Source organism: Eschscholzia californica, unplaced genomic scaffold (assembly GCF_041429995.1).
Source record: "Eschscholzia californica isolate CP2 unplaced genomic scaffold, dmEscCali1.0.p SCAF_1, whole genome shotgun sequence".
Lineage (NCBI taxonomy): Eukaryota > Viridiplantae > Streptophyta > Magnoliopsida > Ranunculales > Papaveraceae > Eschscholzia > Eschscholzia californica.
Window position 1 is genome coordinate 20,663,516 of NW_028238198.1, and position 72,089 is coordinate 20,735,604.

General features: G+C 35.7%; 6 protein-coding genes and 1 pseudogene across 7 annotated transcripts in view; 2 read left to right on the top strand and 5 right to left on the bottom strand.

Moving 5' to 3' along the window:
* Nucleotides 1-1,079: 1,079 nt before the first annotated feature.
* On the bottom strand, nt 1,080-1,806 carry LOC147565032 (dirigent protein 22 pseudogene; annotated as a pseudogene). The gene has a single exon (XR_015229812.1). The product of XR_015229812.1 is annotated as a dirigent protein 22 pseudogene (transcript).
* Nucleotides 1,807-2,205: 399 nt separating this feature from the next.
* On the bottom strand, nt 2,206-6,356 carry LOC147565033 (BTB/POZ and MATH domain-containing protein 3-like). The gene is made up of 4 exons (XM_086651432.1): nt 5,882-6,356; nt 5,123-5,465; nt 2,583-2,829; nt 2,206-2,457 (listed from the first exon to the last, which is right to left on the bottom strand). The coding sequence occupies exons 1-4, from the start codon at nt 6,235-6,237 to the stop codon at nt 2,342-2,344; spliced, it is 1,062 nt and encodes a 353-aa protein (XP_086507558.1). The 5' UTR covers nt 6,238-6,356; the 3' UTR covers nt 2,206-2,341.
* A 7,539-nt stretch (nt 6,357-13,895) lies between these two features.
* On the bottom strand, nt 13,896-17,785 carry LOC147565034 (very-long-chain aldehyde decarbonylase GL1-9-like). The gene is made up of 2 exons (XM_086651433.1): nt 16,938-17,785; nt 13,896-14,821 (listed from the first exon to the last, which is right to left on the bottom strand). The coding sequence occupies exons 1-2, from the start codon at nt 17,166-17,168 to the stop codon at nt 14,279-14,281; spliced, it is 774 nt and encodes a 257-aa protein (XP_086507559.1). The 5' UTR covers nt 17,169-17,785; the 3' UTR covers nt 13,896-14,278.
* Nucleotides 17,786-25,318: 7,533 nt separating this feature from the next.
* On the bottom strand, nt 25,319-29,254 carry LOC147565035 (uncharacterized). Its single transcript, XM_086651434.1, has 2 exons — nt 28,943-29,254; nt 25,319-27,782 (listed from the first exon to the last, which is right to left on the bottom strand). Exon 2 carries the CDS (start codon nt 27,402-27,404, stop codon nt 25,572-25,574), a length of 1,833 nt encoding a protein of 610 aa, XP_086507560.1. The 5' UTR covers nt 27,405-27,782; nt 28,943-29,254; the 3' UTR covers nt 25,319-25,571.
* A 30,667-nt stretch (nt 29,255-59,921) lies between these two features.
* On the top strand, nt 59,922-61,840 carry LOC147565036 (sorbin/SH3 domain protein). Its single transcript, XM_086651435.1, has 3 exons — nt 59,922-60,075; nt 60,213-60,446; nt 61,614-61,840. Exons 1-3 carry the CDS (start codon nt 60,064-60,066, stop codon nt 61,659-61,661), a joined length of 294 nt encoding a protein of 97 aa, XP_086507561.1. The 5' UTR covers nt 59,922-60,063; the 3' UTR covers nt 61,662-61,840.
* A 7,868-nt stretch (nt 61,841-69,708) lies between these two features.
* Nucleotides 69,709-71,212, top strand: LOC147565037 (TPD1 protein homolog 1-like). The gene is made up of 2 exons (XM_086666364.1): nt 69,709-69,821; nt 70,766-71,212. Exons 1-2 carry the CDS (start codon nt 69,761-69,763, stop codon nt 71,077-71,079), a joined length of 375 nt encoding a protein of 124 aa, XP_086522490.1. The 5' UTR covers nt 69,709-69,760; the 3' UTR covers nt 71,080-71,212.
* Nucleotides 71,213-71,717: 505 nt separating this feature from the next.
* The window catches only part of LOC147565038 (purine permease 3-like), a 2,370-nt gene continuing 1,998 nt past the window's right edge, over nt 71,718-72,089 (bottom strand). Inside the window, exon 2 of the mRNA XM_086666376.1 lies at nt 71,718-72,089. This exon is cut by the window's right edge and continues 87 nt beyond it. Within this exon, the coding sequence (XP_086522502.1) occupies nt 71,835-72,089 (255 nt within the window). The 3' untranslated portion in view covers nt 71,718-71,834.

Genomic DNA, 72,089 nt, shown 5'->3' on the forward strand with positions numbered 1-72,089 from the left:
CTTCGCCGGAATAACCAGACCTTGAAGGTCTGGTTAATACCAGACTCGGTCTGGTTTGAAACCAGATCCCGGTCTGGTTTCAAACCAGACCGAGATTTGGTTGAAGCCAGATCTCGGCCTGGTTTCAAACCAGACCGAGTCTGGTATTAACCAGACCTTGAAGGTCTGGTTTACCTTTAAAACCAGACCTTCGAGGTCTGGTTATTCCGGCGAAGGGGCTCCTCCCCTTCGCCGGAATATAGAGAGATGAGAGAGAGAGTTTTTTTTTTTTGTTTTTTTTTAGAATGAGAGAGAAATGTGATAAAGAGAGAGAGAGAAATGAGAGAGATTAGAGAGAGAGAGAGAGATAAGAGAAAGAATAGAGAGAGAAGATAAAAAAAAAAAAAATGGAAGGTCGCCGGAAAATTTAGCCGGCTGGCGACCTTCATTCGGAGAAGATGATGAGATGGCGAAATACATGATGTGGAGGTGAGATGGAGGAGAGAGAGAGAGGGTGGGATGAGGTGTTTTGTTTTTTTTATATGTATTCTATTTTAGCCCCCTTGTTTCTTCTAAAGTTGTTATAATTTTTTTGAAATTGACCCACATTCAAAAGGGGGTCAATTTTGAATTTATTAATCATTCTAATAAGAAGGGTAAACATGAAAAAAAAAGTATTGACCATAAAAGTTGACTGACGGTGTTAAGAAAAGGGGGTCATATTTGAATTTACGGAAAAAAGGGGGCCATAAAGGAAGCTGGTCACAAAGTAGGGGGCCAAATAGGAATTAACTCTTCTTTTTTTGTTGTTAAAGTATTAGGATAAGAAGTTAGGAGTTAGGACCGTTTCTTAGTGTTAAACTTGAAAGACCCGAAGTGCCAAAGGCGAAAAGTTGGAAGAGTGGTCTGCCCTATTCTTTTAGTGGAGGTCCATGGAACATGGAAGTTGATAATAGCCAAGAAAACTGAGTTCTTTTTGTCAAAATCTCTCAATACATTTTTTCTAGAGCAATGTTTGGATACTTGGATCATCTTCTGTTAGACTTATTATGTGTAAAAATAAGCTAAAAGTTTAAAAGGAATGAAAAGTTTGAATAAAATTTTAAACCGAAGGAGACAATATTTATATAAGCAAATTCAAATTTCACTTTCATCACTCTACAAATTAGTAGTGAATTACGGTACACGTGTACTCAACAATAGCATCACCCAATGTAAAGTTCACCCAATAGGTCTTGGCATCTATAAACCCGCGGGCCGACCGAAAAAATCCAGTTCCGCCAACGATTGAAAATTCACGGACCCTTTGGGTAGCCGGGTTGTGACTCAAAACACTAATGCTACTCCCATTTAACTTGCGATCACTTGTAAATACCAGACTCATTCCCATTATAAACGCTAATTCTTTATTTCCGGTATGACCATATAGACCTTGAGCTCGACCCACAATTTTAGAATTCGGGTCGGGTCCTTCTGTCAATGGATCATCTATTATGTAAACCGCACCAAATTGAGTTGAAGAATTTTTTGTACTAGGTGCTTCTGCCACCTTAATAGCCGTTGGATTCTTGCCACTAATTGTGTCATGAAAGTAAAAGTGTAGTTTGGTTACCTTCTCTTGAACTTCATTCACATATGGTACTGTTTTACTAGCCCAATTTGGATGGCCTTGTGTTTGTGCCAATAAAAGAACCAAGAATTGTAGTAGCAAGAATTTGGTACCCATTTCTTTATCTCTCTAGGGTGTTCTTCAACTCTAGAAATATAGCTTTGAACTTAAGATAGAGAGAGAGAAGAAAGTACTTAGAGAGAGAGAGAGAGAGAGAGAGAGAGAGAGAGAGAGAGAGTATCAATTATGAAGGAGGATATCAATTATGAAAGAAGAAACATCATGATCTTTTTACATCATTTAGGGACAATTTGACCTTGAAGGATGTTGACATTTTCCAACTACTATACCAACTATTTATTTTATTAAATTATAAATAATAAACTAGATAAAATATAAAAAATTGTAAATGTTGTTATCGTAGTTAAATTGCACTCAATTGAACATTTCGATACCAATCTATAATATACTGAATTTTATAGAATTAGTCGCAAACTTCAACAAAATATAAAGAATGATAACATAAAGAAACTATCATCCCTAAGAGAAGAATGAGATGTTTATCATTTTTATATTATATTCAGATATTTAAATTTTGGATATGTTAACGCTTGTCCTAATCCAATACTACTTATTTATATATTTCGAACTTTATTTAGTGTCACATTCCTGTTTAACTCAAAAGATCTTCAATTTTGATTTTACAGTAAAATCCACACTTAATTCAATACTATTGTTTCAGTTATGCTTTTCTCATGGACTGTCATTGTGAGAACCAACACTTAGGTCTACAACTTGTTGCAAAAGCTCCAACATCAATGAAGGGCAATTCGCTTTCAAATATTCAAATTCTTCAGATTTCATCACCTCTGCACATAAAACATTCGACAATTAATAAAAAAGAACGTAAATACTCAATCTGACCGAAACTTGATATGCTAAGGCTAATTTTAGCGTTTACCAATGTTACTTGGATTTTACCAACGAAACTCACCTCTCATATTTCCTGGTTCAGCTACAAATTTTAGACAGAAAGTTTTAAGATGGGAACAATGATATTTTCCTGCCAATACTAGTGTTGTTGCCACTGTGCTTGTGGTAACATCTTCACATAATCTCAACTCACATAAGAGTTTCAATCTATCCAACCCAAATCGATCTGCAGCAGCTAAAAGATTTTGCGCCAATGTTGTCGAAGTGGAAAGCGGAAGCTTGCCGGAGTACATAAATAGGAGCATGCCCTGCAATACAACATGTAAATCTTGTCGCTGTAATGTTGTATCCTACATTTAATGGGAATGTAGAGCTTCATATGTAAGTGAGTCTATTCTATACCAGATAGTCGAAAACTAACTACAACCATAAATAGCTTGCCTAGGAGGTATGTCTCAACCTATCACATGTTGACAATGCAATGATGAAGAGATGACATCTTATTGTCCATTCGCTATGTGGGACAATCTAATCCGTTTAACGTTATCTGGTAAGCGGATTGTTTATTCCTCTTTCATACATTATTTTGTGTTGCAATACGTAAAATACCCTCTCTCTTTGATATATATAATAGATGCAATGCCAACTTCCAAATATTATAGATTTTTAGAAAGTAGTTGGGTTTATTGAGACATATATTTCTAGAATGCCAAACTTGAAATACTAAGGGGGTAGTGGTTCAGGACATTGGAGGACACTCAGAGACAAAATGTTCCAGAGACATTTCAAGACATTTCGGGACATTTGTCCGTAGACAAAATGTCTTTATGGACATTTCAGGACATTTGATTTATAGACAAAATGTCTCAGAGACATTTCAAGACATTTGGTTCATGGACAAAATGTCCTGGGGACATTTCAACATATTGAATCCATGGACAAAATGTGTAGTAGATATTATTATTATTATTATTATTATTATTATCTCATCATTGAAGGATAATTGGTAGATATTTATTATTTTAATATTATCATTATTGTCAAACCATATGAAATAATATATTTGTACTCATATTTCAATAATATATTTTTCGACTTTTGTGGACATCTGTGGATATCTGAGGACATTGATGGCAGTTGGTAGACATTTATTATTTTAATGTAATCATTATTGTCTAATCATACGAAATAAATTTGCCTTACTACTTTTTTTTTTATGAAATTTGCCCTACTACTTTGAAAATATATTTTTCGACTTTCGTAGACATCCGTGAATATCTGTGGACATTGATAGATATTTAGTTGATATTTATTATTTTAATATTATTACTGTCTTACCATATGAAATAAAAAAAATTAATTAATATTTCTAAATATATATTTTTCGACTTTCGTAGACATCTGTAGATATCTGTGGACATTGATGGACAATTGGTAAATATTTATTATTTAATATAGTTAAATATTAATATAATAATAATATAATATAATATAATACAATATAATACAATATAATATAATATAATAGTGATATAATATAATAATAATATAATATAATAGTAATATAATATAATATAATATAATATAATATAATATAATATAATATAATATAATATAATATAATATAATATAATATAATATAATATAATATAATATAATATAATATAATATAATATAATATAATATAATATAATAATATAGTAATATAATAATAAGATAATATTATAATAATATGATTTGATAATAATAAAATTTTATTACCTTCCTCAAATATATAATAATAATTATAATAATAATATAGTAATAATAATAATAATATAATAATAATATAATAATGTAGTAATATAATACTAAGATAATATTATTATAATATGATTGGATAATAATAATTATTTTTATTACCTTCTTTACTCAAATATATAATAATAATAGTAATAAAAAAAATAATAATAATAATAATATAATAATAATAATATAATAATAATAATAATAATAATATAATAATATAATAATGTAGTAATATAATAATAAGATAATATTATTATAATATGATTTGATAATAATAATTATTTTTATTATCTTCCTTACTCAAATGTCCCCAAGTGTCTTCCATATTTTGAGAGACATTTTCTCTCCAAATGCTCTCCAAATTTACACTAAAATGTCTCCAAATGTCCCCAAAACCAATTTGTCTTGAAATGTCCCTAATTTCGTGTCCCGAACGAATAACATAGACATTTGGGGACATTTGAAATGTCCCTAACCAATAACACGGACATTTGGGGACATTTGAAATGTCCCCAACCAATAACACGGACATTTGGGGACATTTCAAATGTCCCCAACCAATAACACGGACATTGGAGGACATGAAAATGTCCCCCAAAGTCCCCAAACCCAACCCCCCCCCCCCCCCAACCAAAATTTGAACTCACTAAAAAAGTATACATAGAGCCGGGTACACGGTACGCAACAGGGGATTGAATATTTGGTGACATTGAGCCACCTCATTCAATAATCCATATATAACGCCATTGAAACAATAAATAACCTAGCAAGCAGTGAGCACAACAAAGTTTGTCAAAAAAATAAAAACATTACCTTGAAGACAGAGGGTTCAACTTCTTTTATCAAAACCTTATCCATGTCTTTGTTCCCAATTAGTCCAAAGAATTGAGCTCTAAATACTTGTGAGTGAGCAGCAAGTATCAATTTATGGGCCTTGAATGTTTCTTCCCCGACCTCAAAAGCAATATCAGTACCAATACCTGATTCCATCAACTCTTTAAGACTTTGGCCCATATCGAGTGGAGGTATTTGAACTGTCTTAGGCTTTTGACTATGGTGTCTGACTACTCCCAAGATGCAACTGATAACAAGACAATCATCTTTGACAAAGCCTGAGTTCTCGAGAGCTGCCCTTTCAATGAAAGTTGCATATCCCCTGAAAAACAGTACGAGAAAATGTATTATTTATTCGACCTAATTCATGGTTGCAACTATCAAAGAAAGTCTCTAACCAAACAAATACAAATGTAATGTAGCAACTAAAATCGAAACCTAATTGAAAAACTCTGCAATAGTGAAATGTGATAGTGGAAGAAATTAAAAGTTTGTGTTACAAGAAGAAAACCCAAAATCGTAATACCGTTCTCTAACTCTAACTCATCTGCTTATTTGGTTAACACAAGAACATGATGAATACTGAACAGACTTAATCTTCGGCACGAACGACACAAGGTTGGGACATAACACTTTCCTAAAACATGACACATAATTCCTATTAACAACTAACATAACTCATGACTCGAAATCGCAATAGGAAATCTCAAAATAAGTTGTTCTTAGAGAAATTCATACCACACCCTTGTGTCGAAACAATGAAAAAAACTTCGACCCTTATGGTTTCCCTTCTCACTTTGATCCATCAGTGTGAGCTCAACGAAAGCTTCAACACCATTAATGTCGTTTTCCAACCTTACGAACACCGATACATTTATCGGGTTGTCGCTGAGTTCGTCACTGGCTGGGTAAAATCTCATTATCCAATCGTAGCCTCCAACTTGGAATTTATCACTTGATATAAATTTCTGAGAAGGCATCCTCTTTAAAAGAGAATACCCTTTTATAATGAATTCATGAGAACCTTTAACCATTTCACAAATCGACTTGGATGAATCTTGAAACCCATTTGACATTGAAGAAGATGATTCCATAAAGTCATCTTTATATTAATCAATTCTTTCTTCTTCTTGCCTCTATCCTCTCTGCAATCAGAGCAAGCAATTCAATTTCTTCCTGAAGAAGTATGATTGCCTCAAGGTGTTGACTTTTATAAACTGAAGATTTATTTTGTGTTATTCACAGTTTGGCCTCTAATGTATGATCAGTTTGCCGTGTGCTCCCCTAAGTTAAGTGAAATGCCGAGATAGCCCCTTTTTCGTTTTTCCATCCAGTTAATTTTACCGTCATTTTTCCGACTCCAATCTAGCCTTTTGTAGGCTGATATGGCCCACTGATTATGAAAAATACCGAGATAGTTTCCTTTCGTTTTTCTATTTAAACTCTATTAGTGTTAGTTCTTACATTCTAGTTTTACCCTTATCATTCAACAAAAACAAATCATAAATTTAATTTTCCGTAAATAAGTTTTTCCTTTCTCTCTCACTAATTCTCTTTATTTTCTAGTCATCTTATTGAGAACTTGGGAGAAATTGCAATCAACCTAGAATAATTCAGGTTTCTTCAACTCTATTGCCATCGAAAGATTAATTGTTGACTAATTTCTCCTCGGTTAGTTCTATTTTTTTCATCAATATTTACAAAGTAAACAAAAACCTTTTATGAAGATCAAAAGTGCAATCGAGGTTGTTTCCAGCATAATTGGAACCAAGACATGATAGAGTTCAGAGAGAAGAAAGACAAGATAGTGGGGGAGAAGGTGATGAGAAAGAGAAAATATTTAGATGTGTGGGAAAGGAGAAATGAGTAGAAAAAAATTGAAAATATAAATTCTAATTTTGATTGAATGTAAAAATTAAAATTAACAAGAAAAATTTGTCAAAAAAAGAAGAAAAATAGGTCATCGATGTGTTTTATGTGAAATAGGGAGGTAGGGGGGAAAACTATTATAAACTAGGAGGCCAAGCACGAAATAACTTTTAAATATATATCCTACCGGCTGGCTCAAACAAAAAGAGATGACATTTTTGGTGCTACAATATTGGATGCACATAATCATAGCAGGGAGGATGGGTTCAAAACCCATCTCACAGATGGGTGTGTGATCTAGGGGCGTTCAAAACAGATCGATGTCAAAATCTTAAAATGGTATTTTTGGTCCTTCTTTCTAGTTGGTGTCCATGTCCAAACAAAGCTATATTCTGGATAAGGGGGTTCTCTAATTCGCTAGAACACGGACGAAGAATAGAGGAGACAGGAAAAATGTGAAGATGATAATAGTGGTGGTGGTGGTGGTGGTGGTGGTGGTGGTGAGAAGAAGATTTTCTTAAAATTTTGATGAAGGCCACCAGCAAAAGCCCGATTGGTGAATGGTGATCTTCTTTGAAAACAAAGAGGTGAGGTGGAGGAGATCGTGAGATGAAGTGGAAGAATAAGAGAGTGAAGTGGAGGAATAAGAGAGTGCAATAGAGGAGAGAGAGATAAGAGGTGTGTAAGAAACTTCTCTCTTCTCTATTTTATTTCAATTAACTTTGATTTAGTTTTACATTTCTCTTTTATAGAGTAGAGAAGGAAAAACAGTTTTGTAACTAACAAAAACAGAAAACTAACTAACAGAAAAATAACAACTAAAAACTGTTTTCCTAACTTCTAATCTTGATTTCTCATGTAGGTGCTTTTAGAAGTTAAGTCAATAGTTATTGACTTAGTCAGATGTTGCTGGTGTTGACCTGGTTGACTGGAGCTTGGACCAGACTAGAGTTTGTTGACGGTCAAGCTTGGACCAGACATGACTTTACTTTGTTGACGGTCAAGCTTGGACCATACATGACTTTTGCTGACCATATAAAAGCTTTCTTCTCATCACTTTTGCCCTAATCTCTTCTTCACTTCTTTCAGCCGAAACCCTAGATTCTACAGCCCCCTCAAACAGATGATGAAGAGGAACGAAACATCATCAGTTTGGCTCGAAACTTCTGAAATAGATCTTCTGGTAAACCCTTTGTGAATATATCTGCAAGTTGTTCTGTTGTGGAGATGTGGTTTACCAAAACCGAACCATTTGAGACTAGATCTCGAACATAATGGAAGTCTACTTCGATGTGCTTTGTTCGCGCATGAAATATAGGGTTTGAGGCTAAGTATTTAGCACTGATGTTATCACAGAAGAGATGAAAAGGACGAGTGAGTGGTAGTCGCAGTTCATCCATGAGGTATGATAACCAAACTAACTCTGTTGCTGTGTTTGATAATGATTTATATTCGGCCTCTGTAGAAGATTTAGCCATTGTGGCTTGCTTCTTCGAGCTCCATGAGATGAGACTTGTTCCTAAGAAAATACAGTAGCCTCCTGTCGACCTTCTCGAGTCAGGGCAGCCAGCCCAATCTGAGTCTGAATAAGCTGTCAGGGTAGTCAGATCACCAGCAGACAGAGTGATTCCTGAACCCATTGAACCCTTAAGATATCTGAGTATCTTTTTAACCACTACTAAATGAACTGTTGTCGGTTTATGCATGAATTGGGCTGTATAATTGATGGCAAATGATACATCTGGTCGAGTAAGAGTAAGATATTGGAGAGCCCCAACAAGACTTCTATATTCTATTGGATTTGGGAGTTCATCCCCTTCTGTGAGAGAAACTCTTTTGCCACTGGTAACAGGTAACTTTGATGGCTTTGAATCTAATAGATTTGATTTCTGTAATAGTTGCAATGTATATTTATTCTGAGTAAGCAAAATCTTACCATGATGATAAGTAACCTCTATACCCAGAAAGTATGATAGTGGACCTAAGTCCTTCATCTTGAAATTGTTGCTTAAATCTTTGATGAGTGTTGAAATATTTGAAACTGAGTTGCCTGTTAGAATGATATCATCCACATATAGAAGTAATATCATTGTGGATGTTTGTTGATGATGAACAAACATGGAGTGATCTGAGTTACTCTTCTGAAAACCATATGATAGAAGAAAAGTGGCAAATTTGTTGAACCAGGCCCTTGGTGCCTGCTTGAGATCATAAAGAGCTTTGTGAAGATGAAAAACCAGATTATCTGTGCCTGGTTTTATAAACCCAGGGGGTTGAACCATATATACATCTTCATCTAATACCCCATGTAAAAATGCATTTGATACATCAAGCTGTTTAATATGCCATGCCTTTGTGATTGCTATAGTCAGAACCATTCTTATAGTATTGGCCTTAACAACTGGGCTAAAAGTTTCATCATAATCAATTCCTTCCTGTTGATGAAACCCTTTGGCAACAAGTCTAGCTTTATATCTTTCAATTGTGCCATCACTCTTTTGTTTCAATTTGAACACCCATTTGCATCCAAGAACATTCATGTTTCTGTTATAGGGAACTAAGGATCATGTTTCATTATCAATTAGAGCTTGATATTCTTCTTGCATTGCCTGAACCCAAGCAGTATGCTTAGCTGCTTCCTTGTATGTTGTTGGTTCAGAGGGTAGTTCTAATATAGTCAAATAAGCTACATCTAAAGTGTGAGGTGATGAATAATGAGCCACAAAATCTTTGGGAAGATTTTTACTTTTGATAATACCATTCCTACCCCTTGTTGTGATTTGTCTAGATGGTGGAGGATGAGATGTTCCTAGTGATGTAGCTGGTGTACTAGTGGAAACATTAGCAATTCCCTCATCACTAGCCAAAAGCCTTGGTACTGAATTAGCTGGTGTACTAGTATTTATACTAGGTGTCCCTAATTCAGTTGGACTGTCTGGAAAATGATCAATAGGGGGTAAGGGTAGTGAAATGTGTGGCTGTAAATTCTGATCACCACTAGACAATCTAGAAGTGAGGTTGACAAAAGGAAAATTGTCTTCCTAAAAAATGACATGTCTAGACATATAAAGTCTCTTTGTAAGAGGATCATAGCCTCTGTAACCCTTGTGTTCATTACTATAGCCCAAAAATACACATTGAACACTTTTTGGACTAAGTTTGTCCTTTCTGAGTTCCCCAAGATGTGGATAACAAGCACATCCAAAAATTTTTAAAGAAGAGTAGTCAGGGTTGTGATGGAACAAGGTTTCAAATGGTGTTGTGCCTTGTAAAGTTTTTGTGGGTAGTCTGTTTATAATATAAACAGCAGTACTAAAAGCATCAAACCATAGAGGCTTTGGTAAAGAGCAATGAAAGGATAGTGTGTTACCTAATTCTGTAATATGCCTATGCTTCCTTTCTGCTTTGCCATTTTGTTGAGGAGTATAAGGACATGAGCATCTGAACAGAATCCCACTTTTGTCTAAAAATGCCCTGAATTCTCCTTTTTGAAGTTCTGGTGCACCATCTGACTGGAAATATACAATCTTCTCTTTTAGAAGATCCTCATTTGTTGCCTTGAAATGACTGAAGCATTTTATACTATCAGACCTTAGTTTCATGGCATAAATCCAGCTGAACTTGCTGAAATCATCTAGAAAAAGTATATAATATCTTGCACCATTAGGAGTAGAAACAGGGGCTGGTCCCCAAATGTCACAATGAACCAAATATAATGGAGTATTGGTAGTAGTTGAAGAATTATCAAAAGGGAGACACTTGCTTTTACCCAATTCACAAGATTTACAAAAAAATTTCTCAATCTTTGTGGATAGTGCAATTTTATTTTCATCATGTAGTTGGTTAAGCACATCACTATTTGTATGACCCAATCTTGCATGCCATATATCATAAGTAGATGTTGTCTGAGATAAGTAAGCATGGTTTAACCTATGTTGTAAGATAGCATGGTGTACCTCAATAGGATATAAGTTGTTCTTGACAGGCCCTTCTGCTAGGATTTTGTTGGAGTGAATATCCTTTATATTATAGCCCCATGGAAGAAATTCCACTGAGCATGAATTATCCTTTGTGAATTTAGAAATAGATAGCAAATTCCTTTTAAGATGTGGTACACATAAGACCTTGCTTAACTCAAAATCATGAGTTGAGGTAGAAAGTTTTGACATACCAGTGCTTGAAATAGGCAGAAACTTTCCACTTCCCACCATAACTGCATCAGACCCAGTATAAGGTTAAATCAAAGTTAGATTTTATTCACTGTGGGTCATATGGCTGCTGGCTCCTGTATCAGCTAGCCAGGACTTATCTTTATTTGATGAAGTAAAGGCATCTGTAGAGACAAAACATTGTTCCTGTTCTGAGGGACAATCATAGTATATTTCATCACTTGCATCTGTTATAACAGTGGCAATATGACATTCTTGAAACTCATCACAGTCATCACTGCTTTCATAAGGAAATAAAACAGCATTATTGCATTCTAGCATTCCCTCTTCTTCATAGGGATAAGATTCTGTATCTGCATTTCCATCTTGATGAAATTTATCAATATCATTTTGTGGGCAACTTGATTCAGTATGATAAGTAGGATAATTCCTGTTTGGTTTGTATCTGAAATAGCAAACATTAGGTGTGTGTCCCCACCTCTTACATAGACCACATGGGACTGAAGAGAAATCAAAATCTTCAGCCTTTTGACCTTTCAACTGATTGTTTGTGGAAGAATTTCCTTTTGGAGGAGACCCATCTCTCTTGTTATAAGCTTGATTTTTGTAATAGGTTGGAGAAGGTTTATTTGAATATCTTTGATGTTGTCTTGGCTGAAGTCGTTTAACATAGTAAGCCTCTTGATCAGTTTCTTTTTGAAGTAACCATTGCTCATGCTGAATTAACCTAGACTTTAAGTGGGCTAATGACAATTGTTCATTGTTAGCCCTTATAGCAATTATGAACTGGTCATATTCTGAACTTAGGCCATGAATAGCTATTCTGACAAGTTCAGATTCACTGATTTTGTCATGGACAGAAATAAGAGAATCAGCTATAAGTTTCAATTCTCTTAGATATTCAGCAATTGTGGCACTTCCCTTCTTAATTGTTTGTAATTTTCTTCTAAGTTGATCTTTTTTTGACTCTAAGCCCTCATTGTTAGTAATATCAAGGTAATCCCAAATTTCTTTTGCTGTTTTTAGACCATAAGTATCAAGATAGACAGATTTTGATAGAGTACTCTTGAGATAAGACCTAACAAAACCCTCTTTTGATCTCCATACTTGAAAATCTGGGTTAACTTGTTCTACACCATGAAAAATTCTAAGTTGAGGTGGTTCTTCTATAGTACCATTGACAAACCCTAACAGATCATATGTACCAAGTAGAGTCAAAACTTGGTCCTTCCACATTAAGAAATTGCTATCATCTAGCTTCTCTGTGATAAAACTAGTAACAGAGGAGATTGGAGGAAGATTACCTTGAATAGAAGATGCCATTAGTTAGAATGAAGAGATGAGTAAAGAACCAGGAGAAAGCTGGAGAATATGTCTGAAAAAACAGTAAGTGATTCTAGTCACTTACAACTTGTTGATTTATTTTGCTTGATTTTGATCTTTGTTGTCTGATTTTGATCTTTGTTGTCTGATTTTGATCTATTTTAACTGAATTTTGATCATGAGTTGTCTCATTTTGCGAGATTTGGATTGAATGTTCTTGAGATGGAGAGAAGAAAACCCTAGCTATGGATCGTTTTCTTTACCTAACTGATACCATGTAAGAAACTTCTCTCTTCTCTATTTTATTTCAATTAACTTTGATTTAGTTTTACATTCTCTTTTATAGAGTAGAGAAGGAAAAACAGTTTTGTAACTAACAAAAACAGAAAACTAACTAACAGAAAAATAACAACTAAAAACTGTTTTCCTAACTTATAATCTTAATTTCTCATGTAGGTGCTTTTAGAAGTTAAGTCAATAGTTATTGACTTAGTCAGATGTTGCTGGTGTTGACCTGGTTGACTGGAGCTTGGACCAGACTAGAGTTTGTTGACGGTCAAGCTTGGACCAGACATGACTTTACTTTGTTGACGGTCAAGCTTGGACCATACATGACTTTTGCTGACCATATAAAAGCTTTCTTCTCATCACTTTTGCCCTAATCTCTTCTTCACTTCTTTCAGCCGAAACCCTAGATTCTACAAGGTGAATTGGGAAAAAGAAAAAAATAACTATAAAAATGCCGTAAAGATAAAACTGCAAAATTGAAGCCTTGAAAGCTAAACCGAGCTGCCAGACACAAATTAAGGCCAAAATGAAATTACCCATAGATTTAAATCTCATAATTTGGGAGAATTAAAAGTCAAAACTTTAAAAGTCATATTTCCATTTAGTGTCAAAAATTCTAGACACGAAAGAAAAATTATATTCCCTTTCCTCTCACCACCAACTCTATCTTCATGAAACAAAAAAAAAAATTCTATCTACAATCTGAATTTTAAATCCAACTGTTTAGCATTTCTTCGAATGCATCCCTGTATGCGATATCATGAATAATATAATATGGTTGTGACAGTGACAAGAATCATTCAATGTCATTGGACATATAGTTGACACAACCTGTATCATCTTCAAATTGGCTCTTTATATATATACTAGGTTTTCACCTACGGACGCAGTAGCTCTCTTTTCAGTAATGCTGTCATGAGTACGAGACAACAAAAAATGTGTGCTCTGGTTACTCATCTGTCGCGGTCAAGCATGTCTCAAGTGTGTTGGGTCGTGCATATATCGAGACGTGTATGTATCACGATATTTATACACTATCCAACATTATATATATATATATATATATATATATATATATAGAGAGAGAGAGAGAGAGAGAGAGAGAGAGGAAGGGTTCTACATACACAAACATAGTTCAGATTATCATGGATTGCCTTGGTAACTAGTTACTCAAGTACCATTAACAAATTACACAGAAAAAATCTGAAAGCAAACAGAAAAATTGTGTCAAATGTTAAAAAATAAACATTTAACTATTCAAGAAGACCAAACCTCATCTGCTGCAAAGATGCCATTCTAAAATCCTCACAAAGTTCTTCCTCACTTAATTCAGACTATCTGATCCGAGTTATACCGATGAAGGTTTTCTTTCGCCCTCTCCTTATAAGAATACCCATTTTTCGTGACGATAAAACCCAACAACCTCTATACCAATCAAAGGTATTACAATTTCGCTAGTCTTTACTGGGCCTTGCTTCGCGTGTCATTAGTCTTTATGGGGCCTCGCCTCGAATCCACCTTCGGGCCGCTTAACAAGTCTATACGGCATATGGGTTCCAAGTAGTTTATCCCAAATGGGGAAAAAAGGTTGCGAATAATTATATTTCGTGCCTTGTAATTGATGATGAATATCATGATAAGCCGTGTTATTTTGAAATATAAGATGAAAGATATTACCAGGAAGCCAAAGCCCACAATGATCATCGACAGTTTTTATCACAGCAAAACAGAAGAAGATAACAGCCGTTCGTGCAGTCATACCTGAAATCAAGAACGAGATTACTCCACCAAACGTATCGAGTAAAAGACCCTCAAGTGGGTGATTGTAGAGAGCCCCAATTGCATAAGGAACGACTAATCTGTGATGCTGAGAGTGGACGTGCCGGTAAAGGAACTTGTTTTGGTGCATATATCGGTGTACAAAGTATTGCCATGTATCCATTACTAGCATGGCAACTATGATCTGCAATAGTTGAACTGGAAGAGAGGGTTGAACTACAACTTCGGATGAACTCGCCATCGAGGTTATCTGTGCCAAAAGAGACAAGACGGTGTACGTGTTAGTGTATTACCATAGCCCTCTGCAACTATTAATAAATATATATATATATATAGATGCTTGTCTCTGTGTGTGAAGGTTGAACTTGTGGCATCTCATGCAACACTATTCCATGGTTGTAGGTTATTGTTATTTCTTGGCACTATTTTACGATATCAGGTCATGGAAAACTAGCTTTCATTATTTCTTCTAACTGATAATGATCTGAAAAAAAATTGAGGTTGCATCATCTGTCATGCTAGAGTTCATTATGTAACTTCTGATCTACAAGGACGAAGGAACCCTAGTACGTCTATGTAATTGTGCAAGAAGCTGAGACGAGTGTCATTGACTTGAGTGATTAGTATTTAGTATCATGGGATTATGTAACTTCTGATCTACAAACACAAGCGCATTAGCTAAAGTCACAACTACATTAGCAAAAGTGGTAAAGATAACAAAAAACAGAACAAAATTACTACAACCAAGAGCGCATTTTCACCTATAAGAGGTCGTTCTTTCCATAGAATGGGAACTTCGTGTCTGAGTCTATCCCCAAAAAGATTTAAAATGGTTTTCACTTTCGCCAGTGCAGTGGTAAAAGTCAACACCCATAGGAACAGCTGCATCTAATGTGTAAAGTTTTCTATACTTTTACCTATTGCACTTCTATGGCTATTCTGATAGGAAGATATGGGTCTAAATACATGAAAATTTTGGGTTGCCATTATTTGTACTTTGTAGCTACTGCCTGTGCTTGTTGGACTGCTAAGTTTTGAAAGGTGTTGCTTCTTGCATACAATTTTTTCAGTTTACAGTATTCTTAGTTATTACTTGGTATGCTATGAACGTGCCGTACCACAAATGTGTTTGCTCCAGTATGTTCACAGTGGTTGTTTGGTGACCTACTGGAGAACATGTAAACTTCGAACAGGCAACAATACTCATGCTAAAGAATTCTATCAAGCTTTTGAGAGCTCAAGTGGATTATCCTATTAAACTAAAACACACTTCCATCGTAGGGTGGTTCCTTTTCCGAAACTCACATTGTGGTAAGACAAAAAGAAGTAGTCATAAGAAAGCTTGATCAACTTAGTAATATGGATCGATCAACTTAGTAATATGGATCGATCAACTTACCAATATGGGGATCTTTTCTGATAACTAGAAGAAATCAACTTAGTAATATGGACAGAGAACAAAAAGTAAAATATGGGGCTGCTTTTTGTAGTTTATTTTAGTTGAGAGTTGTGGTTGTTTGTGAGAATAGCCCCACATGAGAGAAGGGCGATCTAGCAACCAAGAATATAATGCCTAGGTCCTCTCCTCTCAATGCCAATTGGCTTTGAGTTGGATGACCACAAACTTAACATGGTATCAGAGCTAGGCCCACATTTGATCAAGATATTTAATCTCTTCTATGAAATTTCTTGAAATGTGTAAACCGAAAAGAACTTAGATGTTATATCTTCTCATCATGCTAGTCATAAATTCCCTAGTCTATCTTCTCATTTCTACTATACGATCATTAGGCATGGATTCGAGAACTTCGGTTTTCCGTACTCCAAAAAATATCGATACTCGTCAATGATTATCAATTGCATGATCAAAGATGAGAGAATGACCTTAATCCCCACAGCCAAAAAAAAAACTTTTGGATTATCCCACTATGAATCTCAAACCTCTTCTGACGCCCCAAACCTTAGCAGTTATCGATATTGTCCCCACTTTAGACACCTCATGCCTAAGCTCACAGGTACGGACGGGTCTTTGTTCTTGGCAAAAGCTCCACAAACCCATCCAAAAAGGCCTCCGCACTTACTAAGCTTGATCACAGCCCAAGCTCCGGACACTCTAGCAAGCGATGTGGGACTATCACACCTCTAATTATTGAAATGGGATTTCACAACAATCTACATAGTTCTTAGTAATATCAATGAATATAAAGCAAGCTTGACTATTTATAATGTCTTAACTCTTTAACTACCAAGGAAACATATAAGAAGTAATGGGTAATCTTCTTCAACTTAATCAAACAACATTATTATCAAATAGAATTTCAGATTCACCAAACAAAAGAAAAAGATTATGAAGTTGAGATACTAACCAAGAAGAGTCCTTGAGCAACAGTAGCTTGAGCTAATTGCTGTAACAAAACACCCTTAATCACTGTGGGTAGTGGAACTAAGTTCTTCTCTTCCTCCTCCTTCCTGGTGTGTAATCTATACTGCTCTAATGGTGGCAAAATCTGATAAATTCCAGCATATAACCAATACACTATAATTGGAGCAAAAGTACCCATTGCTTCATCACTCAAATACCCTTCCCAAAAAACCATTTTTTTTAACAATAAATCTCTAAGAACAAACAAAACCCTAGATCAATGTAGTACAGATGTAGATCTAAATGAAAAAGATTGCATTTTTACATCAAAAACCCTAGATCAATTAAAAGGGTATTCTTCATTTTCCAATTTAACATCAAGGATTTCAGGTCCAAATCTAGTAGCAATTTTCAAAATGTCAGCATTTTCAAAGTCATCCAAATGAAACCCAATAGATTGGGTATGACTTTAAGAAAGTTGACAGAAACTATTTTGTCTTGGATCGACAGAAGAATTCAAATGTGGGAAAATTTTTGCTAGGGTAGTTTGATTTTCATTAACAATGGGCGATTTGTTTAAGTTGGGTTGAAGAAAACAGGGGAAAAATGAAGTGGGTAGGGCGTGTTGTGAAGAAATATCCAGTAGAGGAAAAGAACAGAGCACAGCTCACGTTCAAACAGGTTAGAGAGAGAAATAGAAGCTTTCCAGAAGAGCACCTGCATCTTTTGTCTACTATATTTGTCTTTGATTGGCTTTCTCAAGAGAAATGAAATGGGTAAATTATTAGGCCAGCATTTCACCAACACTACCATTTGATTCCCACATTTTTACTAATGAACTTTTTGATCCTCAACCTAACTATACTAGATGGTGGTTTAGAATAACAGGAAATTAGGCCTAAGACCTAGTATTTTGTTGGTCTTTGTTCTATAAAAACTTATGCAAATCCCTGCAAATCTCACATAGTAAGGAATACATTTGATGTAGCACAGAACCGAATACCAACTGAACCAAGATCATTGGATGGTTCATTGTTAGTGGTCGGTTGTTTTTCTAGTAACCCAGATGGTCTGTTCGTGTCTCCTTCTCCACCATTAGCTGCAGCCGAATCCCCTTCTATCATCTCATCTTTTCCATCTTCAGTTGATAGTCGATTAGCAGCCAATAGGGAACGACCCTCTCCTATCTCTCCCTCTTCTCTTAAAATGTATTCTTTACCGCGAGGAGGCTCCTTTGATTTGAAAAATATTTAGTGCTTCCTTTTGTTACTTTTTTTGTTAACAAATAAATAAATAAATAAAATATTCGTGAATAGGTCGGCAACAACTGACTCATTAGTCACGACCCGACACAACAACGGCTGAAACCGCCACGAAAACGACCCGACAACAGCTGGGTCGTTGTCATGAGGCGTTTCTGTGCCCAGACTTTGTGGTCTGGGCACGACATGGCTTAAAATCGTGTCTAGCGTGTCTAACACGCTACGGCTACCAAACAAATCGTGGTGCCACGGCATGGCCCGTCAGCCCCCACTACTCTATGCAAAGGTGTAGACCTTACATAAAGAGTTTAGGCCCAAAATTTGATTTATTCTCTTTGACAAAAGTATAGTTTGGCCAATAAAGAAAGTCTCTTTTCAATTTTGCTGTTTATTTATCTTTTCACTTCCTTACCTAGTTACCTTTTTCAATTAATTATCTTTGATCATATTTAAGATGAAAATAAGGAAACAGTAAACAAGGTGAAAAAAATCCCACATGGAAAGGTTCCATAGTGTAAACAAGATATCTATCATGTCGTTCAACAGAAAAAAAAGATAGCTATCATGTCTCCAAAAGTGAAAAGTTGGTTTTGGGAAATATCTTCACCCATAAGGCATACATATCACATATGTAAAGAATAATATCCCGACATAAAGAACATGTGTTCTTGCAACAAAAAAAAAGTGTTATTTCCTTTAAGGATAACTTTATTTTTAAAGCGGGGATCAACCGGAGACCCAATTTCATATTTATACTACTTGATCAGTAGAGTAAGCAGTGAGATACTACATTTAGATTTACTTTTCTCTTACAACAGTCCATTACGAAAGAAATCATAATGTGACTCGAAACACCTCGAGTTTTCACAAATATAAATGAATACATAGAGTAGCTACGATTAGAAAGTGGATTAGATATCTTTTGTAGTTACGTTATAAGTTATGAGGAAACGAAATACAGAGACACAGGTACCAAGACTTACACTTGATAATTACTCCTAACACAAGAGAAGAAACTACAGACATGTCGATGAGATATATATATTAAAATCAAAAGAGACTTAATTTGTTCTGTGAAACTCAACCAATGAGTCGAGTGGTCTGGCTTCTTCTATTTATACAAGTTTGGTTACAAAGAAGATAAGTACAAATCTAAGTTGTTACAAAGAGAAAAGATAAATACAAATAAAATAACTTTAACTATTCAAATATCTAATCTGTTTTAGATAGGAGACTTGGTCCATCTTTGACTCGTTCTTCACATGTATGTCCCCACTTGATTGAATTTGAATTGTTGTACACCTTAGCTATTCTGTTGATTTCATGCTCACGTATGCATGAGTTTCTTCAGCTAATACCCCCCCTCAAGGTGGAGCAGGAGGAGAGACTTGACAAACGCCCAACTTGCTAAGTAGACGTTGAAATTGTTCGGACCCAAGAGGTTTCGTAAAAATGTCAGCCACTTGGTCGGCTGATCGAATATAAGTTGGAGAAATTAGTCGAGATGCAATTTTCTCCCGAACAAAATGACAATCTAATTCGATATGTTTTGTACGCTCATGAAAAACAGGATTTTCTGCAATGTGAATAGCAACCATGTTGTCACAATATACCATGAATGGTTGACTAACTGGAATATGAAGATCAATGAATAAATATTGAAGCCATTGCAGTTCAGCAGTTAGGTGAGCGAGGGCCCTATATTCAGCCTCAGCAGACGAACGAGACACAGTAGGTTGTTTCTTAGACTTCCAGGATAGAGGACTTTGTCCTAACATAGTGAAGTATCCAGTAGTCGATCGACGAGTAATAGGACAACTAGCCCAATCCGAGTCGGTAAAACCAGAGAGGGAGAGAGAGCTAGTGGAAGAAAGAAAAATACCATGACCTATGGTACCTTTGAGATATCGAAGAACGCGGGTAGCCGCATCCATGTGAGAGGTACGCGGGTTTTGCATACACTGACTTAAGTAATTGATAGAAAATGCAAGGTCCGGTCGAGTCACTGTAACATATAATAAACGACCAATGAGATGTCGGTATCGTTGTGGATCCTTGAGAGGATCACCATCTGTTGGAAGAAGCTTTAGATGTTGATCCATTGGAAATGAACATGGCTTCGCTCCTGTGAGGCCAGAATCTTTTAATATATCCAATGTATACTTTCGTTGGCAGAGAAATATTCCTTTCTGAGAACGTGAGACTTCAATACCAAGAAAATATTGAAGTTTTCCTAAATTTTTAATAGAAAAACGGTTTTCTAGACGAGATTTGAGATGATCAATTGCGGAAATATCATTCCCAGTAATAATAATATCATCCACATAAACAAGTATGTAGATGAATGTGTTATCCTTCTGGTATGTAAAAAGAGAATGATCAGAACGAGATTGTCGAAATCCCTCAGCTTCTAGTCCCGAAGAGAATTTCGCAAACCATTGACGAGAAGCCTGTTTTAGTCTGTATAGAGATTTATTTAATCGACATACGACATTCTTATTTTTAGTTTTATTAAAACCAGGAGGTATAGTCATATAGACTTCTTCATCTAAATCTCCTTGAAGAAACACATTATTTACATCAAGTTGATGAAGCGACCAACCACGAATAGCGGCGAGAGCAAGTAACACACGAACTGTAACCATCTTCGCAACCGGGGCGAATGTGTTATGATAGTCAATTCCTTCAATCTGGTTGTAGCCTTTCGCTACCAAACGGGCTTTATGACGTTCGACTGAACCATCGGAACGATACTTTATTTTGTATACCCACTTACAACCAATGGGTGTTTTGCCATGGGGTAATTGGGTTAATGACCACGTATTATTATGTTCAAGGGCTGATATCTCCTTTTCCATAGCCTCCCGCCATTCTGGAAATTTAATAGCCTGTGTGAAAGATGATGGTTCATCGGTTGAAATAATCTTCGTTAAGAAGGATTTATGAGATGATGAAAATTTATCCATAGAAAGATAATTAATGAGGGGATATTTGGATGCTGATTTGTTGTCACTTGGAACAACAGAACATGAACATATGTAATCTCGTAAATAAGTTGGTTGTCGCTTATCTCTCACGGGACGAGTTAGAATATTAGTATCCGTGGTAGTTGGTGAGTTTGAATCATGTGATGTATCAATGAATTGTTCTGATGCGTCAGGAGAAGTTGCCATTGGATGATGGTCAGGTGGGAGATTAATTGAATTTGGTAAGTCGTCATCCAAGTTAGCAAAATTGAATGTGGCCAAAGGTGAAGATGGATTATATATAGAATCCAGGACACCATTCGAGTTATACGGGAAGCGGTCCTCGAAAAACTTGACATCTCGTGAATGATAAATTTGAGTAGATTCTAAGTCAAAAATAGAGTATCCCTTTTTACCAAATGGGTAACCTACGAAAATTCCCGGTTTGGCACGGGGATCAAATTTATTGATATTTTTGTATTACGTCCAAAACACAGACAACCGAAGACTTTAAGAGACGAGTAATCTGGTGATTTTCCTAGCAACATCTCATGTGGAGATTTGTTAGATAAGATTGGTGTTGGCATTTTATTTATTAAGTATGTGGCAGTTAAAATACATTCACCCCAAAACTTAATTGGCAGATTCGCTTGGAAGCGCAATGCTCGTGCCACATTTAGAAGATGACGGTGTTTACGTTCGACAACTCCGTTTTGTTGAGGAGTAGAGACGCAACTTATCTGATGAATAATACCATTGGAGGCAAACCAAGATTGGAGATTTTTTTTATAAGAATTCACTTCCGTTATCAGAACGGAAAATTTGAATTGGAGATAATATAGTTGAATTGGATTTATAAGAAATTGTTTTGATAGATTTGTGGTATTGATTCTTCACAAAATTAAAGAAATAGTCTAAGTACTTCATGGTATCTGATTTTGCTTGCATGAGAAAAACCCATGTACATCGGGTGTAGTCATCCACGATTGTAAGAAAATAACGTGCATTGGTGAGAGAGGGAACGGTGAACGGCCCCCATATATCGACATGCAATAATTGAAAAGAAAAAGACGAACTGGAATCACTTTTATTAAAAGGAAGTTTGCTTTGTTTTGCCAGTGGACAAACAATACAATCTTGACTACCAGAAGAAATATAACTAAATTGCTTTTCTAATAAATTCAAACGATCTAAACTAGGGTGTCCGAGGCGCCAATGCCAAACATCAAAGGACTTATTCATGCTAAGAAGTACGGGAGACCTACGAAGATAATATAGACCATCTATATGTTCAGCCTGACCAATCAAAACCTTCGTCGATAGGTCCTGAAAAATGCAATTAAGAGGTGAGAATAATGATGTGCAATTTAATGATTTGCATAATTGACTCATGGAAAGTAAATTGAATTTGAAACTCGGAATATGATATACCCGATCAATAAATAAAGTGTTAGAGAATACAACTTTACCGATGTGTATAACTAAAAAATTAGATCCATCTAGAATTTGAACATAAGTTGATGGAGGAGCTAGATCATACGAAGTAAAACAATCAAGGGAAAAACATACATGATTTGACGCACCACTATCAACTATCCAAGATGAGGTGTGGGTTAAAAAAATCTTACCAGCTAGATTAGCCGATGCATGAGATGTTGTTGCATCACTGTCCTTCTTTATGAGAGACAAAATGTTATTGTATTCTTCCAGGGTGAGAATAGGAGCAGCTATTTGAGAATCAGAGTGAAAGTTGGAAGGAGAGGCATTAGGAGTTCCCACTTATTGCTCGATTGGGGTCGAGTAATTAGCTGTTGTTGCTAGTGCTCTTGAATTGCCATCTTTCTTAAAGTAGTTAGGTGGGTAACCAATAATCTTGAAACACTTTTCAGTCCAATGACCGTGGATCTTACAATTATCACAAAAGGGACGAGACCTTTTGGTTCCGGATTGTGATTGACGGAATCCTTGATTATTTGGTTGAGGGGGACGATACTCACAGCGATTCATATGGAGGGCAGCGGCTTCAATGTGAACACCTGAGTTCATAGTAATACTTTGTTGTTCTTCTTCTTGTTTAACAAGGTTGTGCATCCTCGTGAGTGGAGGCAACGGATCCATCAATAAAATTGGACTCCGGATAGTTGAATACTTATCATGAAGTCCCTGTAAAAATTCCATTGCTCTTATTTGTTGAGCAAACTCAAGTGTAACTTTTCCTGCACCACATATGCAAGCTTGGGACACATTAATTGAATCTAGTTCATCCCATAGAGTTTTCAACTTTGTGAAATAAAGAGATACACTATCACCTTCTTGCTTCGAATGACTAATAGCTTGGCGTAGTTGGTAAATTTTTGGGGAATTAGATTGAGCAAATCGCTCTTTTAAATCCATCCAAATGGTTTGCGAAGAATCTGCATACATAATGCTACTCCGTATTTCAGAAGAAACTGAATTCATAATCCAACTGCTAACGAGCGTATCACAACGTTTCCAAGTATGAAGAGTAGCTGGATCGATGGGTTTGGGAATGGTGCCAGTGACAAAACCGAGTTTGTCTTTGGCAGTGAGAGCCATTGTCATACCCCTTTCCCATGGACCGTAATTATCACTGGTCAAGGCTACGCTAAAAAAATCATTGACGGACTGTCAGATGGATGTATCGCATAAGGATCGCCAGATCGAGCCATGGAATCAAGCTGACCGGAAATCTCAGTTGCAGAAGCAGTGTTTGAATCACTTGCCATTAAAAAATAAATAGTAAATAAGAGAGAAAAAAAATATGAAGATCGAGTTATCAAAAAAAACTTATAACCTTGTTGCTCTAGATACCATATTAAAATCAAAAGAGACTTAATTTGTTCTGTGAAACTCAACCAATTAGTCGAGTGGTCTGGCTTCTTCTATTTATACAAGTTTGGTTACAAAGAAGATAAGTACAAATCTAAGTTGTTACAAAGAGAAAAGATAAATACAAATAAAATAACTTTAACTATTCAAATATCTAATCTGTTTTAGATAGGAGACTTGGTCCATCTTTGACTCGTTCTTCACATGTATGTCCCCACTTGATTGAATTTGAATTGTTGTACACCTTAGCTATTCTGTTGATTTCATGCTCACGTATGCATGAGTTTCTTCAGCTAATACCTATGCAAAAATCGAAAATGTCTTCTTTTCGAAGAAATCGTTGCGTAGATGGAATTCTAAGGAGACATTGTTTCTCAGATTCTATTTGGACGGAAACATCCGAGGGGCCATTAATTTTGAAACTTCTCATTTTCTTTTTCTTGTAAAATACCCCTCTCCATCTTCATCTTCTTGACCATCACCACCACTAAACACCACCCACCACCAACTACCACCATATGTTTCTTGCTCATCACTCCTTCTCTTTCGTACTCATCACTCCCTCTCTGGAACACCTAGACGAGGGTTCATCGAAGAGAGGGATTCTTTCTCTTTCCTACTCATCACTCTCTCTCTATCTAAAACCCCTAGATGAGGGTACCCCAGAGAGAGAAATGACGGAGGACTACGGTGATTGTGGTGGTGGTGGTGGTGATGAAGGTGAAAGAAAGAGATGGACTCGAAACAGATTTATGTACTTTATGGATTTTGAAATAGTTTGCAGTCCATCACATTAAAATTAAGGGAAGTTTTATAAGAGCCCCCATTCTTGTTACAATGGCCCACCGAATTAACAAGAAAATATTTGGTATGAGTCTACAAATTCACAAGAGAAAAATCGGTACGAGCCCACCGAATTAACAAGATAATATTTGGTACAAGTTCATCGAAATTCACTCCATTAACCTATTTTTATAAATAGGGTTGACTTGTACCGAAATGCGACCTCGGTAGACTCGTACCAAATTCACATGGAGAGTCTTTTTAACAAAAATGGGAGGCCTCTATAAAACTTCTCTAAAATTAATAGGATCAAACTAGATGGGCTAGTTTCACCAAAAAAAAAATGGAGAAGTGTTTTATCCCCCACAACAATTTCATTTGTTCCCAAAGAAGCCACTTAAGAAACTCTTATGTAGTGAATATAAATTTTGGTAAAATATTTATTACCTTGCATTCAACCTATTTTGAATTCAAGTTTTAATGATCATACAATTCGAAGCATTTTTAGTGATGCAGGGAAAATGTAAGAGACAATAGTAATTGCAATTAGGGCAACAATTGTTTACAGATATTTATACAAAACCCCAAATTACATACATAACCTGAATACCACAAGAAAATCACAATCCTCTTAATAGAGTTTTTTTTTACTGTTTCTTCCCAAATGATTGATGGTCTTGAACAGAATGACAAATACAAAAACTGTAAAATGACAGAAACTCTAATTTTTGACAGGTTTTGAACACCGGAAAACCCTAAATATGTAAATAAATGTTTTTACATACCATCGAGAACGCTCCTTAAGTTTCCGCCAAGTAAAGACAGGAGACCTCCACCATGAACCCTCCCTTCAGGAATTGAGAATGTGTGGAAGCTGTCTCTGTTGTTCCCACCAGCTCCATTGCCTCCTCTCTCTGCAAACAGACTTGAAGAGGTAGACAACTTCATTGAAGAAGGAACCAAGACTAGGGGTGGTATAAGATTTTGCTTCTGTCTTTTCGCGGGCTTTTCTACCATATCAATACAATCAGAAACTGCACTTATACTCGAAGAGGAACTGCTACCTCTCGTAGAAACCGACACAAGCCCATTAAAGAGTCCAGGCCCAATCATACTGTTCTTAGCTGGAGTCTTGCCATGTACCATGCTGCTATGGGCTGCACAAAGCCCACTCTTCCCTCTAGCAAACTTCTCACAAGTACCTTGACTCCACGTGCACCGTTTACCTCCTCCGTGGGCCTTGCAGAAGTCCGTACTCCCTTGTGCACTTTTCTTGCAGTTATCAAACTGGCAACGCTTTCCTCCACCGTGCCTTACACAACAGTCCGTCCGGCCACGTGCACTCTTCGTACAACCTGAAACAGCACAACGTTTTCCACCACCATGGGCAACACAGAAATCAGTTCCACCATGGACACTTTTAGGGCAAATACCACCACCATCGTATAAACATCGTCTTCCTCCACCATGTCCTTTACAGAGAGGTGTGCTACCTTCAGCACCTTTCGTGCAACCTTCAAATATACACCTCTTTCCACCCCCATGGGCTTTGCAGTATTTGGTGCTACCTTGAGCTCCTTTCGTGCATTCTGGAAACTGGCATCGGGGACCACCTCCATGAGAGATGCATAATCCAGCTTGACCCTCGGCACTCCGCTTACATTCTTCGATTTTGCACCTCTTCCCCCCACCATGTTTAATGCAGAGACCTGACTTGCCTCGTGCAGCTTTCGTGCAACCAGGGTTTCCACAACGCTTACCACCTCCGTGTGCTATGCAGTAATCTGTCTTTCCTTCAGCACTTTTGGTGCAACCCAAGTAGTTGCACCTCTTTCCTCCGCCATGGCCTTTGCAATAGACAGTACGGCTTTCAGCCCCTTTGTTGCATCCTAGTTTTTGGCATCTTTGCCCGCCACCATGAGCAATACAAAGACCTGATGCTCCACGAGCTCCTGTTGAACACCCACCAAACTTACATTTCTTAGGATGGTTAACTCGCTGGTCTGAGGATGTTCTTGTAGCTGCAGACTCAGAGATCGTGCCCATCGAGTAACCTGGTGAAGGTTCGCCGCTGAAGTGAGGATGCTGATTATTCTTGCCTAGCTCCAAAAGTTCTTGGGTTTTCAAAAAATCTTTGTGTCTAGGAGCAAGGAGAAGGGATGGCATATACCCACCAGATCTTTTCGAGGAAGTGGAGCCTTCATCAAAAATAGGCATATAGGTACGGCTCTTATCAGGAGATATTTGGCTTTGATAAGGTCTGTTCAGATCATCTTCTGCCAGAACTGAATTTTTATGTATACCAGAAGACAAGCCAAGTTTAAGAATTCCAGTATCACTCTCAGAAGTGCATCCTTGGCCAAACATAAAGGAAGATTCCTTGCCTTTGTTAACCATCATAGAGTAATAATCACCAGAATATGAACTTGATGTGGACCCTAATCCGAGGAACAATCTGCAACTATCGTCAGCTGGAAGGAGATCAATATTAATACGAGAATTGGATCTGGTCCTGTTGCTTGCTAGGCATAAAGCAGTATCACCAGAGTTGTCATTCTGAGCAATATCAACATTACTAGGGAAGTACCGACCACTCATGCTATGATTCATTGTCAACAATCTCTTTAAATGGCAGTAAGAACTCTGGATATAGTGGAATCGAGGAGCACTACCACATTAGCACAGAAGGAGGAGAAGAGAAAATTCTAGTAGAAAAAATAGTATAACAAAGCAGTATGATAAGAGCCCAAAAGTTTCAATACGTGATACCCGCCGCTTACAAAACCCGACGTGTCTGCTCTGTCCATTGCTACCAGGTGAAATTCAAGTAAGAATAAAACTTGTATCGATCAACTTATTAGTTCCTAAAATATCTGACCACGTTTCTCGGGTAAAATCCTTTAATGTGAACAGTCAAGGGTGACAAACATAGAAGATCTGGAGACTGTCTTCTGCCCCTTGCTGAAGAATCCTTAAGCTTCATGAAACCTGAAAAAATAAAAACAAATTTGAGGCAAATAATCTACAAAATCATCCATCCTTCCCTCTCAAAAAAATCAAATAATCACAAAATAGTTTCAAGCGTCATTCGTTCATTTGAAGTAACAATAGCAACTTTTTATGATCGTTTAGACTTTCCAACAGCAGAGTAGTCTTCATAAACAATTACACTTCCGAAGGTAATAAGAATCATATCATAAGAAGCAAAGTCATTGAAGATGCTATGCTATGCCTACGTGGAACGTATCAATTTTGCATAGAGATTTTTAAAAAAAAAACGACAAAGAAACAAGATCAAGACTATAACTTAAGCTATACAATTAACTTAAAAGACACCCATTCAATAGAAATCCTTGCTTATGTTTAAGACAACCTCATAGGCCAATCTCCAAGATACGAACCAAAATCGTTACACGTGATAAATCAAACATACTCATCTTACAGTGTTAATTATCCTTCTTAGCAAATAAAAGTCCCTAGGACATTTTCCTATATCAACTTGTGCGTAAATAAATCTACATGTCCGACTAAAAAAAGAAGTTCAAATGGCCTCTTAATTCAAGAATTTTTTTATCAATTTGCAGATAAGGGTAGATAAGAACTTTGATATGTGAGGTTTATAGTATAACCCTAGTAAAAGTGAACTTGAAGTCTTGAGTAGATTTAAGATTTCTCATGAAAATCAAACCAAAAGTGGGTTATCTTCTTCTTCCTCGTCGTCCTCCTCCTCCTCCTCCTGAGAGGTGGTGGATAACTGAGCTATCTTCAGCTATCATTCCATTGATTCAACTAAATACTAAAGTCTTAGCTTCTAAACAAAACTACCCATTTTTTAGATCTGGATAAACAATCTCAAAACTAATTATCTATAGCTGAAGGGTGATGTGATTTTAGAACTTAATTCACCAAAATTTAACTACTAAATCATCTAAAATAGTCAAATTTTTAATAGATATTTACCAAACTCAAAGGAATCAAATAAAAAAAAATGAGCAAGGATAAAATACAAGGACGAAGAACAATAGAAGTAAATTAATTGATAACAGAAACCCTAATCATTGAACATTTAAGCTCTACTAGTACAACAAAAAGGGATTTAAAAAACGCAAAAATCTTGAAAATAATAATAACTCGAGAAAAGTACGTACCTTATTATTAGGGGTATCAATAGCATCGACATTTGACGAAATCTGTACGAATCTTGGAAGGGTTTTTCAGGTTTACTCAAAAGGAAACTTATTTTGCAGAAAATCTAGAGAGAGAGAGAGAGAGGGTTTAGAGAGAGAAGAAAAGAAATGAAATAGAGAGGTAAAGGAAGGAAAAAGAACTGAAAAATTATATAGAAGAAAGGGGAAGGACTAAAATTAGCAAATAATGAGAATATTAAGGACTGATTTGGTAATAAAAAGGAAATTGATGACCTGGTAAACAAAAATCGTTTCGTTATTATATATGACGACGGCTTTGGATTTGTGACGCGCCGCGTCGTTAATTTTGGGTTGGCTCGTGCCGGACCCACTCTCGTACATGCTGACCTAAGATTTTTTGTTTTCTTATTAATGTGTCTCCTTCATTAGGGTAGCTATTTGGGCCCTCTAATTGACGTCTCAATCGGTCTAAAGTTAGATATTGAACCTCTAATTTGTCAGCCACATATGGGAGGGCCGTAATTATGAAGAAATGTATTTACATCTCTATTCTTCTTTCTGTGGTGTTTGATGGCTGTTATTTGTATACTCACTCAGACGATAAATTTGCATGTACATATATAATGTGGTCTCTTTTATGGTGTGGTACCATTTTGGCACATTGTTTCTGTCGCTGCCAAACATCTCTTTCTCTACATCATTACATTTTAGATCAAAAAAATTAATGGGAGCGCCACAATTGGTTTCGTTGCGCATGTTTATTCTAACCATGTTTATTTCATTTTGTCGTTCATATACGAAATGATCCTCTTCTTGTACATGAAATAATTAAACCACCAAAAAAACTTGTCAATGTGATTATATAGTCACCCATATACTGGTATTCCTATTCTGAGCCACTACAATTAGGGGTGAGTAAAATGTCAATATGAAATAAGTTAGTTAAATTCATGTGTGGGAGTGTACATCAAAAAGACTTCAATACTTAAAAAGATTTATTTGAGTCTGGATCTAAGATTAAATCCACGTGTTCAGCCAGGATACCCTCGAGCTCAACATTATCTTTCCCTCATATAATTGGTGCATGTTGCAACCAATTACACTTAAACACCTTGACCTAGGATGATGTGGGAGCCACATCAAATAAGTGAGCTAAACAGTACATCTTCATTAAAAAAAAAAAGATGGTGCGGTACTGTCGAGCTGTATTTGGGCTGAATTTTAGTCGGGATATGTGATCGAGTAGGTCTGCAAAATGTGTTTGTTCATATAGTTGTGTTAGGATCTTGGCTGGAGGGTAAAACTTTTCCACCCTAAGGGTTTCATTTCAAAAAAAAATTACCACCAGTAGTGGTGATTTTTCACGTAACTAACAAATTAAATGTCATATTGGAGATGTGAGAATAAACCACATTGAAACATAATGATATAGCAGTAACGGAGAATGTAATGTCTAGGTCTATTTACTGTCAATTGGTTTTGAGCTACAAATTTACAAACTTGACATGATATCAGTACTAGACCACATGTGATAGGTTTAAAAATTAGGTATGATCCACGTCACTGATAAGAAAAAAATATATATTAGGCTCAAACAATGCAGGGGCGGCCCAGGCCCAAAACACACGCTTTGGGTCCCAACCTACATGAGGACCTCCTTTATGTAATTTATGGAATAGTTTGGTTCCAACAAATAAATAAGTAACTTAATCATAACAACAAGTATGCAATAGCGTAATGGATAAGACCTTGGATTGTATGCGAGTGGTCAAGGGTTTGATCCCCCTCCCAAAAACTTTGTTAAGCAAATGCTTACAGTAAAGGCCCCATTTCCTGATTTGGCTTCGGGCCTCAAATATAGTTGGGCCGGCCCTGAAAGAATGCCACACATAAGAGGTGTGTGAGAATAGTCGTACATAAAAAAAATGACAATGTTTAACTAAAAATGTAACTTTTAGGTCATCCTTACTTATTGCTAATTGATTTTGAGTTAAATAACCACAAATTTAACACGAGTAATCTAGCATTACTGGCGAATTACCTTTTGGATATCTCATCTTTAACATAATTTAGTGTTTTAAAATATGGCAACTTCATATGTTTATTAAATATGGATCTCGGTACTATGACCAGGGGCGACCTGGCCCAAAGTGGTCACGTTGAACCCCAACGTCACGAATGACTTCATATTTAAAATTTTTTTTGACAGTTTTCAAATAATAATTATAGTTTAACAAATTTGTAAAATGGTATACGCGATAGCTTATAGCTTAATGGTTTAGAGCTTAGATCATATGCAAGTTATGGATGCCCACAGGTCTTTACTAACAATTAATATAAATCTTTTTGGTGCAAGATATATCAATCGGGAGATGCTAGAGTGCCCAGTTTTTAGCCCATTAAAACGTCCAGCTGATGTGGAATCACTAAAAGACAAGGTTTTTTCAAAGTTTGACTACGGTGGGGACCGCTTTTATTTCCAAATGAGGAAATTTGGGCATTTTAATGGGCAAAATTGTTGGGTACTCTATCATTTCCCATATCAATATATTTTCATCTACTCTTTCATCATCTATTCATCTCTTTTCATTTATGTCCAACTAAGTTCTTCTGATCAAAGATTCATGTGTAACATTTTAATAGGTAATAACAAGAACGATCGTTTTACTAATAATCCACCCTCACAACAACTCTAATACAGTATAGTTTTCTAAAGAAAAAACCTCTATTACTTTAAAAATTGTTTTTCTTTATTCATTTTGTTTTGATAATTTCATACTCACTCGCTGCTTACGTATTCAGTTTGTAGTCTTTTAAAAAAAAAAAATTTGTCAACACAAGCATACATCATATTTCCTATATTATTTTACTTTTTCGTTAGTACACCTATTTTAAGAGTTAAAATATATAGTCTTCCGCGTCGCTTAATTACTTTTTTCTAGTACCATGATAATCTGACTAATTCTCTCAAAAAACTTAGAAATGTAAACTACCGATTCCAAACTTGAATGGTCTTGAGATAATCGCCGCGTAAAGTATGATGTCACTCCTTTTATATTATTTCTCTTCATTACTAATTATCTATTTTTATATGCTCAATTATTGGTTTGGTGGGCTTCAAGGAAATTTAATAAATAATTAATAAATAAGGATGACGCAATGAAGTTGATTTTTTAAATATAATTAAAAATATATATAAATGTCTTCCGTTTTATGAATTTTGACCGTTCGTTTTCTGTTGATATTTCAAATTATCAAGTTTATCGACGGTATGAGAAGAATAGGACAATAAGCACTCCTTTCGAGAATTAGTTAAATTAAGAACTAAAAATAATTTAACTAATAAATAATGTTGTCTCCATCCTCCTATTTACAAAGTCATAATGCCACACCCCCACCAACTATTCTTATTTTCGAAGATGTTAGGGTTTTTGAAACATAGCCTCTATCTGTAGTGTTAATTTCACATTTTTCCTCCAATGTTAAGGAAATTAGATATATGTCCTTACTAATATCAGTGTGCAGCCAGGGGCGGAGCCAGGATTTCGTCTTAGACAGGGCTGGCCTAAATAAAGTTGTGTACGAAATTATAAGGCATTACTACTTGTGAAAAATGATGACATTTCTTGTGCAACACAATTGCTTATTTTATTATTTTACAATAAATCTTTTTACTTTATATCGTTAGACATACTCAAAGTTTGAGAAGCGAAAAAAAATTTGAAGTTAAATTTGTGACAACAACACCAAAATCAAGAACGTCAACTATTTTGTCTTACCAAGTAGTTGAAATGAAATATGGTAGACATACCACGATAATTTCGTTTAGTAAGGGAGAGGCTTATGGTGGAGGTTGAAGTGATAATAGAAAAAAAATGCAAAAAGAGGAAATAAAAAGTAAAAGTAAAAAGAAGAGAAGAAGGACCAAAAATAGTGGGGCCGAAAAGGAAGTCTAGACATAATTGAGTGTCAAAAATCAGTTGATTAAGTGTTAAGGATGAAATCAGTACTTCGTTATAAGTTGGGGACCAAACTAGAATTATTCTTTATAACAAACCTAGGTGAAAAGGTAAGAAAAATTATGGTGGAGGTTGGTTTTGAACCCTTGCCACATGTGTGTTAGGCAGGAATTCATCCAGCCAGGCTACTTCCTATTTATGTTATTATCTTGGTGTGGAGCTAACAAGACTTAACCCAGGCTATAGCCTGGGTTAGTCTACACATAGCTCCGCCCCTGTGTGCAGCTGAGTTAAAGATCGATTTGATATTAAAGATTCATCAAAAGGAATAAGGATTCTTATATGGGAAATGATAGAGTGCCCAGCAATTTTGCCCATTAAATTGCCCAACTTTCCTTATTTAGAAATAAAAGCGGTCCCCACCGTAGTCAAACTTTGAAAAACCCTTGTCTTTTAGTGATTCCACATCAGCTGGGCAATTTAATGGGCTAAAAACTGGGCACTCTAGCATCTCCCTTCTTATATTAGTGCGAGTATATCTTTATAGCACTTTGTGGATCAAAAGTTCGAAAATAAGTCATTCAGAGACTAGTGGCAGAGACAAAATATTTTGAAACTCAACTAAAAATTTAGATCTGAAGATTTCTTCATGTATATAAATACTTCCAGTATATTTAAGAAATTTCGATCGAAAGTCTATCTTAATTTGTCAATATATTTCAGTGTGCACATCCATAAAAGTCAAACCAGCCAACTTAATTTGCATATACAATAAACCAATAAAATTGAAATTAATTGTCATACTAATTAATCCTGTATATGTAAGAGAACAACTATTTTGATACTTTTTTACAAGGAGTCACAGTATTATATGTGTATGATCAAAATTCAAGTGATATGCATGTGTTTTATTAGGTCACGACATTGATACACGTGGACAAGTATATTGAAGCAACTAGAGCTTATTTGGATGATTTCCATAATATTCATTAAGTTCCTCCATATGGGATTATCCACCTTCTTCTGCTTGCTAAACCAAAATGAAGACATCTTTAAATAAATATTTTGCTTTGTAAGAGATGACATGTTAATTTTGGGTAAGATGTGCAATATCTTGGTATAATTAATGAAAGTAATAGAAAACTAATGATGACGATTACATTAGTTTGACTATAGTATCTTTCAATTATTATTTAATACTATGAGCATCGGTCACGATGGTATGAGTAGATTGAAATTGACATGAAGAGACTTCTTTTGAGGTTTTCTTCTTGTATTTGAATTGGTGGATTCTGTAAATTAAATCCGAGAAAGATGATAGATCTAACAAATTATGATATGCAACCCAATATTATCTGTTATAAATAAAGATTGTCAAAAATGTCCGACACGAGGATGATATTTACAGTTTTCACGTAGCAATATAAGAACAATGTTCATCTTAGACCTCCTTTGATACTCGGGAAAATCCAACAAATATTGGAACTAGATTTTCTAGCTTCTTTTAGGGGAAAAGATAGAAATGGAATAGTATTAAATTTGTGTCTATTATTTATGGGAGATTGTTGATAACAACTTCACCATATCCTTTCAACAAAAAAAAAACTTCACCATATCCTATATGGACATGTTACACATGTATATGGGCCAAGTATAAAGCACTCTGACATATAAAAGAAAATTATAAGGACAGTCGTACCAAGGAGATTGCCTTTATAAAAATTGAATTTGGGAGTAGTGTCCTTAGCTAGGTTTATTCTCTTGTAGAAAACCCATGTAAATTTATAGTGTAAATATAGTAGAAGTAGTCATGGTGGTATTTAGGGCATTTTAAATGGTCATTAAGGATCTGTCTGTCATGGCTTCAGAGTCATTTGTTTTGACCATTTATTACTATTTGATTTCTCTTGATGGGATCAATGATTTTGTTTGTACACGAAATTGAGCACAAGGCACAACCTTAAGTCTTTTTTAAGTTAAAAATATAAATTATATTTTCTCTACGAGAATAAGGCCCAAAGTAAAATCCAAAAACAGATTAAGGTCCTATCTCCCTACAAAAATGGATTTTAGTCCTTTAGCGCTTTGGACTCAATTACCCTCGTAGACATGAAATCGCTTCCGATCCAATCCCTATTTAATTCCCACCCAGACTTTTAAAGAGTTGGACGACCTCAATCTATTCGACACAACAAAACGCATACTTCATCTAACAAAACGCGTACTCCATCTCAGTTTCTCTCCCAAAAAACCGAGATGAAGCATCTCTCTCTCTTTCTAGATCTCTCAATGTTTCTTGTTTCCTCACCATACATTTCAGAAGGTCCATCAAACACATTGTAAAGCACAACCGAAACTCTAAAAGTCAGAAACAAAACACCATTAATGATTCATCATCTACATTTTCAAGCTTCTCTTCATCTTCATGCTCCATTAATGTTTTATTAAGGTTCGGTAATGTTCATGAGAAGCTTTGGAGAATCTTGAAGCTTCATCTTCTTGCTTTCTTTATGCTTTCATTTGTACCGTTTCATCTTCAAGGTTATGTTTCATCATCTTCATCTTTATTTTAGGGTTTTGTCTTCAAACTTATGTTTCAGCTTCTGTACCATTTCACAAGTTGTTTTTTACAAAAAAACATTTTATATCGTCCACTTCATATATTTTCTGTTCATAAACACGTTGTTTCATATTATGTTTTGCATTATGATTTTCCATATTGTCATTTACAAAATGAGATCTTCACTCATAATAATGCGCAATTTGATGTGTTATTATCCAGTAAAAATGATATTTTTGTAATACGTGACAAAATACATTTTCATGCAAAATGATGTGTTATTATGTAATAAAAATACCAAAAATGATATTTTTGTAATACGTGACAAAATACATTTTCATGCACAATGATGTGTTATTATCTAATAAAAATTCCAAAAAGCAAAAATGAAAGTTTATTAGTAGGATCAACATGTGTCTTTTATTATACATTTCCTATTTTAAGAGATAAATAATATTATTTGTTCATTGGATAATGTTGATTTCAGAGAGCTAAATCAATTTTTTCTGCAGATTGTTGGAACCAGTTCTAAAAACAAAAAAGATAAAGGGAAGACAATGGGAGCAGGGGTGGAGCTACATGGAGACTAAGCCAGGGTTAGTTTACTGATGTCTATGTATTAGAAAGTAGCGTTTGTAAGAAACAGCCAGGGTTAGTTTCAAATATGTATATTAAAAAGTAGGAACACTCAAGGAAAAATGAATGGCTTAGTTGGCCCTATCTGTAGGCAGTGACGAAGGCAGAAACTTTTCTTTTGGGGGCACTGTTAAACAGTAAAAGAAGGAACACCGTAATTAATGATGAATTGCAGAGCTTCGTTACTAACCTCTATCGAAATCAGTTATAAGTCTAAATTGTAAAAAAAAAATCATATGTTGTTCAAACCAATGACTTCTATATGTCATAGCAATACTATCAACTAATTAGGCTACAACTAAATGTAACTTGTTTTGAATAAAATCTAAACATAAATAAATAACATTTACAGTTAAATTAAATAATGTTTGGATATATACATAAGAATGAAGAATTAATAGGACCTAAGGGTAATATGGGAATGCAAATAACTCTATCTGAAGTTGGATGAATTTACAAAGAAATAGGAACAAAAGAAATTTGATAAAAAGTTTTTTTTGTTGAAAAACAAAACGTAGGAGTTAAAAAGAAAATTTGAGGTACCAATTAGATAACCAAAAACAAATTGAAATTTATAGTTTATAGAAAGCCCCCTTATTAGTATTAACACTAAAACAAGGCACCTTTAAAAGGCCTCACAACAAAACACCAAAAAAACCTAAAAATAATAAAATAGTGGGTTTTGAACCCATGATGTGTTGTGTAAACGACATGTGACTCAACCACCGAGCCAACTATGGTTTTGCGATATAATTTGGCAATCACATGTATTTTACCAAAGTCAATCCTGAAATTTTCACACTTAAAGATGTTTTTACGCAGAACCGTGGGGGCCCGCACCCCCATGGGCCCATACGTGACCCCGCTCCTGACTTCATCATCTTCTATCTCTCTTCTCTCTCTCTTTCTTCTCTCTCGTCGTATCCTCTTCCTCTTTTCCTTCTCTCTAAGTTCTGGGGAAGGGGATGATCGCTTCGTCGGACCATAGAAGAGTAGAAAGAGAGAGATAAAAGAGTTAATGGTCGTCGAAATTTGTTCTGGTGGTGTCATCGGAGTTAATGTCCACCGAAGTTTATGGTGATGGGAAGGAAGATAGGGAAGAAGAAAATAAAAAAACTTTAAAAATGGATAGTGTTTAGAGGCAACGAAAAAAGTTTGTTTTTACCCAAAACTTTGGTGGCAGGGACGTATCCATTAATAGGCCGGGGGGCCCTGGCCTTTAATGATTATTTATCTACTGCCTTAAGCCCTTAACCCTCTTCCTACAACTATTTTGGGCCCCACTTTAACACAACTCAAAATTTAAACCCTGCCATCCAGTAACTAGTAACCCAACCACAAGGGAGGGAAGTACGCCACAATTACAACCCAACTTAATTTCCTTTATTTGTACCGCCCAATTTCTATTTACTCCATTAATAATTGAATTTCCCCACACAGTGAGTGATCTAATGTAATTACCTTGGCTTCCAAGTTCTAACACCCACATCTACAATTACACTAAATTTTAATTCTATTATTCTTATTAACATGTAAATTTATTAGAGATGTTTTTTGTTCTTTCTGTCTATCTCTCTCTCTATATGTGCCTTTGTATCTCTATAAGTATTTTAATACTCCATCTTTCTTAACTAATTTCAAAAGAAGTATTTTAACTAGAAACGACGTTTCATTTGGCTAGCGAGAGCAATCAAACTATTAATGACGATCTAAAAAGGACATCGGAAAAAGTGAGCTTTCATTTTCTAAAAGAAAAAATTATAACTTTTTAAGCGAAAATATTACAGCCTAAAAAATCTCCTAGAACCAATCAATTTTTTAAGAGAAAAAACATTGACGGGGCAGAACGAGTTTCCACTTCTAATAATAAAGCTCCAACCATAGACGCACTCCCGATGAACTCTCGAACAATTGACTAGACTAGTTCGACCCCTCCCCAACAAAAATTCTAATTTCGTCCTTGTTTGGTGGCCAATACGTGGACAACTAATTTTCTTATATGGACAACTATTTTCGGGCCCAACGAGACTCAAATATTTTTGATTTAGTTGACTTTGATTTAATAAGGGGACAACTTTATAAGGACTTGAATGTTATCTCTAATTAATCTAAGGACCGTTTACAAATAAAATAGCTGAAAATAAAAAACCTAACTGACATTAATCTTCATCATCATCATGTTCTTCTTCCTCTTGTTAATCTTATTATTATTTTTTTACTGCCACTACAAGTAAATTACAATTTTTACAACTTCACTGTCTTATTTATCAAACTCTGGATGGATGAGGAAGATAAATCCCCTCAATCTCAACCCAAAGAAGTTTTTTCAAGCGTTTCTATAGTATGAGTTAATGATACTAATGAGTTAAAATCATAACTTTTACTATTGCGTTTTGTATTTTCGTTTGGGTAGTTTGGAAGAATCGAAAACGATTTCATGAGCAGATTTCGAGGTGAAAGAGACAACTACCAGGATTTCGTGGAAAACCCACGAAATTTTATACTTTTTCTAGGGTTTTACCATGAAAATTTTGGATATTTTCTTGTACTTTGCCACGAGATCTGTCAGTCTAGGCCAAATTGCCAGATTTCGTGGAATCTCCTCTTCTGACTTGCCACGAAATATGACAATTTGGTCTCGACAACCAGATTCCGTGTCAATTACTCTTGTTACTTATGTTTTCCGATTTTTTTTTATCCTTAGAGTTTGACAAATTTCGAAGGGAAATCAAGTTGAATTTGGATCCTATTTCGCAAAAAGTTTCTGACACAATTTCCTTAGATATTCTTAGTGTCATGATCAACAATGTCCTCCCAACTTTCCCTCTCTACAAATTTATGTGCCATGAAGAAGACGAAGTAGAATAAACCTTAGGGTTTATGGAAGAAATGATGGAGGGCTTAAAATAAAACTTCTGATTCTTAGAGAACATGAAAGTAAAATCATAAAGTGATGCCCCCTTAAAAAAGGTTACCCGTATAAAAATTTATACCTTTTTTAGTTGTCCACATAAAGTAGTTGTCCATATATCTTATATGTCCCATGTGTTGGCCACCAAAACTTTTTTCCCAGAAAAAAATTCTAATTTAACTTAAATACCACCCCCAAGATTTGGTTTTTGTAAACTTAGTAATTTAGGATCCGTTTGATACGTTAGAATGTGTGAGTAAGAAAATAGATTTCTTTCTCCTGGGTAAAAAAGTCAAGATTTTCTTTAGTAATTTGGTTGTTGCAAACGAACGAGGATAATTGATTACTCCCCCCACCTTCCTGGAAACTTCCTCGATTTCCTCAACAAAGATCCACATTGAACGTGTTTAAAAGGGCTTTCTCCTTTCATAGTCCAAACTTACGATATCTCATTATCTCTTACCTCTACTTACCAATGACTTCTCTCGTCTCAAAATTGGCCGAGAATCTGTCACTAATAATAAGAATCACAGGACGGCGTCTCACCGGTTCACGGCTATCCAACGGCCAGAAATCCATCCCGCTAATTTTTGTTCACTAGATTTGACGTGGTCGGAGCAGAAACTGACGAAACTCTTACTTAATGTGACGATTCAACGGAGTTTAGGACCGATTCGTGTAGTGAGTTCGTCGGAGATGACAGTTGATGATTTGATTAAATCGGTTTTGAAGATTTATGTGAAGGAGAAAAGAAGACCGTTGTTGACTGAAACAAAATCTCACTGTTTTGGACTCCATTACTCCCAATTTTGCTTAGAAAGTAAGTTTTTCAATTCATCTCTTTCTCTCCTAAGATTTATTACTACTTTTCTGTGATTACTTAGAAAGTAAGTTGCTCTGAAACTTCCTCTAAATATGGGTTGTGTTTGATTGGCCATTTTCCTGGGAAAAAGAGAAACAATTTCTCCGAATCTAAATTTTTCATTTGTTTGGTTACCATTTTAGGGAAAGTTAAACCTTCAATCACGTGACCAAATTTTTTCCATTTTCCCTTAAAATGTGGGAAACTGTTACCTATGTCTGACCGAAGAATCTGTTTCCCAAAAATTAGTCTCTAAAACAATTCCTTATTCTTCCCATAAATTGCTTTCATCTACCACTCTCTCCCTATCTAACCCTAGATAGTCCAATTCTTCTCTATTTCTGCTTCAGAACAGGGGGATAAATACCATTGACTTCATCAACTCTTATCTTCACTTTGAAAAGAAATTGATTAGATGAAGTAAAAGAAAGATCAGAACAGTTCGGTGGAAGTTGTACCATACTCTGTTTTTAAATATTGTAATTTCAAAAACAAAATATTGATCCTTCACCATTATAGTCCTCATTATTTTCTTACAACTCTCCTGAGGCTGACTGGCATCTGTGGGGCATTGATGGTGTATGGAGTATGAGTTTTGATCTTGGTTTGTTGGTGACAGTTCTTGAGTTCCATCACCACAATAGTATCTTCCCTGTAACTCGAGTATAGTATGCCCACCAGTTTTCTTCTAGAGCAAAGAAAATGAGAAAGAAATAGAGAGATTAGGTAGGGTTTTGGGGTCTGTGAAGGAGGAGCTGAGAATGAGAGATAAAGATGGAGATTGGATAGGATTTTGAGGTTTGGGAAGTAGGTAAGAAGAAAGGGAGATGCTAGAGAGCCCAAATTATTTGGGCATTTTAATGCCCAGCTGATGTGGAATCACTAAAAGACAAGGTTTTTTCAAAGTTTGACTGCGGTGGGGACCGCTTTTATTTCTAAATGAGGAAATATGTCACCCTCTAAGTACCAATTTCTAAGTCACTCTATCATTTCCCAAGAAGAAAATAGGTAGTGGAGTGTGGAGATGGGTAGGGTCGTAGGGTATTGAGTATTTGAGTATGATGAGTTGTATAATCTCTTTGGTTCTTAACTTTTCCATTCCATCTCTACAGAGAAACGCATGATGTAGCCAAACAATGGGAGTGGCAATAATGAAAACAAATGACTATCCAAACAACTCAAAATAAAGAAAAAAATGTGGAGAAAATGATTCGCACGGTAAATATTTCTCGGAGTAAATGTTTCTCCATAATTTTTCCTTTCCCCGACTTGCAATCAAACACAACCATGGTACTTAATTTGTAATTTCTTGTGTATTTTTTATTTTGCTTTTAATAGCAAAAAGCATTATTAATTATAGTTTATAATTAATTTAACAAATTAAATTCGGAAATCTATGATTCCGTCGTTTGCATATTTTGTGGTATTACGAGAAAAAACACAACATAAATCTATGTTTTTACAAAATTTTAAATGGAAAATGAAACATCAACCAGGTAACTAAAATGACAAGGGACAAATATCTTCACTTCACATGTTTTAAAAGAGTGCGAAATGACATGTTTTTTTTTGTTGAAAGAAATGACATGTTGTTTTACTTGTTTTATGGTGGACAGCAGGCCAGGGAGGTTTTTATAAGGTGTAGTTGTAATGTTACCTTATCCCAGTGGCGAAGCCAAGATTTTTCTTCTGTGGGGGCACTTTTAAAAAGAGAAACCCACATAAATTAATAAATCAAACAATATATATTAACCCGTTGTATTTTAATTTAGTGCATTGAATACTTTCTGGATCGACTCAATAGAAAAGTGGTTCGTCCGACACTATAGTTTATCATATTTAGAAAACGACAAATTTGGACGAAATTTTTCTTCCAATCAACCTATTGCTAATTAATCTTCTTTGAATGATATAAGAAATACGAAGGTAAATTTCATTATATTCTTAATTACTATATTTTTAGAGTAATTTAGTTCAAATTTTTGAAGAAAAAGAACTACACAATTAATTTAGAAAATATACAAAAGAAAGCAAAAAAAATAACACTTGCTTTTCAGTGGAAAAAATTTACACGCAATCAAAATTCTAAAGGTAAATAAAATATATATTTATGTTTTTATCTTATTTGATTTCTAAGACAACTGATTATATATGATCACGTTGTTTACTAAAATATTTTACGTTTTCTTTTGATTGTAATTAGTGGTTACACTTTATTTATGTAAATAATCAAGCTAGGTAATTAATCTAACACATTGAACGAGCATGTAAATGTTATGCAAAAAAACAATTTTATTTCAAAGAGGAGTTGATTAGGAAAAATCGTGTTACTCATCAGACTAGGTTTACCAAGAAATTAAATACAAAATAATTGGTATATATCATTTCACGTGTAAAGAATGAGATTATGGTGAGATGGAATTTACACTCTTTTTCCATGGTCTTGAATTATAGTTGCTTAATTTTTGTGGTGGGTGCATATGAGAAGTGGATTTTCTTCAATAACTAAATAGTGGGTTTCCTAAGAAAAAATGAAATAAAAATTTATTTACAAATTAAAAAAAAAATTATTTGAGAATAGTGTTAAGGGGAGGTCTTGGGAGCATGTGGGGGCATGCGCCCCCACATGCCCCTTACTAGCCCCACCCATGTCTGTAGACGAGCACCAACTAGGTCACAAGTTCGAATCTTCCCATTCCCATTTTTTTTCCTTTATTTTCCAATTTTTTTCTTTTACAGGCTAGCGCTAGCCAGACCTAAATTTGGATCCTGGCTCCGCCCTTGAATGGGAGGTTGCATGGTTGAGGTGGTTGGAGAGCCTAAATTTATACCAGATTGCAAATCGAAAATGGAAAATCTTCTGATATTTTTTCACTAACAAACAATGTAATTTTATTAACAAATACAATCTGTTATTGAAATTTATCTATTTTGTTTCAAGCAAAATGTGATTTTCATTCATTTTAGTATGTTTTTCATATACAAATGTTGTTCTGTAAATAACCAGAAACTGTTATGTTATATATTCAGCCACACAACTGATAAACTTCAAGTTGAAAAATATAAATTTTGTTAGCGGCAAAATGAGTATTTTCATCTGCCAAACATATATTGATTACTGAAAGTTATATAAAACATAAACAATAATGAGAACAAGTTGGAACGTAATGTGTTTTACTATAACAATAATAAAAAAATTATTTTGTATTTCAACGGTGCCCATCCATGGATTTTCATTTCAACGTGCCCAACCATGAATTTGCGAATTGCTATCTTCTATAGGGCAAGCTGCAATGACACACTTTAAATCATTCTTCTCAAACTTGAATCCGTGTTTATAATTTATTGATGAACGACAAATCCAAATGCCTTCGTAATCCCAGAGAATAGCTGACCAAACGTGAGTGGAAATTTTATCGCAACTATCAAATTTGAGAGTCGTCTTCTCTATTGAGTTAAATGATTTCGTGAGATAATCTTGCACTATTGTAACTAACAATATAAAAATGAATTATTATGATAATAGAAAGCATTATGATGAGTACAAAATGAAATCATATAATATTAGAAATGTTGAATGAATTGTCTAATATTTATGGTATATATTTCTGCTAAACAAAATGAATTGTTTTAATTGTCTGTATCGTAATGATTATGGATACGAAAGATGTAACTTTGTTAATACAAAATGTATTGTGTATGAAACATACATTAAAATGTTAGTCAGAAATGATATTTGAGAATAAATAAGTGGTTTTTTATTAAACAAAATGATTTTGGTTATATACAAAATACGTTGTGTATCATACATTTGTTTGTAGATCTGACATCAATAGTTATTACAAAAATCTAAACATAGACGTAATAAAATGATGGGGAACAACATGTGTTTTGTTATATACAAAATGCGTTGTGTTATACGAAATTGCGTTGTGTATCATACATATGTTAGTATTTAGAATCAGTTATTATCTCTGACATCCAAAAATATCTTAACAGAACGAAGTGTGTTTTGTTCTATACAAGACACGTTATATATATATATATATTACATATGTTAATATTCGAAATCTGTTAATACCTTTGACATTCGAAAAAACTTAACAGAGATGAGGATTTGGGGTAAGATGATGGAGAGGTTAAGAAGATAAATTGATCATGAAGATGATAACGAACATGAACATTAGTGAGAGATTTTAATCAAAAAAATAATGTTATATGTGAGGAAAAAACGAAGCTCTTATATGATAATGGAGTTTGACTTCACAAGATGATGACGGTGAATAAGAGTAAATAATGAGAAACGGTCTGAAAACTTACCTGATGGTTTGGAAGATGATGGAAACAATTCTGAAAATGTTGTATGATAATAGAGAGAACTCGGATAAAAAACTTGTTCTCTAAAAGGAACTGGGATTCGATGAAGATGATGAATGTTGAAGGATATTTGATGAAAATGATGAAGGAATAAGATGAAGATGATGCTGGGTGGTCTTCTCTACTCGGTTGGGGTTCGTTTTAAGAGAGAAGGTGAATAATGGAACAATATCAGTAGGAGACGGTTTCGGTTAGAATAGAAGATTGAAGAGAGAAAATGAGAGAAAAAGAAAGAGAATATTTGGGATTGGTTTTCAAAATAAGATTTTATCTTATATAGAAGGTTATTAAGGGTATTAAGATAAAATATAAAGGGTTATTTCCCAAATATCCCCCAACTTTGTGACCGGTTTCCTGCCTAGCCCCCAACTTTGTGACCGGTTTCCTGCCTAGCCCCCTACTTTATCAAAAATACTCAGATGGCCCCCTTTTTTAGATTCCGTTATAACACCGTTACCTAGTCATCATTTCTCTCTCTTCCATCTCATTACCTCTCTCTACCACCTCACCTTATCGCCACCTCATCGTCTTCACCGGCGAAGGTCGCCGGCCAGCGACCTCTCATTAAAAAATAAACTTTTTTTCCTCTCTCTCTCTCTAGATCTGGTTCGTATAGAGAGAGAAATTTTTTTTTATAGAGAGGGAGAGGAGAGAGGAATTTTTTTTTTAAATGAAGTTCTTCGGCCGGAAAATTGGCTGGTCGGCGACCTTCGCCGGTGAAGACGATGAGGTGAGGTGGCAGAGAGAAGTAATGGGATGGAGGAAAGAGAAATGATGACTAGGTAACGGTGTTATAACGGAATCTAAAAAAGGGGGTCATCTGGGTATTTTTGATAAAGTAGGGGGCTAGGCAGGAAATCAGTTACAAAGTTGGGGGTTATTAGGGATATAACTCAAATATAAATCATAGAAATTTGTGGTTTCTATGGAGATGGGAACATTTGGACTGAATTTCCATTATATTTTTGTTTTTTTGGTTTAAAAACCTATATTAATATTTTGGTGGACTAAATGTGGGATTAGGTGTTGTTTTCTGAACCATAAACTCAAAATTATTATATTTTGCTTACTTAAAAATCTAAAATCTATATTTTCTTTGATTAGATGTTCAAATTTTTGTAATTTGTTTAGTTGAAAATTCAATATTTTTTACAAATTTTTTGTAAGTTGCTCCAAAGCTCTTGCAACCTGTTGTAAATTTCTTGCACACTGTTGCAGATTGCGAAAATTTTGAGAGCTGACGACAAGAAAAAATTGAATAATCAGTTGTCACCAATGAAAATGATTAATGTGGAGTTTTGACCAAATTTTTTTTTTGTTGTACCCACTCTTGGAGTACATATAGAAAGAAAACATATAAGAGGTGTGGGGTGGCTAAGCAAAATGAAGAAGGTGCCCATAGAATTAGTGAGGTAGTCAATTTCATCTTCTTTGATCTTTTTTTTCTACTAGGTTCCCACCGCGTCCTACGGACGCGGTAGATCCCTTTTGGCTGCGCCGTCGTGTTTACATTTAGAGAAAACAATAATTTTATACATTAAACAACCAAGAGGAGCAATCAAATATTAAGCTATTTACATTTAAAAAAAAGAGAATTACATTTAAAAATGAAAAATAACATTTCATTGTACATTTAAAAAAAGAGAATTACATTTAAAAAAGAAAAATAATATTTCATTGAAGCCTGAACTATAAAATAGATGTGAGAGATTGTTTTTTTCTTACAGTGAAAAGATATCAGTCTGACAAGAGTTCTATTTATATATTTTTGGAAGTAGTTACTTTGGAAAGTTTTTCATAAAAAAACCGATCAAGAATGTGGAAGAGAGATTTTCTCCCCACTAATTTCTCATCCTCCCACGTTTTTCTACTGAATAGAAAAAAAAAAAAAAGGAGAGAAATATATGGGTAGTAGTTACTCTAACCAATTTTAGTTGATTTACATAGATACCCTTCTTTTTGTAGTCTATATTACATAAAAAAAATTATATCATCCGTCGGATATGTTCCCAACCAAATCTCTGAAATAAAATGGACGGTCAGACTTATCCCCTGGATAACCGACTGACCTGTTTTAATATAATAGATTGGGAAATTTCATTTACACTCGCGTGGGGTTTGGAATTTAGGCAGGTGGCCTTGGGTTTGCCCACAGATGCCCGCATCTGCAAGTGACCACGGGCGCCCAGTGACCGAGCCAGTCAAGGCCCGTCCAACTGCTAGGTGAAGTTGTCTAATTCAGCCCACCTGACATGTAACGCGGCCCAGAATTATGAGGGAAACCTTCTAAAGAGGCGTATTTAGTGACATCGAAATGAAACATTGTACTCTAACTTTACCCAATATTTGTACACTTTCACAAATAATAGTTTTCTGTTGATGTATATATTAAGACAAAATACGAGTGCTATCTTGAAATGTTAATGTTAAAGGCATAAAGCTTGACTTCATAAATCGTTTTATTGAAGCAAATGCTAGGGCTACTGAACTTCTTCACTTGATCTCCACTTGATTTCTGTAATGGATGAATCCATGATTCCAGATAATATCACAAAGCAACATAATCCAAGATAGCGATACATCGTAAAAATTTGAATATTCATATAACCCATATATATATATATATATATATATATGAAAGGTGAGATGATGTGCAACAATTGTGTAAGGCCTTCCTCCCTTAACCTAGCAATATTAATGTGGGTGCTGCCATCGGCACCCGAGCACTCACTTAACACCCAGATTTGGTGTTGACAAAAGGTCGCCCCAAAAAAAAACACCACGAAATCGTCAAATATTGTAACGCCTCCACCACCACCATTATCTTTTGTGTCTCTATAATCGACCAAAACTCTAGGGTTTCAGTTGATTATATAGAGGGAGAGAGAAAGGAAGAGAGTGAGTGAGAGAAAGAGAGACAAATGGTGGTAGGGGTAAAGAAGGTGATAGTCAGGCGGAAATTGTGGTGATGAGAGTAGAAGAAAGTGGTGGCTGGGTGCTTGGACCAAATACTAATGAAAATTCTAAAATGGTCGGGTGCCAACAGAGATGCCAGTTACCGAACGTCCTGGTGATCAGTTAGCAGCAACACCATATTATTGAATAGGAAGATTTTATAGGGCCCTCCCGTTTCTGTTAAAACACCCCCTCCTTTAAAAGGGCCCCCCAAATCAGTCATTTTGGTTAAAAGGCCCCCTCTAAAAAAAAAACACCCCCTTCTCTTAGTTTGACCTAACGGCAAAGTTAACACCGTTAGGTCAATGTTATTAAACCCAACAATTTGACGGAGAGATACCACTCTTCCATCTTCCTCATAGTTCAACGTATGTGCCTTCATCCTCTCTCTCTGTCTAAAATCAATCACCATCAAATCGAGCAAATTTCTTTTCATTTTCTCTCGATATCTCTCTCGTTGTCTCACTCGTTCTCTCTATCTCGGATTCTCTCTCTGTCTTTCTGTTGGTGAAAACCTAACACCCTAGATTTTTTTTTTGATTTCTTGAAATAACATATGCTAGAATACTTAAATCTACTGGTTAGTACCATAAGGAAGAAGATTTGCAGACCTTATTTCGCCTGGAAGTGGATGAAAATCAATGGAGGAAGAAAACCCCCAAGTGAGCTTTCCCGTCGCACCAGACCAAAAAGGTTACTGGTGGCATTTTCGGTGGGCTCAGGCCGAAAAATGTGCATAATTCGGCCTGAGGCCACTTGATAATGTTGCAAAATTCGGTCTGAGGCCACCTGATAATGTTGCAAAATTCGATCCGGGACCACCGAAAATCAGGTCAGTAACATCAATAGCTACTAGGCCAATTTTCGGTGGGCTCAGGCCGAATTATGCAACATTATCGGCTCAAACCCACCGTAGGTAATGCATCCACTACGGTCTTTGATGGGCCTAAAAAGTTTCCTTAAATAGGTCTACACCCGCAAGTGCACGGGTGTCAAGTTGTAATTTCCGGTAAGACCGGTTCGTTCCTCAGAGACTAGTTGAATCTATTCTAAAACTAGGAAGTAATAGGATTTTGAAATTGATTTTAGTTTTGGTTTTAAAATGAATAAAATATTAAAAATAAATTTACGAAAAGAAAATAATTACAAATGATACAAGGAACTCAAATGGGGGAGAGCCTAGGGTTTTCTGAATCCGTCTTCCTAACAATTCTAACGACAAATTAATTTTGATCTAATTAGAGTGTTCTTTATATAACTCAGGTTTTAGTCCATGAACGGTCTAAAAACCCGGAAGATTTTATCGTTAAAATAATAAAAACTTTAATAAATTATCGAGAATATAATATTTATGACTTCATCTAAAACCCTAGATAGGAAAATTAGTTACTCATAGGCATTATGTAAAAAGAATTGGAAAATAAAGTAAAGAATCGGAGAGAAAACACCTTTTTTCGCTTTTTTTTTTTCTTCTGCGCAGCCAAACAGGACCTTAGGGAAAATTATTTTCTCATCTTCCCGGAAACGATTTCCAGGTGAGAAAATAATTTTCCTTCCCTGGTTTTTCTTCTCCTTTTCTGTTTTCTCTTATTTCTCTTTCCAAACTTCTCTCTTTCTCTCTCTAATAAATACAGAAACTCTCTCTAATAGTTATGACCGATTAAGGATAAAGAAAGAAGAAGAAGAAGAAGATAAAGATGAAGTTTTAATGGAGTTTAATATTCAACCTTTCTCTCTCTACAGTATCTCTCTCTCTCTCAACTCTTTCTATCTAACTTTCTCTTTCTCACTAAAAGAAGAATTAGAAGAAGAAGAAGAAAAGAAAACAGAAACAAAATCTCTCCTTCAAACTTTCTCTCTCTAGCTCTCGGTTCTTCAATGGCCGGCTCACTCTCTCTCCCCTTTTTTTCTTCTTTAACTGTGGAGAAGATGAGATCAGTCCCCCCAGCCCGAGCTGCTCCTTTTCTCTCTCTCTCTTTTCTTTGTTTCGTTTAGCTCGAGAGGAAGACCCCCAGCCGAGATAACCACCTTGTTCCTCTTTCTCTGTTTTATAGAATAAGCCGAGCTATCATCTCTCTCTCTCTAGCTCTCGAAAATATTTTCTCCCAATCCTTCCTTCCCGGTTCTAAACTTTCCAACTTGAAAAATTCTCTCTTTCCTTCTTTCCTTTCCCACTCTTTATTCTTCTTTCCCTATAGAAACTTTCCATTTCTCTCACTAGAAAATGAGAGAAATCACAAATGGAATTCCCAGAAATGTGGGTGTTAGCCGTTAGTATGGTGGATTTTTGCTGCTGAACAGGGTGCATCGAGAACTGCTTGGTTACACGTGCATCGTTGGATTCCAGTGCACTTGTTTTGAGTCCGTCAGATTATATTGGCCCGTATTAGTAACTTGCCTTGGGTTACACCAAATCAGATTTCGAAACAATTCCCGAGCGCCTTCCAAAGATGCCCAATGGTGTACCACACAGAAGTCTTACCGTCCATCTTCTTTGCTGGAACCGCCACGTGTTGATGAGAGCTCTATATTGACCTTCGGTCAATTAATTTTTACTTCAATTTTGACCAAGATTTTGACTAATTATCCGAACTCCGTTTGGATTCCCGTTTTCGCCGTTGGATTCGTACTGGACTCTACTTTCACATGAGCACTTATATTGGCCATAATACCCTTGTCATTAAAATGACCAAAATGCCCCTCAAGTATGTCTTTATCACATGTTTTCGCATCGACTCCGTAAATGAGACCTGAGAAAGAAAATCAACCAAATCATCAGAGTAACCGCTCGAACTGGACTAACTAACCCGAGTTAAGAGATCCAGATGGGACATTTTCATGTCTCATCAAACATCCCCAAACTTAGATTTTGCTAGTCCTCGAGCAAAACAGAAAAATAAAAGTAAGCCCAGTTCACCATTTTCGTAGGGAATCACGATTGCACTTAGCTCGTGCAACAAGCCGTTAAACCTCTAGGTTACCCTAGAGGACGAGTTTTGTCTCGTGAGGGTTTGCAGTGAATATACCCACAAAATTCAAAAATTTCAAAAATGCAGAAGGGTCTAAATATGATATGGACTAAAAATGTTTATCCGGTAAACTTTCGAAAGTTAATAGAAATGAAATCCGAGCTAACCAAACCATACAAAAGCTAAAAATCCCTTCACTAGTAATCAAGACCTAAAGTGCATGTGACCAGCCAATATGAGTATCATGTCGGTTCTGAAAAGACAAGACCTCGATTACCGTCTCAATACATTTTGCCTCGACTGCTGCCTCACGGTCATACACTCAAAAATTAAAGTCACTCAGAATGGTTCACTCTATGTGTTGGTATGAATATGAAGGAAAACTCAACACATGGAAAAGATGGACTAAAAATTTGGTGAACGACTGATCTCATAGGAAGGAAACAACCACTAATACGGAATGGGGAAGCTAACCAACTCTTCTCACCTGATCTACTTTCTAACAATGCTTCCTAGAGGTCGATAGACTAAAGGTGAACTAGAACTCCTGAGAACTCGACGTCTTCAAATCTTCAAGAACTAATTCAAGGGATAAACACTTAAACTAAACAAACACACTTTTTCTTTGATTTTTTCTATTTCTTTTCTTTTCTTTTCTTTTTTTTTTTTTTTTTTTTTTTTTTTTTTTTTCAATACGCTTCCGGTAATAAAACTCAAAATACACTACGTACTTTATTCACATTATTCTTTCCTTGGGTAAAATTCTCTTCATTTTGCTTCATGCCTTATTCTCAGGGTTCTAACATATGGATTTCTGTCTTCCTCTAGTTGACACTGTTTTCAAGTTTCTCAGACTACAAGAGAAGGGTTTACTTCCTGATGACATCCCTAGTGGTTGTAAAATTTGAACTCAGGAGATCAAATGAGTTCTTCTTTCAATATTGCGAGGTTGAGTAGCTCTTCACTCTACTCGGAATTAGCTCAGAAGAGATCACTCAAAACAACAAGAAAGGCTCAGAATCTCACATAGGTTAAGTCTCCACTAATGATTAATCAGGTTCTCTCAGAAAAATCCACTCTTCACCTATCTAACACTCACATGGCTAGTGCACAGACAACTTCAAGACTCGAAATTCATGGAAAAACCTTTAGCAAACGGATAGTCTGACGAACTAGACTCTATAACTATTAACAAGCAAAAACAACTAGACTCACATTTACAATCCAAAAATTTTGAAATTTTGAACCCTTTTGAGTTTTTGAAATAAGGACTTAGCAAAAATTCATTCCCCTATCCCCAAACTTAAACCGAACATTGTCCTCAATGTTCTGAAGACTATGCAAAAATAACAGGATGAAGGGAGAGATATTACCTGATTCCAACGTCCTAACAGTGGGTTGCCTCCCAGAAAGCGCTAAGTTTAACGTCTTCAGCCAGACGAAACAGATGACTCGAAAAAATAGAAGAATTATACCTACTGGATTACAAATATGTGATTAACTGTAAACCAATAATCGATACATCTGTGGGTCCACCCAAAACACAAAGTTTTCGGTGAACGATAGTCTCACATTTTTTTGAATTGCAGAGAGTGCATGTGAGACTATCAAAGAAGAGGGGCAATCCCCAAACTTAGTGGATGCACAGTCCACTAAGTAACTATAAATACTCGGACCAATGACTGGAAAGTCATAAAAAGGATCGACATAACAATGAAGGGCCAATATATCCGTCGAAGGCAGAAAGTCATCTGCAAGTTTAGTGGATAGAATATCCACTATTTCCATAGACGTTCTAGAGGAGACATCTGAAGTGTCCCAAAAGGGATCAACAACCGAGTCTGAGACCATGTGAAAGGTCAAACTAGACTCTAAGGGTAAGGCAATATGCTCGGGGACCAGGTCAAGGTCCATGGTTTCCTTAGGTAAACAGTCTGACAAACTATCTAACATGTCTCTACTATCATCAATGTCCTCAAATACATCTGGAGTCTCGCAGTCATTCATAATATCATGCCTTCCTAGAATTTCATCTAAGGCTGACTCCTTACAAATCTCAAATGTCGGAAAGTTCAGAATAGTGTCATTCCCAAGCTTGCTCATAGCGCCGTCATTCTGGATATCAACGTCTAATACAGTCCTATCATGGTGAGATGACATAGGTGGAGGAAGCAAGACAACAAGGTCATCAGACCTTTCAGGCTCTAGGATATTATCAGTAAATTCATCGACATTTAACTTAGTACTAGGGTTAGACGTATTAACCTCGTCATCGTACCTAGTACCTTCCTGAGTTTGGGGTGGTGAACCCCCTTCCTCGTCGGCGAATAACTGTGACTTAAACATTTTCATCTGTTGAGCCAAGGACTCAGTATCCTGCTGCATTTGAGTCGTAAATTGTGACATAATCTCAATAAGACGACTCTCGGACTCTGATCGAGACCTATCTTCAAGAGTCTCCTCATAATAAGGCTCACTAGTGTAATTAAATGAAGACTCTTGATAAAAACTCTCACCGTACATATTAGGATCATACCTGTCTCTAAAGTCATTGGTCTCAGAATAGTGTGGACTATAAGGTCTCTCATATATATTTGGCGTCGGACCATATCCATCGCTAATCGGACCATCTCCACACATTTGCTGATAATCTCCTAATGTCATATGAGATCGATCAGGCTCATATGGTCTACTCCACTCACTAATCGGACTGTTTCTAGACATTCGTTTATAATCCTGAAATGTCATACCCGGTCGGTTAGGCTCGTCTCTACACATCTGTTGGTACTCTCCTAGGGTCATACCAGTTCGGTTAGGCTCAACTAGCCTATTCCCCTCGTTAAGTCGTTGACAATCTCTTAGAGTCGTACCACGTTGGTTAAGCAACTGTTGGTATTCTCTTAAGGTTATATCAAGGTCATCATCACCAACAGGGTATGTCCAACCATTAGAAAAATGCGCCATGATGATCAGGCACGATCACAAGATGGGAATTGACACTTGCAAAAACTACACTCGATTCCTTTTTATTGGTCCATTTTTTTTTTTCTTTTTTTTTTTTTTTTTTTTTTTTTAACACGAAAACCGAGGAAGCACTACTAAGATCTTATAAAAAGTACCCACTAACAGGGGATTCGTGGGTGATTAGAGAAAGTTACCTCCCGTTCGAGACGGGCGACGACCTTTGCAGACGACTCGGGCCACTCTCCCCGCGAGTGTTCGAACCCGAGGCTTCGTTTTGGTTTTTCGGTTACAATTTATGCCCTTTAAATTAGGGTCAAAACTTAAATCCAAAAATAAAGTCTAGAAAGTCTAAAGTCTCTCTCTCACCAAAAATAAAATAAAATAAAACTGTAAATTTCTTCTTTTCGACTCCTCCTCCTTGTTTGCGCCTTCTCTTTCGCTCCTTAATGCCCTGCACACCAAAAATAGAGAAGCAAGTCAAAGTGGCCAAAAATAAAAACTTACCCAAAATAAAAACTTTCCAAGTTTAGAAAAAATTTTGAACTTAGTCCCCGGCAGCGGCGCCAAAAACTTGATGGGCCTAAAAAGTTTCCTTAAATAGGTCTACACCCGCAAGTGCACGGGTGTCAAGTTGTAATTTCCGGTAAGACCGGTTCGTTCCTCAGAGACTAGTTGAATCTATTCTAAAACTAGGAAGTAATAGGATTTTGAAATTGATTTTAGTTTTGGTTTTAAAATGAATAAAATATTAAAAATAAATTTACGAAAAGAAAATAATTACAAATGATACAAGGAACTCAAATGGGGGAGAGCCTAGGGTTTTCTGAATCCGTCTTCCTAACAATTCTAACGACAAATTAATTTTGATCTAATTAGAGTGTTCTTTATATAACTCAGGTTTTAGTCCATGAACGGTCTAAAAACCCGGAAGATTTTATCGTTAAAATAATAAAAACTTTAATAAATTATCGAGAATATAATATTTATGACTTCATCTAAAACCCTAGATAGGAAAATTAGTTACTCATAGGCATTATGTAAAAAGAATTGGAAAATAAAGTAAAGAATCGGAGAGAAAACACCTTTTTTCGCTTTTTTTTTTTTCTTCTGCGCAGCCAAACAGGACCTTAGGGAAAATTATTTTCTCATCTTCCCGGAAACGATTTCCAGGTGAGAAAATAATTTTCCTTCCCTGGTTTTTCTTCTCCTTTTCTGTTTTCTCTTATTTCTCTTTCCAAACTTCTCTCTTTCTCTCTCTAATAAATACAGAAACTCTCTCTAATAGTTATGACCGATTAAGGATAAAGAAAGAAGAAGAAGAAGAAGATAAAGATGAAGTTTTAATGGAGTTTAATATTCAACCTTTCTCTCTCTACAGTATCTCTCTCTCTCTCAACTCTTTCTATCTAACTTTCTCTTTCTCACTAAAAGAAGAATTAGAAGAAGAAGAAGAAAAGAAAACAGAAACAAAATCTCTCCTTCAAACTTTCTCTCTCTAGCTCTCGGTTCTTCAATGGCCGGCTCACTCTCTCTCCCCTTTTTTTCTTCTTTAACTGTGGAGAAGATGAGATCAGTCCCCCCAGCCCGAGCTGCTCCTTTTCTCTCTCTCTCTTTTCTTTGTTTCGTTTAGCTCGAGAGGAAGACCCCCAGCCGAGATAACCACCTTGTTCCTCTTTCTCTGTTTTATAGAATAAGCCGAGCTATCATCTCTCTCTCTCTAGCTCTCGAAAATATTTTCTCCCAATCCTTCCTTCCCGGTTCTAAACTTTCCAACTTGAAAAATTCTCTCTTTCCTTCTTTCCTTTCCCACTCTTTATTCTTCTTTCCCTATAGAAACTTTCCATTTCTCTCACTAGAAAATGAGAGAAATCACAAATGGAATTCCCAGAAATGTGGGTGTTAGCCGTTAGTATGGTGGATTTTTGCTGCTGAACAGGGTGCATCGAGAACTGCTTGGTTACACGTGCATCGTTGGATTCCAGTGCACTTGTTTTGAGTCCGTCAGATTATATTGGCCCGTATTAGTAACTTGCCTTGGGTTACACCAAATCAGATTTCGAAAAAATTCCCGAGCGCCTTCCAAAGATGCCCAATGGTGTACCACACAGAAGTCTTACCGTCCATCTTCTTTGCTGGAACCGCCACGTGTTGATGAGAGCTCTATATTGACCTTCGGTCAATTAATTTTTACTTCAATTTTGACCAAGATTTTGACTAATTATCCGAACTCCGTTTGGATTCCCGTTTTCGCCGTTGGATTCGTACTGGACTCTACTTTCACATGAGCACTTATATTGGCCATAATACCCTTGTCATTAAAATGACCAAAATGCCCCTCAAGTATGTCTTTATCACATGTTTTCGCATCGACTCCGTAAATGAGACCTGAGAAAGAAAATCAACCAAATCATCAGAGTAACCGCTCGAACTGGACTAACTAACCCGAGTTAAGAGATCCAGATGGGACATTTTCATGTCTCATCAGTCTTTTTCATCGGTCATATTCTTTTACTAAGAGAAATCATATTCGGTTTGGTCTCACCGTATCATGTTCACATTATTTGGTGGAACCAGACCGATTTGAGCTTCGTGTTGAATAAAAAAAATTAATACAACCAACAAATAGATCATAAAACATGTAAAAAAGTGTTCGGAATGTTCATATACCTCTTGGGAGACTGAATCTTGTCCAGAAATTGGTGTTTTTGGATCTTTTTTTCTCCAAAAATTTTGAAGTTGCTTCATCTATGGTGGTTTGCAACAATGAAGATACTTCGTCTCTTCAGAGATGAGTGCAACAAGAACGTTAGATGTTGCACAATTTCGGTGAACTTTCCCTGTTACTAATGGTCGTCGGTGATGGTTGACAATTCCGATATAAGAAGAGGGAAGAAGAGGAATGTCTAAGGATTTGGGTTTTGGGAAGATTTATATTTTTCTTAACTAAATTGCTAACGTGGGTGAAATACACTTTTGGAGGGGGTTGTTTCACCCACTTCACGGGAGGGCCCTTTAACCAAGTGAAGTCAACAAAGTTTTACTAAGTCAACAGAGTGATGGGAAGACCTTTTAACAAAAACTGGAGGGCCCTATAAAATCTCCCTATTGAATCATAACATATGCCTGTTATTGCAGGAAAGACTCAAACTTACAAATTCAGACATTTTTTTATGAATTAATGTTGTGTTAACCATCAAATAACAATGACAATAAATTCACGATTAATATTTTGTTATTATGAATCCTTTTTTGCTTTATAAAAGCTTATGCTTACTTTTTCCAGAAAATTAGTGAAGTCCCTAAAACATTAGATATTAACTTGATCAACTTTATTCTATAAAAAAATTCAGAAAAAGAAAATTTTATTCTATAAATTCGCAAACACCACTTTCCACTCATTCAATTCCCAACGAAAATGTCGCTCAACCATTACTTATTATCTTGATAATTTCTTGTCGTTTCAATTATATTATATATTTTATTTAAATAATTTCATTCTATATTTCTTTACTTTTTTTATGCCGAAATTATTATTAGTTTTTTATTTTAGAAAGTTAAGTCTGACTTAGAAGTTTACCACAGCCGGTTGGTGTTGAGCCCCAATCGGCTGAACATCCCCATATGACCGTTGGGGACCCCAACAGTCATATGGGGGGCCTGATCTGGCCGTTGGATTTGCTCCAACGGCTAGATCTGTTTAGATTTAGCTGTTGGAGCAAATCCAACGGCCAGATTTGAGTTAGGGGTTGAACCCAAACAATCCCTCATTTCAACTCTTTCTCTATCTCCTTCAACCTGTATCTCTTTTAATTTTATCTCTCCAATTTTCTTTTCAAGTTTTTCAATCTTCTTCAATGGATCTCTTGAATAATAATGATTTGTTTAGCCAAAGTTTTATGGATCTCATTCAAACTCCCGGTTATCACTCAAGTCAATTAGAAAATGATGAAATTTTTTATGATTCTACACTCGTTCCCTCGACGGTAGATGAAACTTTAGATGATTCTTGCGAGCAAGAAAACACGACTTCAACCAAGAAAGCTAAACGGGTTGCGTATACAGTCGATGAAGATATTATACTTACTAATTGTTATTTGAAAATCACGTTTGATGTGATTGTCGGATATTGTCAGAAATATAAAGTATTTTGGCAAAAAATAACAGATGAATTCAATTCAATTGCAAATTCTCAACGCACAGTCAAGAGTTGTAAATCTCGTTTCGGTGAGATAAGTTCCGATTGTCAAAGTTTTATCTCTACTTTGAGGATAGTAAATAAAGTTCACAAAAGCGGGGAGAACGACTATGACCGGGTAATTTTTCTTACTTTTAATCTCTATATTTCTATCTTTTCATTTCACAATAAGAACTTCAAATCAATTTTAATTATTTCAGATACAATGAACACTTGAAGTTTATAAACAAATCACCAAGGAAAAATGTTTAGATTATGTGGTTGGAGCAGAATTATTTAAGTAAATTGAGAAATTAAAAATTCAAATTTAAGGGCCCCAAGTGCTTGGAGCTGAATTTCAGGGACTGAGCTGAGGCTGTAAAATTTAGGTGAAAAAGTGATTTTAAGAGCCTGGGGCAATCTCTCGTTGGACTTGATATAAGTTGCAGATGGTTTTAGTTGTGCAGATTTTGTGTTTTTAGGGCTCTTAAAGTTTGTTTTGGACAAATAAATTATGTATATCTTTACTAAGTTATGTGAAATTTGTCTATTTTGTATTTGTTTTTATGAAGTAAATAAAAAACACTTGCAACAAAAAAAGAGTAAAACAGAAAACATAGATAAAACTTAAAATAAAGAAATTGAAGTTCTTGGCACAGTATAAAATGAAAAAACAAATAAATAATTGTGGAAATTATATATCTTTTAAAGCCCATTGGGCCTATTTCTATGTAAAATTGGATTACAAACAAGAGATGACTCAATTTATATACTTCACAATCTATTGCCAATAAAATGTGGGATAGTATTAATACTTACCCTAGGGCAACATTATCTTGACTTCGTCCCCTTCACACAAAGGTACAACTGCGAAACGTTAAGTTCGTAGTCATCCAACTCAAAACCAATTAGTAATGAGTGGAGAGGACCTAAATATTATATTTTCACACGCCCGCCCCCTCACGTGTGTTGTGGTTAACCTAACACGTGTTTTTTTTTTGTGTGAGGTGGAACACATGTGGTCTTTAAACCTATCGCGTGTGGGCCTAACTCGGATACCATGTTAAGTTTGTGGTCATCCAACTCAAAATCAATTAGCAATGAGTGGAGAGGAACTAGATATTATATTTTTGGTTGCTAGTTATCTCTTCTCCCATATGAGACTATTCATACTTTCTAATATCAAGACAATGTTGGATAATGTTAATAATGCGAGACATGTGTTAGAAGTATAGTCCCACATGAGATAAAATAGTATTGACCCTCTCATATAACTTATATAAAAGTCTCGGAGCATAATAATTAAAAACCACTCAATCAATACTATCTCTCTATAATATTTACAATAATAATGCTTGTCGGATACTATAGTCATATTGTCCACTCCGAACTTCTCTGCCTTGCCCGTCAAGAAGTTCAATCCACATATGTAAGGCAAGCTATTATATCGTAAGATTTTTTGTGTGTGTTTCAAACAAAGACAAACTAAATATCATACATATGTAACTACTCTAGTAGATTAGTTGATGAGAATCTCAACTTATTTTACTATTGGGGAGGCATGAAACACCATCTCACCACTTCCCCCAAATGATTGAATAAGAATATATATCTTCATGAATTTAGATGCTTTTTAAGTATGATCTACCTAACAAACCCATGATTACTTTTTTTTTTTGATGAAGGAACCCATGATTACTTTGAACATTTTGATTCTAAAGAGAGTCCCACTCATACAATTCCAAATTGCTGTTTATGTGCACATGTTTCAATTCCAAAATTGCCCTCTTGTGTTCCACCTAAAGTTACAATTATGTCCTTCATAACTATCAGTGCTATCACCACCCCCTTCCCTTATTAGCTTTACCAACTACCACCAAAGACCACAACCACATTCATCTTTATCACCACCAACTAGACGACCACCATCTTCTTCGTGTTAGGTTACTCGAAAAACAAATTGTGACTTTTGATTAGAGAAGAAAAACTATTGGATGATTATAGGCAAAGAGAAAAAAATCACATTATTTCTTTTGAGACTAAGATTGGGGTTGACAGTGACACAACTGAAAAGAAGTTGTTGATGGAGGGAAGGAGAGAATGATGGTATAGATTGCCACAAAAAATGGTGGTTTATGATGTTGGCGGTGACTAAAGGATAAAGAGAAGGAAAAGTGTATATTGATCTTTAGGTTATTAAACTATGTTTCCCCACATTAAAATAATTGGCCAGTTTTAGTGCCCAAAACTTGAGGGTCAGGGTAAGAATAAGAATTTGAGTGTACACATGTCCTATGTACAAATTGTTGAGGTTGTTTCTGGGAAACAATCGTTAGCCGAATTGGTAAGTGCATAGACTCCGGAATACGAAGGGTCGAAGTTCAATCTAATGAAAGTGCAAATTCCGTAATATTAGACTTTGGTATAAATAAGTTAGTTTACGTAGGCTTTAGTCAGTAATAATTAGACTGTAATGACCAACGTGGTCCATATCAAAAAAATGTTAGGTTGTTTCAACGTACTAAAAGGGTAATTACGTTATTATGTGCAAAACGGAGGGTACTTCTGTAAGGTACATCGGTATAAAGCAATGAAATTTCCACCGAAAGATCATACAATCAGACTCTGTTTTGGACTTCTCTCTCTCTCTTCTTTCTCTGTCTAGATTAAGAATTCTGTTCTTGATTCTTCACCATTTCAAAAACTATTCCATCCAACAAATTGCTTATTACTACTATCTTGAAATCTTCAATCATGGAGAACGAGGTGAATTACTGATCTAATTTCTCTATCTTTATCTCCGATTTCATGATTTTTTTTAACCCAAATTTGTAATTGATTTCTTTTGGATTTTAGGATTATAAGTAGTTAATTTTGATTTTTTTTTGTGGAAATAAAAACAGAAGAATAGTGGGCCATGGTTATCAGTACCACAATTTGGAGATTGGGATCAGAAGGGTGGACTACCTGATTACTCCATGGATTTCTCTAAAATTAGAGAGATGAGAAAACAGAACAAGAGAGAGATTTCACGAACTAGTATTGGAAATGAAGATGAACTTATCTTTAAACCAGCTACTAATCAGAAGAATAATAATAATGATCAGCATCTTCATCACCATGACAACTCCCCAACTGTAAGTCTCTCTCTTTGTTTTCTCTCTCTCTAACATGGGAAATGTTTGTTTTTATTGGGAGGGTAAATTTTGTTGGAGTTAGTACCAAGTTAGTTGAGGCCTGAGGAGATGGTGGACACTTTATAAAAGGACTCATTTCTTGACCTAGTTTTTTGGTACAAGAGAGACTCTAGTAAAGGCCTAGAGGGTGCAAATCAATAGTCATAGATATCTGTCATCATGTTTTTTTTTAAACCTCGAACAATTGACTTTTAAGGATGAAATCTAAACTTCTTACCACTTAAATCAAGAGTTGTTGGCTACTTGTCATGATGTTTGCACGAGGAATGCTGTCACAATGTGTTTGATTTACGTCGGTCCCTTGTTAGTTTAGTTGTCATTTACCATCGGGGTAGGGGGAAATTATGTAGGCACTCCCAAAATCCTTAACTAGTGGTGGCCAAGGTGTCGAGTCAGAATGGCATTAGGCACGGCCGTTGCCGTACCGAGCCGTGTCCCTTGCGACGCGACTCATGGCCACCACAGCCCTTAACTCGAGCTGTGAACCTTTTTGTTGGAGTGAGAACTTCATATATATAAGCCAAAAGGCTGATGAAAATTACAAGATGAAGTAAACAAAACAGGAAAAGAAACCCATTTATCCTTGTTGGAGCCTATCTTCGGTGGAGGATGCCTGAAGCACTTGTTGGGCCATCGAGCCGTGAACCTTGGGTTAGTGGATGCCTCTGCTAAGTTGTGGATGCCTACAGGTTTTCCTTGAGGTATATAGATCATTAGTTAGAATTAGTGTTGTATACGGGACCAGATCAATTCGGACTACATGTACCTTATTTAAGCTTGAATCAGCGGTGCTGAATTAAGTTCGGGCTAATCACGGCCTCACGTGTCCTACGCAAGATAAAAACTAGTTTTGTCAGCCCAATAGTCATTGTTAAGAGGTTTGTTCGGGCCAAGTTTGGGCGATTGGGCCCACTTGACATCTCAAATCACTAACTGTAAGTGTATGAGTATGAGTTGGAAGTAGCCTATACTTTGTTTACCAACTCAATGTCTCTCCAAATGTTTACTCGACATTTTGTTTACAAATTCGATACCTTTCAATATTATCAAGTGACCCCCCTTATCGAGTTTGAGAAATTGATAATGACTTTTGTAAAATATGTGCAGGCAAGAAAGAGTATACTCAGTTACTTCAACTGCTGTGTCAAAGCTTAATAATGGTGGAAGACTGATCAAGTTGGAGATTATCTACTAATTTTATATGTTGTCCTTTTTCTCTTTCTTTTTTTTTTTACTTTTCCCCCAACTTACTTCTGAAGTTTTTTTCTCCTTTTTGAACCAAGATATGATAACTAATGTTGATCCTTAATCCAAGTTTATGGGCTTATTACCGATCTCCTTTGACTAACACGAAATGAGTATTGCATTAATTTTCCCGCAATAGAAGATCCACATTTACATTCTTTTATCTCGTTTGCTATGAGAATAATTATACTTGGACGAAGGAAAGTTTCATGACCAAGAAAATAGAATTTGTATTTCGAATGCACAATCACTTTTTTCCAATTTGATGTTTACAAACTTATTTGGCATTAAATGTACGCCTAACTATATTGCAGCCCATATCATTCGATGATAGAGACTTTTTGGATCAGACCAATTAACTCAAGGATTTGATTTCCCTAATTTGGGCATTTACAATCGCCCAAATTAGGATCCCTCCGTATCACCAAATTTGTCTTCTTGAACTCTTAAATTTGGAATTAAAAATCGTCTAATTTTGATTCCTATTGAATAAGTTATCAGTGTTTAAAGTTTGGTATAAATTTGTACCAAATAGTGCTAGCTCAAAACAAGTAAGCTAGTAGATAGTTCCGCATTACGTTCAACAAAAAATAATAGTGCGGCATTATTTTGTAGATGTGGTTTGGGTAGTATGTACCTTACGTGTGACTTGGCAAATGCGCATACGGCACTTTGGTGGTAGAGTTTGCACTTACTACGTTGATGAACAATTGGAGCTTTCTTATTTGGTAGAAGTGGTTTGATCCAACGGTTGATGACGTGGTACCTGCCAAAACGATGCGATGCTCTATGTCGCGACCAACACATTCCTTTAGTCTTTCTAAAGTGCCACAAAAGCCTAAAGACACCCTTTCACCACCTATATACAACCACATAATGTCATCCTCTAAGTAATCCTCTAAGAAATTGTAGCATCTCCCACACATCAGGGCCGTGTGGTGGGGGGTGCGGGCCGTGTGCCCCCACAGGGCCCCCCACCACAAGAGGCCCATTTTTCGAATGGTTACAAGTTCCTGGGTTAGTTCAAAATAACGCACATTTTCAACAGCAAAGATGGTGTAGCTCAATGGACAAGTTAGTGACTTTTAACTCATATGGTCATGGGTTTAAACCTAATAGCAAGCAGTTTTCTACTCTTGCTTTTTAAGGCCAACTCAAACTGATGCAGGCGCATAGGCGTGTGGGCCCACGTCCACGCGTGCCCACACCCTATTAAGTCTTAATAGTAGTCTATTTAGTAGAAAAGAAGTTACTATAATTTGATATTTCTTTATTTTAAAAGTTTCTATGTTTGAGTAGTTTATTATTTTAGGAATCCTAGTTTGAGTCTATCTAGGGAGGTTTATTATCTTATAAAAGGGGATCTAGTCTATGTTATTATTCACCTTGAAGAGAAAATCAATTGAAGTTATTAAGATTTTAAGTTTAGTTTATCGTTTTCTTTAATTTTTCTTAGTTTATTTAATTGTTCTTTAATTACTCCGCTGCGTCTACATCAAGTGGTATCTAGAGCCAATTTTTTTTAACCAATCACAATGGTTAACCCTACCGTTCCTACTCCAACAATCAAAGAGAAGACACCAACTTTTGCCTCCGAATGGGATAACATCAACAAGAAGTTATCCTCGGTTACAAATTTGGAAGAATCTTTCGAAAATTTCAAGAAGGAAACCATGGACAAATTCGATCATGTCAATGAATCGATCATGAAGCTATCTAAACAACTCGAAGGCATATGTAAGTCTCCCTCTTCTACCACTACTCCTTCTTCTCCTACTTACATTCCAACATCATTATCACTTCCAACCACAACACCAACTTCAAATTCCATACTTGGTCAACCTAACATCAACCCTACATCACCGGTTTTCCCACTCATAAACCCCACAACACCACCTTTCTCTTTCCACGATCAACCAACATCAACCAAACCCGACTCTATCTCCCATTATTCTACTACTAACCCAAGTACCACCCAACCATACCCTTTTCAAACACCAAGGCAAAACTATTCCCCGAACACCACCCCACTCGAAACCCAACCCCAAAGCCACCAAACCGAACCTTCCCGGCCTATCATGGATACACCTATTCGTCAACACTCTCGTGCCATCTCACCACATCTCACTCCCAACCGAGGAACACCCCCTCATCAACACCAACCCGATTATCACCACCCCTCCAACCAACACGATCCGGAAACCGTCAACCACCCAACACTTGATTTCACGGATAGCTACACCCCTAACCGAACACGTCTACCCGATTCGGTCCCGAACAAACCCACTCCACACCGAGACATGGGTTATCCATTCATCAACAACCAAAACCGTGAAGATCAATTCGAGGCCGATTACAACCCTTACCAACATGAAGCTCGTCCACCCAACCGTTCCAACTATTACGAACCAACTAGATTCAAGAACCGACCAACCTATACGGAACCGAACAATTCCATGCAACGAAACCATTATATTCGTCCCCGTCACAAGTATAATGATCCGGATGACTACCACCTAGAGGATGATCACGATTCTACACCACCTCCTTCTAAGTACCGTATTCGTATGGACGTACCGGCTTATGACGGTTCCATCAACATTGAAAACTTTTTGGATTATATAGCTCGAATGGAAATCTTCTTTGATGTTATGCAGGTTTATGGACAAGAACAGGTTAGATGTGTCACTGGCTATCTTTCAAAAACAGCATTAACATGGTGGAAACAAGAATCTGAACAAAGACGGTTATTTAATCTTCCTCCCATATCCTCGTGGTCTGAACTTAAGCCACTTATGATGGCCCGTTTCCTCCCTCCAGATTATGAAAATCAGTTATGTCTGGAATATCTTCGTTGTCGTCAAGGACGACGTTCAGTTGAGGAATACGCCTCCGAATTTCAGCGTTTAAGTATTCGGCTTAATCTACCCGATACTGAATCCATGAAATTGGAAAAATTTAAGGATGGTCTTCGAGGTGACATTAAAGATCTTGTCAACCTCCGTCCTTTCTCTTCCGTATCGGAATGTATTAGTGTGGCTCGATCTTTTGAATCGGATTCTAGATCAATTTTCAGGGGAAACTACAATCGTCCTAATTATATTCGACAACCTACTGATGATATTGATCTTTCGAAACAAACAGATGACGGAGCTAAGATTGTTCCCGAAAATCCTTACAAAAAACAACCTCCAGGTAAGTGTTATCGTTGCTTTGAGACAGGTCACTATTCTAATAATTGCCCATTACGCGGTAAGGCAAATTTAGTAGAAAAACAGGATTACTTGGATGAGGAAGCCGACCATGTCAATATTGACCCGGATTCAGGTGACCGTGTTATGTTAGTAACTCGTCGGGTACTTTTTACTCCTCTTGAACATGATCTTTCTCAACGGAAAAATTTGTTTGTTACACGTGGAACGGTCTTGAACAAAGTTTGCACCATTGTTATTGATAATGGGTGTGTGGAAAATTTGATTTCTTCCAAACTTGTGGCTTACTTGGGTATTCCTACTATCCCTAAACCACAACCTTATCATACTGCTTGGATTCAATCCGGTACTGCGACCCGTGTTGATCGAATGTGTACTTTTTCCCTCTCTTTTGGCTCTTTCTATTCATCTGACATTACTTGTGATGTTACCGATATGGATCTTTGTCATATTATTTTGGGACGTCCTTGGCAGTCGGATGTGGATGCTATTTACAAGGGTCGTTTGAACATTTATGAATTTCCATGGCTGAAGAAGATTATCACATTGTTACCAATTACGAAAGGATCCGATGAGCTAGCTTCCATTATACATTCGGTTCGGGACGAACCTTCTGGGGAACGGGGTGCTGATGCAGGCGCATAGGCGTGTGGGCCCACGTCCACGCGTGCCCACACCCTATTAAGTCTTAATAGTAGTCTATTTAGTAGAAAAGAAGTTACTATAATTTGATATTTCTTTATTTTAAAAGTTTCTATGTTTGAGTAGTTTATTATTTTAGGAATCCTAGTTTGAGTCTATCTAGGGAGGTTTATTATCTTATAAAAGGGGATCTAGTCTATGTTATTATTCACCTTGAAGAGAAAATCAATTGAAGTTATTAAGATTTTAAGTTTAGTTTATCGTTTTCTTTAATTGTTCTTAGTTTATTTAATTGTTCTTTAATTACTCCGCTGCGTCTACATCACAAACTCTCCATACTTGCATGTCTTTCACACAAATATTTGTCTTCCAATCTAAATTTCACCACGAATTTGTTCAAATTCACCATCTAACCCTGCAAGAAAAATATGCACACGTTGTCGTTGAATTGATTTACGATAAGATACAATATCGTTTTCGTTTTCCATGATTACTTTATCACGGTGATCTAATTCACTAAAGATCTCAACCAGTTCACCGTAATAAACCGAGAGTATCCTCCCATTCTGTTTGGCAGAAAATGCCCTCTGATTCAAAGAGAAGACTTGCAATTCATTAGATCCATCATAAAAAACTTTAGATAAAGCTTTCCAAATATCACGAGCTGTAGGTAAACGAATGTATCTCTTCATAATTTCTGGAGTCATAGACATCAACAACCATCTCTTGACTTTTTGATTTTCTGCATACCACTTCTCATATTTAACGTCATCTTCAGCAGGTGGTAATGAATTACCTCGAATAAACGAAAGTTTTTCTTTTTCAGCAATATGCATCTCCATGATTTGAGACCATATATCATAATTTTTTTCATTCAACATAATTACTGAATTAAAGGATCCTCCTGACTGAAAAATTGTACCAATTGTCTGATCCATATTTTCTACTATATTAATTATGAGAAAAAATTTATATCAGAAAATTTAGAAACTGAATCTTTGAGAAGATGTGTTCTACCAACTCAAAGTTTTGTAAATTGTGAGACAATATAGATCACACAAGAACAATTAAAGTTATTGTTTTGTCTTTTTGCCTTCTTTTTAATATCAAAACTGATGAAGGATTTTTTCCTTCTTTGGAATTAAGATAAGAAAAAAAAAAGATGAAGATGAAGGTTCTTTCTCCTTCAATCGACAAATTTTTTAACAAAAAATAAATTTAAGATCGTTGGCTCTTATAAATTTCTATCTATTCTCGTTTCTCTCTTTCTCTCCCTCAAGTCTCTCTAGACTATAATTTTGGATTGTGTAAGAAAGAAAAATCAGTGTCCCTACTTTCGAATAATAGTCTGTACTAATCAAGGACAACTTTATTAGAAAAATGTTTGACCAATCGTATATAGTTGTTATTCACGTTCACTCAGTTTAGATTCATCATTGTCTTTTTTTTTTTTTTTTTTTTTTAGTACAATCCATTAATTTGATTAAAAATCACAAAAGTTAACAGTATCCGGTCACCCCCGTTAAATGAGTAATAATTATAACAAAACAGGGACTGAAGCAAAGTTGTCTTTCATGCATATCCTTAGGTTGATTCCAATTCCTGGGCTGCTAACACGTGTGCCTTCTGGTTCGCCATTCGCCTACAATAGGAAAAGGTTGCCCTAAATCTAGCCGCATATTCCTTCAGATCATCAAGGTGGGTGAGGAGTTGCCATGGGACCGTTGGATTTAGGTCATTTAGGTATTCAATAATTATTTTGGAATCACCTTCCATTATAAACTCCGAAAGCCCTAGCAGTTCCGCCGCTTCCAACCCGAGTACGAAACCTCGAATCTCACTGTGGAGGGGAGATAATGGCGAGAAGGAGGTCGAAACCGAGTATAAGATATCTCCTCTGTAATTCCTTATCACAGCAGAAGCAGCTGCTTTTTCATCTTTATAAGCTCCGTCCACATTAATCTTCAGGGTACCTACTAATGGGGGGATCCATTCTTCCTCCTGCATACTTTCAAGAATAGACAAATTAGGGTTAGTTAAGAAATCAGGATTATTTTTGAGAGAAATTGTTGTGTTTAGCCAGACTCGACGAATATCAACCGGTTGGTTGTTGAAAATTGATGCGTTCCTGGCCTTCCACCATTCCCACAGAAGATAAGTATAAGTTATCCAAGTTTTCTTTGAAGTTTCTTCTTGTCCTAGCAGATTCTGAATGTTTTCTAAAGGGTCATTTCCTAGTTGTTGCAGATTCGAATCTCCTGTGAGTTGAATAAGTGATCGAAAGCAGTAGCAACCCCCAAACAGGTGAGTCAAATCCTCAACTTCATCCCTGTCACAGATCTTACATATTTGAGATATTGTGTTGTTTCTGATTCCTATGTTATGTAGAGTAGGAAGTCCATTATGTATAAATTTCCAGATGAACAGTTGAGTATTAGGGTTCATTATTTTCTTCTTCCAAAATTTTTTCCATGGGAATTGTTGAATGAATTCTGTAGTATGGGGTTTTTCACGAATCACTCTATAGTATGATTTTGGGTTGAATTTCCCATTCACTGTTGGTTGCCACATTAGTTGGTCTCTGTCGAAGTTCATGCTTAAGTTGATATTCAATATAGCCTGTACTGTAGTTGTAGTGAAATATTGATTGAGTAGCTCACAGTTCCATCTCTTTGGACCATATAAAATGAGGTCTGCAACCCAGTAAATGTTGTTTGGTAATTGATTAATCATCTCTGGTTTTTTGGATTCAATAGTTGGTATCCAAGGATCAAAACCAATTTTGATTGATGAACCATCTCCTACTAACCACACACAATTTTTTTCCATGGTCTCTCTTGAATGTAGAATTGCCCTCCATAGGTTTGAGGAAGAGTTAGGTTTTGTGCTAGTCCAAAAATCATCATGTTGAAAGTACTTATCCTTTATTATCTTTGCCCAAATTGCATTGGAATTGGTAAGCAATCTCCATGTTAGTTTCCCTATTAGTGATTCATTTACTGCCTGTAATGATCTAATTCCTAATCCACCATCCATTTTTTGACTTGTGATAATATCCCATTGTATGAAATGCATTCTTCTTTCATCCTGTGTATGCCCCCACCAAAAACTCCTTTGTTTCTTATCTAATTGTTGGATAAGACCCTGTGGTATCATTTGAAACCGAATGGAATTCATCATTGTTTTAATACAACAATTTATAGGTAAACTATTTTAAATTTGTATTATCACTTTGCATGTCAATTCTATTTGCGTCACATCTATATAAAAGGCCCCGATTAAGTTTGGCACCGGGCCCCTAAATTGTCAGGCACGGCCCTGCCCCACATTTATCAAGCAGATCAGTTAATTCATTCCGTTCTTTCTTTCCATTTAGTGGGAGAGAGAAATAACATTAAGTCTAGCTTAGAATCCAGTCAAGAGCATTCTAATTAGATTAAGAAAATCAAGTCAGAAACATGATTTGCAGTTCATACTACTTATAAAGGTTCAAACGCTTTCAAAACTGTGAAGTACTATCATAACCCTTGAATCCAGGAGAAATTCATCCAGTTGTTGGTCTTGCGGATGATCGGTAACAGATTTGGCTGAACAGATTTGGGCGAGCAACTTAGATTTGTTAGGAGAAATCAAATTTGGATAAGCGAATCCCAAAATGTAAGGAATAGAAACTTTAAGGTATTAATGTACGAAGTATGCATAGAGAGTTAAAATTAGAACAAGAAAAATATTTTGTTGCCTTGAAATTTTGGTTTGGAGCATAGAGATCTAGTATTGGACTAGATGTGGATTAGGTTACTACGGCTGATTTTGGTGTCACCCGGAATCAAACGTCCTATTTGGACCCTAGACTCAAAATTTCTATTTTATACTCCTTGTTGGATCTGAGTGGGAAAAAAAAAATCTCTTTTAATTTCTGATTGCAAAGAGATCGGTGAATAATTTTAAAATACTAATGATCGGAAATAAAAGATATGAGATCCTTATTAAATGTAGTAAATTAAGAATATGGGAATATAATAGGGCAGGATCAGATTTTCCTCATATTGATTTTGTTTGGAGGCTATAAATTGGGACCAAATCAGATCATTTCTTTTGATATTAGCAAGGAATTTCTATATCTCATCGAAAAAAGAAGGAATTTCTAGGTCTTCAATGGCATCTACTCTCAATATCCTCTTTGCAATTGTGATTGTAATTAGCTTGGTTGGTAAAGGTAACCACATTTTATATCTTTCTTTTTAGTATTAGATATGTAGTTTGAGGTCAAGTTTTGCTTTTATGCAAGTTGTCTTTCCATTCCTTTATGATTTTAAGCAAAAAAAAACACTTGAAGTAAGATGTAGAATTCTCATTGAGAAGGGAAAAGTATATTTTGTCTAAATTTGAATGTTGATCCAAAGACTCTTGCACGTTAGTAAGTTACTACCTCCTTTGGGTGTGTAAAAAAAATACAATAATGGTATTTGGCGTAAATGACCTAAACAAGATAAATTGGCGATAGTTCAACAAAAAAAAAGATAAATTGATGACATCATACTGACTTTATGTACTTAAGTGCAAAATTTTACTTTTGTCTGGTCTTTTTTTTGTTGTTGAAAGTCCGATCGTTTTTGCATTGCACCAAGTAGCATCTTTCTAAAAAAATAAGAAAGAAATGGATTACGATTTTGTAGCTAGTGTTCTAGCCCCCAACTAGGCAGAATAAAAAGAATGTTGAAAAAACATTAATTTTTTGGAGTGAAAAGAACATCTTTTATTCATGATATATTCATTATTATTCTTACCATATATACAATTAGGGCCGGGTTAAGTAAATTTTGCATTCATTTTGTTCTATCTTCATGAAATCTAATTTATTACAAAATCAAACTATAGACTCCGAGCTTTAGCATAAAGCATCTTGAAATGAAAATTAAATCTCTAAAATTTTGACTGTCACCTAAGATTTTGTTAAAATCTCATTTGAGATTTACTCTTGGACATAAAATATATTTAGGGTTGCCTATTCGTCCCCTAGAATAAAACCAATTAGAAATCATATATTAGAACTTGACAAATATGACTACTAGAGTTTTTCCTCTGTAACGCTTTTAAATTAGAATTGAAGAGTAGATACCCGACTCCGTCTAATTACTAATATACCCTTGTGAATTGCAGGAATCTGTCAACCATGTGCCCTATCAAACATTAGTGTCTCTCAAACTAGTACAGGAAATACAGTTGGAGGAAAACCAGAGTATCAAGTGACAGTGAGTAACAATTGTGTTTGTTCTCAAAGTAATGTCAAGTTAAACTGTCCCGGGTTCAATACGGTTGAGAAGATTGACCCGGATCTACTAAGGCAGAATGGAAATGTTTGTCTAGTTAACAATGGAAATTCGATTGGACTAGGTCATGATGTTGTGTTCAAATATGCTTGGGACAGTTCAATTCAATTTACTCCCTCTAGTTCAGAAATTGTTTGTTCATGAAATTTTGGACTTCTTTGACAAATGGCATTTTCTATGGTTCTAAATAGAAAATATTTTATATGAGTGTAGTGAAGGAAGAATGGAAATAAACCTTAAAGAATATTCTAATGGATATATTATTGGTTGGATTTAATTTTTGAAAGAATAAATTAGTCACGGTTACATTCCAATTAAGGAACATTATTTATCTTCTGTATTACTTTAGTCGCATATGTTTGTGGATGTGATAGATATATAGTACAAATTTTTTTTTTTGTTGAGGGATATATAGTACTAATTGAAAACTATCTATGTTGAGTAGCGAGAGAATTTTGTACGGATTTTTATAGGCTACATCTGTCAAATTCACCAACTCGTACGAGTCTTGAACAATATACTCCTAATAAAATAAGAAAATACACGTATACACACTTGTATACGGACGACTCTACTAAAATTACAATTAGCTATTCACCACAATAGTTCGGAGAGATGTACAATCAACTGAACATGCAAGAGGTTGTTTGCATAGACTTTAATAATTGGATATAACTCAATAACATTCACAAATACACGTAGTTTTCTTTGGTCATACGAGTACTCGCGAATTCAACTAATTACGAATAATTTACAATGCAAGACATATTTCCTGACGTCACTTTCATAAAAACATAATTTTTTTCTATTAAATTTTTTTCAAGAACAAAAACACAAAACACTTGGATCCTTTTATTGTACAATGGAAAGTTCAAATACATAACAATTAATATGTTTCTTCATACAAGACATGGTAGATCATCTTCTTTTTCAGAGATAATAGGATTAGAATCTTTGCTCATTTTGTATTCTCCATAGAAGTAAGAAGAGAACCCCCAAAGACATAAAGCCAAAGACATTCCTTTCTGGCCTGTAAAACTTTCGTGGTACACTATTACAGCTGCAACTTCGGTGAAGGGGAGAAGAACCGATGTTAATATACCACTGAAAAGAGAGCTGGTGTATAAGATTACACCGAGACCACCGATAAATGA

Coding starts and splice junctions, on each gene's coding strand:
- LOC147565036 (XM_086651435.1), top strand. Junction 60,447..61,613: donor ACCATGACAACTCCCCAACT/GTAAGTCTCTCT, acceptor AAATATGTGCAG/GCAAGAAAGAGTATACTCAG.
- LOC147565033 (XM_086651432.1), bottom strand. CDS start 6,237: ATGGAATCATCTTCTTCAATGTCAAATGGGTTTCAAGATTCATCCAAG. Junction 5,466..5,881: donor TGTTTCGACACAAGGGTGTG/GTATGAATTTCT, acceptor ACTGTTTTTCAG/GGGATATGCAACTTTCATTG. Junction 2,830..5,122: donor TTGAACCCTCTGTCTTCAAG/GTAATGTTTTTA, acceptor GTTGTATTGCAG/GGCATGCTCCTATTTATGTA.
- LOC147565035 (XM_086651434.1), bottom strand. CDS start 27,404: ATGAATCATAGCATGAGTGGTCGGTACTTCCCTAGTAATGTTGATATT.
- LOC147565034 (XM_086651433.1), bottom strand. CDS start 17,168: ATGGTTTTTTGGGAAGGGTATTTGAGTGATGAAGCAATGGGTACTTTT. Junction 14,822..16,937: donor TTGCTCAAGGACTCTTCTTG/GTTAGTATCTCA, acceptor CTTTTGGCACAG/ATAACCTCGATGGCGAGTTC.
- LOC147565037 (XM_086666364.1), top strand. CDS start 69,761: ATGGCATCTACTCTCAATATCCTCTTTGCAATTGTGATTGTAATTAGC. Junction 69,822..70,765: donor AATTAGCTTGGTTGGTAAAG/GTAACCACATTT, acceptor TGTGAATTGCAG/GAATCTGTCAACCATGTGCC.